The sequence below is a fragment of the Eptatretus burgeri genome, chromosome 16 (genome assembly GCF_056783735.1).
Source record: "Eptatretus burgeri isolate ZD-2024b chromosome 16, Ebu_testis_v1, whole genome shotgun sequence".
Taxonomy (NCBI): Eukaryota; Metazoa; Chordata; class Myxini; order Myxiniformes; family Myxinidae; genus Eptatretus; species Eptatretus burgeri.
Window position 1 is genome coordinate 64,888,110 of NC_140976.1, and position 59,880 is coordinate 64,947,989.

Sequence of the window (59,880 nt, forward strand, 5' to 3'; positions counted from 1 at the left end):
CATCATGTTCTCCCGTTGTCCGAACGTCCGCACGTGTTAATTTTCTGTTTTCTCTCCAACCAACTGTTACAATGTTTCTTCTCTCCATTCTCTTAATTCACCTTAATTACATCCATCAAGAAATGTCTTTAATCCCATTTCTGACCGAAAAATTAAAATAAAAACAAGTTGCTTTGAGTTCACAATCCATCAACTATTCTTTTTTTCTAACTTCAGGGTCAACTCACCTCTCTTAACCCTCCCTCTCAACCCTCCCCTCTCAATCATCCCTCTCAAAGCAACCATCACACTCTTCTCCCTCAACTGTCCCCATTCACCCTTCTCAAAGGTGCCCCCCCTCCCCACTTTCATCCACAAAGCTGCCCCCCTCCCCACTTTCATCCACAAAGCTGCCTCCTCCCCCTGCCCTCTTTTTGATTTGAGGATCACATTCACTCAAACTCTTCACTCAAACCTCACAGATCTTTCCACACAGGTTGCTACTGACAAACCAGACATTATCTGCTTCATAGAAACTTTCCTCCTCCTCCTCCTCCTCCTCTGACTCCCTCGTATCTCTCTCTGGTTACTCCCTCCTCCGGTTTGACAGACCTGAGCCTCGTCTTGGTGGAGGAGTTGCTTTCTTCATCAAAGACTCTATTCCTCACTCTCCATGCACTGCCCTCACTCTCCTACACCCCGAGGAATACCTCTGGCTATGGCTTCCCCTCCACTCCCATCTCATGTTTATACGTGTACTGTACCGTCCACCAAACAGCGATGATTCCATTTACATCTCACTATCCGAAAACATAGACCAACTTCTATCTTCTCATCCAAACTCTCTCTTCCTTATATGTGGTGACTTCATTTGTCATCATGCCAGTTGGGTCGGTGTGGGTACCTCTCTCACCTGTCATGGCACTTCAGCAAAAGTCTTCTGCGACTCATTGGGACTGACTCAATCGGTCAATTTCCTGACCCAGATCTCAACCAATGGTACTCCATCTCTTCTGGATCTGATTTTGACAAATTTCCCTGAAAATATCTGCTGCTCTTCCTTCGCTTCAATCGGTTCTTCTGACCACGTCCTTGTCAAAGTGGACATCTCTCTGGCTGTTATCAGAGAACCACCTCAGCGCCGTCAAGTCTGGTATTTCACTCAAGCCGACTGGCAGGGTCTCCAAGCAACCATCAAACTTCTAGACTGTTATCCCATCGCGACTTTCTCCAACATCAACTCATCCTGGGAATTGTTTCACAGAAACTTGCTCTCCCTCATGCACAGATTTATCCCCTCTTGTCTTCCGTTGTCCTACCCTTCCTCCTGCCCATGGTTCACTGAAGCTTGTGGTGAGGCAGTTGCCCTGAAACAACTTGCCTTTGCCTCATGGAAAGCAAACCCAACTGAGGGTAATCTCAGTTCCTTCCTTTAAGCTCAGAACAAGTGTGTATCTTCCCTCAGGAAAGCCAGAAAAAAAAAACATTTCGAAGGTCAAGTCTGAACTCTCAAACCTCTCTCCCTCCTCCAAATCCTGGTGGCATCGAATCAAATCTGTTTCTGGTGTGTGTTCCCCCTCCATCCCCTCCCTTACCACAAATGGCCGCACTGATGATACCACACGTGAAAAGACAATATCTAAACTCGATGTTTGCATCAAATTCTTGTGTCCAAAACCCATCACTTTCTGTACCTACCTTACCCAGTGGCACCCAACTGTCCCTGGACTCTGTGTCCTTTTCTCCTGACAAGGTGGAGAGCTTGCTGTCAAACCTTGACTCAGATTCTTCAACCAGTCCAGACTGCATCACCCCACGTGTCCTAATGATCTGCTCCTCTCCTCTTGCTCACCCTCTCTCTGCTCTATTCACCCTCTCATTTGCTCAAGGTCATCTGCCATCTGCCATCTGCTTGGAAATCAGCAAACATTTCTGCCCTGCACAAAAAGGTGCAAAAACAGATCCCTGCAACTCCAGATCAATCAGCCTTCTCCTAATAATCAGCAAGGTTATTGAATCCATCATCGCTTCAGACATTAAATCCTTCCTCTTCTCCAATGGCCTGATTTCCGATCATCAATTTGGTTTCAAACCAGGTCACTCTATGCTGGATATGCTGCTTCTGCTCTCCCAACAATGGATGGAGGTCCTCAATGCCAGAAATGAAATCAGAGCCATATCCCCAGATATATCACGTGCTTTTGACATGGTCTGCCACCCTGCTCTGCTCACCAAACTCTCTTCCTCTGGTATCCAAGGCTGTCTCCACTCATGGCTCGCAGACTTCCTCTCCTGTCGCAGTCAACGTGTGGCCTGAATTAGAGTTCTTTTATCCCCTCTTCCTGTCCAGACTGGAGTTCCTCAAGGGAGCATTCTGGGCCCTGTTCTTTTTCTGGTTTTCATCAATGATCTCTCTGACTTTCTGGAAAATCCTCTTTATCTCTTTTCTGATGACTCCATCCTCTGTTGTACCATCTGTCATCCCTCAAACCGGCAAGCAGCAGCTTGTTCGTCCTCTTCAGATCTGAGTAAAATCACAAACTGGTCCAACACGTGGAACATGACTTTCAATCCGGACAAATGTCACCCTCTCACGATGTCTCTCCGAAAGGAATGTTTGGCAACCCCCCCCAATCTACTTTTTCAACAATCCTCTGGAAGAAGTCCTTTCTTTAAAGCTTCTGGGTCTCACAATCTGCCATGATCTTTCCTAGGAAAGCCACAATTCCAACCTGGCCTCCAAAGCCAGTTGCCGACTGGGAAACCTCCGTCGTGCAAAGACCTTCCTCAGCCCACCTGAGCTCCTGACCACATACAAATCTTTCGGCCGCAGCCTGATGGAGTACTGTTCTCCCCTCTGCTGGGTTGCTGCTCCTGCCTCTCACGTTTCTCGGCTTCACGCTGTGGAAACCAAGGCATTTAGGATCATTTGCATCTCGCGCAATGAGGCTCAGTGTTTGGGCCTCTCTCTTTCTCACCGCAGGGGCTGGTCGGTGGTCTTTCTGTCTTCTACCATCTCCTCTCCAGTCTCGCCCCCCCCCACCCTTGCCCTGTCTGCGATTTGTCCCCATCATATTTCCGCAGGGCGCTCATAGTCTGCCAACAACCCCCTTCTGGTAAAACTACCAAAATCACTAATCACTGCTCACCATCACTCTTTTGTTCCTCTTTTTCCCCGCCTTTGGAATAAACTTCCTCACTCTGTTCAATCCTATTCTTCCCACCAGGCCTTCAAAACAGCTGTTCACCACCACCTCTTATCGTCCCCCATCCAAATCCTCAATAGTTTCTCCCCCCGTTAATCCACCCCAAACCCACCTCCTTCAAATTCCCTGCTTTCCTTCCTGAAAGTCCCTGTAATGTCCATCTTGTGTACCCCGTGTTCCTCGCCCCATCCCTCTCCCTTCCACAGATCTGATGTCTCTGTTCCCCAATGTTTTGTCCTTCATACTCCCGCCCCTCATCTCATGCCCCCCCTTACTGTGCATTGTGTGTGAGCTCTCATACGAGCCTCGACAAGGTATACAATAAATAAATAAATAAATAAATAAATAAATAAATAAATCGCTTATCAGATTGACACGAAATTTTCACCACAGGTGGGACTACTCATGTGGAATCTTTTTAATGATAATTATGATGTCACAGGTCATGGTGTGTGGCAACTATATTGGAAAAAAAGGAAAAACTTTGGATCCCTGTATCTCTGAAACCAGACCATGGAAAATAATTGAAACTTGGCACATGTGAAGAACTCATGGGAAACAAGTTTGATGTTTTTTTGATGACGTCATCGGTGGCTTCTTTGTGACATCATAATTGCATATGTCCAACGCTTTATCCGATCAGTGTGAAAAATTTTGAGGGTCATCTCAGGCTACATTGTATTGGGGGGGGGGCGGGGGGAATAAATTGATGGTCATTGCTGAGTGGTTCGGCAGCCATATTGATTTTAACATACAAACCGTCAAAAATCTTCTCTGAAACAGCTGAACAGATCGAGGTGAAACTTTACAGGTATGATCGCCCGTGCATGAGGAACAAAAAGTTCTCCAGTTATGACGTCATTGGTCAAATGGTTTGGCAGCCATATTGTATTTACCCTCAAATCTTGAAAAATCCTCTCCAGCACAGGTTGACAGATGGTGGGGAATCTTCACCCACATGTTCCCCAAGCCTTGTGGATACCAGTGTTTCGGAATAATTAATAGGTCACATGGTATGGCAGCCATATTGGACTGAAGGAAAATCTTTGAAAAATTATTTCTCTTGAACAGCTTCATAAATCAACATGAAACCTCACAATTATGATCAAGTCGTCATGTAGAATACGTGTTTTTAATTTAAACCTGATCGGATGTAGGGTCTGGCAGCCAGGATTATTAAATATTTTGAATCTGGGTTCTGCGATTTAAATCAAACTTGTCTGGTGCTGTCATAGGTGGGCTTCATTATGACGTCATAATTTCAGACTTTGAATGCTTTATCCGATCAGTATGAAAAATTTAGAGGTTCATCTCTGGCTAAATTGTATCGAGGGTGGGGCAATTGATGATGTCATCAGTCATGTGGTTCGGCAGCCCTATTTTCCTGAACATACAAACCGTCAAAAAATCTCCGAAACGGCTGAACAAATCGAGGCGCAATTTACAGGTATGATTGCCTATCCCTGAGGAACAAAGAACAAAGAGGAACGTATGGTGTCAAAGGTCACATGGTTGGGTAGCTTCGACTTTTTACAGCGCGTGCGCTGCATACAATTGCACCGAGTTTGAAATGTCCCCGCCGGCGTCTACATGTCTCCGGTGTCCCCTGTGTCCCCCCACCCCTGCACGTGCCTCAAGACAGCCAATGACGGCCATCCAGTAGATGCAGTGCGTAACCTCGACGGAAATGGCGACAATTGACGGAAATACCCGAATATTTCAATGGAAATTTGTGAAACTAATGTGTTATAAATGTGAAAACCATTTAATTTATTGCTTGACGGAAAAAAACGAAGAAACGCACCCCTCATGTACGAACGAACGAAAGACGTCATTTCCGCCCACCATGGTATTTCGCGCCGAAAGACGTCACTTCCGTTCACCATCGCATTTCGTGCCGATCGTCGAATGCTGAAAGCTTAGTTCTTCTTATGCTATCATTCTTTGCGGTCCCCTGCCACGCTGTATCGAACGATTTCATTCCTTCTGTTATATATAAAGGTGCTTTTCACAATAATAACAAGATTTTTACATTTCAAACATTAAGTACGCTTTTTAATTGTTTTTCAACTGAAAAAGCATAAATTGCATATTTTAACATTCGTGTACTCATTTGCTTCACCACACGTGCTGTATTGAAGGATTTCACTTGTTTAAAGAGTAAACATTTTGAAATCGTCTTCTCCAAAATGGCTTAAGAGATAAAGAGGAATCTTCACCCACATGTTCCTCTCGTCTTGGGTATACCACGGTGTTCACAAATAATTAATTGGTCACATGGTCTGGCAGCCATATTGGTTTTGAACAAAAATCTTTTAAAAGTCTTTCTCTTGAACTGCTTCATCCAACGACATGAAACGTCACAGTTATGATCTAGTAGTCATGTGGAATATATATCCGGATGAAACTTGGTGGACAGGTTGGGTGTGTGGCAAGGATGGATTAATTCCAATTTGGTGAAGATCCGAATCTGGATCTGGATGCGAGAGTTATTTAATTTTTGAAGTGATTCTTCACCACTGAGAGGTCGGGTCAAAAACGATATAGTACTGTCTGTATGGCATACTTCAAAAATGTATTGGGCCCGATATGTTCTCGTGGATCAGGCATTATGTGGTAGAGGTATGCGCTCTCCCGAGTGCCCTTCAAATTATTATTATTATTATTATGATTATTATTATTATTATTATGATTATTATTATTATTATTATGATTATCTGGAATCCATGAATGAAAGGGAAGTGAGATTGATTTAAAGCTACAAATGCACATATAGCCAGTTTTAGCTTGGCATCAGGTGGGTTTAAACATTCGTTTCCACCAAAAATACTGACTGCAATTCGTTTCAATGACAAATGATAAAGAGTAAACTGAAGGAAAATTAAATAATCCAGCAACAACAGATGAAGTGACAGACTGTGGTCTGCTCAGTGTCTCGGTAAAACTTTCGCACTACCCAGCCGACCCCAATGCAGGTTTAGTCTCTGATGGTGATGACATGATCTTCTCACGGTATGTTGTGGACAATATGGTGAGGCTGAGGAATTCTAATGACTCTCCCACTTCCAGTTTCTGTTCATAGTTGTGGATTAGACAGTTTCATTGTGTGTTAAACTGGATTTAGGAAAGAGTTTTGGCAAATGCTCGTGATTGGCAAGTGGTGACGAGGAGGAACAAAACATTCCCCACCAAAGGGTGACTTTTCCTTCAATATATTTTCCCTTCTCTCTCTTCGCAGAGCGCCAATGCTGCTGAAGCAGCTTCCTGAGCAAGGGTTATACTGGGTGGTTTGCCATTGCCTTCCCAGTGGAAGTTAAGCCAGTAATTTGTTTCTTTACGGTGCCCGTGATAGCTCGCCTTCCATTCGTGAAAGACACCATGGGATCTTTCATGTCCACTGATGAATGCTGGCAGAAGGAATTCCCATTTAATGTCCATCCGAAGGACAGCACACACATAGTTGAATCAACCTGTCTGTGAAACACCGGCAAATGTGCGCACCTCAAGGTCATCCTGCCAGCCCCTTTAAATCAGGTCAGGTCAGGTATGGGAGTATGTGCCAGAGCAGCACGTCGCGACGTCTACTTTCCAACGGTACTCCAGGGGCCTCCATCTGGCCATCCCCCAGGCAGATGCCTGGCTCATCCCCATCTCCTTGAGATGCCGATTTAAGTCCCACCTCCAAAAAAACAAAGTTATCCTCCATAAGGTGATTCGACCGAAAACCATAACCAAACTTAGTGGTGTAATAGTTTGAGGACCCACTCTGAGTCTGACAGTTTGGTGGTTCAAACCCATCCGAGTCAAACCAAACACTTCCATGCTTGACACAAGCACTTTGTGCACCTCCCTGGACTTATCTCTTCCTTCCCCTCCCCCCACCCTAATCCCCAATTTTACCCTCCTCCTCTCAGCAACTCTTTACCCCCCCCCTAACTCAATGCCTGATCACCAATTTCAAAAATAGTGGGAGCATGCACAATTGCAACCCCCAAAAACCTCTTGTGTCTGAGGTGTCTTCTTAAGACACTCCATATAATGAAGCAAAACAGGAAAAAGAGGAGGGAAGAGAGGAGAAAACGCTGAAACTAGCCATGAAGATGGTTGGATTGGTGAGTGAAAGGTTAATGGGGGTAATAAAGGTGATAGATCAAAATATCGTTTGAGAAGGAGTTGGTGGTGCTCTGCTTGCTTGAACCCCCAGAGAGAAGACAGAACAGCCTCTGGATAGTGCTTTCAAAGACAGGAGACGCGAACCTGGATTTGGGAAGTTTAACATGCAGGGTTTACTGGAATAGCGTGTGCATCCTGCTGTAAATTGTGAGGGTCAGTGGATTGAGGGTGCAGAGAGAACAATGTTGGAGAACAGAAAGAAGAAAACAGAATCCACCAACCTGCCTACGATGTGACAGCAACAGGCCCTGTCACTCAGTGTCATCATGGGAGATTAAAATAATTATGAGAGCTTTCGACTCCATAGAATCCAAGAGACAGATGTGACTCTGGGCTGCCAACCCACAGGGGAGAGCAGAGTACCATTGAGCTGAGGACGAGGGCCTTGAAGATTGAGTAGTTTTCAAAGAAACCTGGATCGACAGAGGTTGCCCAATGTGTGGTTGGCTTTGGAGCTCAGCTTTGCTGTCTGGTGAGCCCAGGAAAGATCATGGTTGATGGTGAGGCCCAGAAGTTCAAGAGATTCGATCTCTTCCAGTGGATGACCAAGGAAATAGCTGGGCTCGCTTGACATTCCTTCTAGAGTAAAAGGGTCAGAATGTGACATTTTCCAGGATTGAAGGATATGCTGTATTTACTATTTCCAGATCAGAGAAAGAGAGAGAGACAGAGAGAGAGTCACAGCTGCGGTCTGCTTAACAGAGGGATGGGGGTACTGCTTGACAATGTGGAGTCATCTGCAAAAAGGAAAAGGTTTCCCAGAGCATCAGAGAGGTCATTTATATCCACAAGGATGAAGAATAAGCCTGATGTGGGCTTTACGGTTGAAGTGGCTGGCTTAAAATCTTCAAGTCTTGAGTTTGAGCCCTTGTGCCCGCGATAGCTCGCCTTCCATTCGTGAAAGACACCATGGGATCTTTAATGTCCACTGATGAATGCTGGCAGAAGGAATCCCATTTAATGTCCATCCGAAAGACAGCACACACATGTTCAATCAAACTGTCTGTGAAACACCGGCAAATGTGCGTACCTCAAGGTCATCCTGCCAGCCCCTTTAAATCGGACGGATTCTCATGAATCAACCTGGAGGGTTGATTCAGCCTGTCACCCTTCCCACGTCAGTAGGGTAAGAATACTGATTCTGGCTCACTTTTCCCCATGTAAATGAATGGGGATTTTCAGCGATTCATATTTTTTTCCCTAAAAATAAATCCCCTTTTTATCCCAAGGTATATTTATTTGTCTCCCCTTTTAACTTGGAGGTTGAACCTCATTGAATTGAACACCTGGGGGTTGAACAGCTCACTCATTGAACCTATAAAGATTTGTTCATTCTCAAATTCCTTCAATAGTTTAATTTTCTTTGCACAATAATCCCCATCTAAAATATTGACAAACAAAACATTTGAATCTTTATATTTTTTAAGATACCCCTTTTGTGCCATTACGAAATGATAAACTTCTCTTAATGCTCTCATCTGGCCACCTCCTGAGCCACATATCATTTTGAGATTATAGTAAATTGTTTTTTCATTGTTCAATTGATAACCATCAAAGTTTTCAGTCCATTCAAGGATATTAATTTTTTCTTTACATCCTCTAACTTACTAGTTTTTAAATTGATTCGCTTATTTGTTTTATTTACCTTTGTTTTAGTTATTTTTTCAATAAGACTTATTTGATATTTTTCACATTCATTATGTTTTCCATTTATATACCAAGACTGAGATTTTCTCCACTCTTTAGTTTGATTAATACTTGGTTTAACCATTTATATATTGTGAAAAAACGCGGCGGTAGCCCTTAAAAACCCTAACCCATCTTCCCATCGTTAAAACATAATCTATTTTATACACTCTATCGTACAATATCCATATGGAACACAATCTATTCCATTATCTAAAATAAATCTCTTATCATCAAAGGCTCCTAATGCCTTTTTATTTACTTCTTCACTATATATGTTATGTTTATAACTTCTTATTGTATTCATTTTCCTATATTCTTCTTTCTTATTCATCAAACAATTATAATAATTTCTAAAAGTTATTGATTTCTTTATTACATATTTCTTTATTCCCTTTAACCTCTTATCAATCTGTTCACCATACTTATAAGCATATGCCTTTGCTCTCAATCCAATAAACTCACTCATTACTTTTCCACCCAACTCATCCTTAAACTTACCAATAACCTTTTCATTCTTTTTGGAAAATAACTCACTCTTCTTGCTGAAATTACTTGTATCATATACTCCAATATTTTTCTTCATATCTTCATAAACATCATCAGTTTTTATATCTAGGATAAAACTATCAGTATCCATATACAACAATGAAACATTTTCACCATACTCTTTCTTTAAGTCATTATACAAATAATCATACATCAATATCTTTGATAAATCAAGAACTGCTGTTCCAATATAAATTGGTTTATCCATTACAATACTTTCCTTTTTCATATGAATTGCAGAAAAGTTCTCTGAAAAAACCTCTTCTCTCTCAAAACTTGGTTTATTTATCAATCTCGAAGCTTCTTTCCAAGATGTTGCGAATCTAATGTTTTGCCTGTTTCTAACATTTTCCATAGTCTTTCCAAATACAGCATTATTCATTAATTTATAAAAGTCCCCTTCAAATTTTACTTTTGTATTTGCTCTCATATCTGTATTGAATTGAATATACTTTTTCACCCAAGGACTTTGTTTAAATTTTAAAACTCTATGAATTTTAGCTACTCTCAATCCTTCTCTCAAAAACTGTTTTAAGCTTCTCTGATGTAAAACATATCCCTCTTTATCATAGAATGTTGTTAATAACTTTTCTGTTGATTTGCCTTTAATATTAAAACTTTTATGATAATCACTGAACCATTCTTTCTTTGGGGTTTCTTTCTCACATGCAAAAGGAAGGTCTTTATGCTTATTATGAAGAACACTCGGGTACCTCAAATCAACTTCAAAATAATAACCTTCTTCTTCGTCATTCAATTCCTCTTGAGAAGAAATAACAATATTCATCAAAGCCTTTTCATAATCCTTTTCTTCCACCCACTCTAATTTACCATAAGGCAGAGATTGAGACATTGCCCATCCATACAAATTATTAGCATCAAAATACATCAAATAATTACTATCTTTTTCACTATCATAATTTGGGAGATATTTATTATTTGCTTTCGCATATCTTTTTGAACATACTTGTGATATTCCACCTCTCTTGGACTTCTCAATCATCAAAAGCATATCAACATCACTGATTAAATCTATATCTTGTTTTGTCATTTTCAACATTGCACTCCAAGCTAAACCAGGAGCTGTGAAATAGTGGGCAGGGTCTAATCCATAACAATTTTTATTATGACAGAGTGTTCTAAAAGCCTCAAACACATCAGCTAACAATAAAACATCTGTTTTTAGATATAAATCATGATATTCTCCAAGGTTCTTTATCTTAAATATTTTCCATATTTCTTGTGCGTGTTTATATTCCTTATCACTTATCTCTTCTTCATAAAGGTTATTATAGAAACTTTCTTTTGAAGGAAGTTGTGTTTCTTTAAATCTCATAAATGAATCCATATAATCATAAGGATAAATTCCCTTACTTGTAAGAATTTTCTCTTTACTTTGAATTTCATTCCTTGTTTGAATTTCCTCTCTCGTAAGAATTCCTTCTTTAATCAGAATTTCATCTTTAATCTGAATTTCCTCTTTAGTTCGAATTTTCTTTATAATTAGAATTTCATCTTCAGTTAGAATTTCTTCATTAATTAGAGTTTCCTCTTTACTTTGAATTCTCTCTTTAATCTGAATTTCCTCTTTAGTGAGAATTTCCTCTTTTGGAAAGAATGAATTAAGATTTGGAAAAGAGTCCGTGGAGCTTAGATTTGATGCGAGGTAGGCTAGTGGTGTTCCCATAAACTTGTAAGAATCTAGAAACCTAATACGAGTTAAAGGTTTTGTGAATATCATTTTTGAAAATGAAATATACTTTTGACTTGTGTTTGTTATAGCAGAAATATTCCCTGGTGTTTTTGAAAGTTCATTTATAAATAGATGTGTATCATAGTTGGCGCTGTTGTGAAGAAAGACTGGAATAAAAGAAGGTAATTTATAATTAAGATTACAACAGGAATGAGCGGGACCTCTATATTTACCAGTAAGATGACAATGGTCTCGAACTTTAGACTCCTTAATTTCCCCCTCACAAATATGACAGATATTGTTCATTCTAAATTCTAATTTTTCTTCTTTGGTTAATTTCATCGGTTCATTTGTTTCTTTCATTAATTTAGTGAGTCTTATACAATCCTTTTCTAATCGTTTTACAAACTCTTGTGAAACATTTTTTCCACGATAATGTTCAAGTTTGTTATACTTTTCTCCAACAGATGATTTGATATAATAACAGAAACCACAAGGAATATGTTTTTGATATTTATTTGTATATGGTTCTTTTGGATTAGGAGAAGCAGTATTTATCTTTTTAAGGATACATTCAAAATCAGCGTATATCACAAATGGGTGCATGATAGATTTATTATAATCTTCAAAATAAATCTTTTCACCAGGTTTAGGCATTGTAATTACAGCTGATTTATGATTACTACAATATTTTGAATGTTGTTCAAATCGTTCTTTTGTATGAAATGAATTAAGACATCGCTTACAAGGATATATTTTGTTTGCTGTTCTGAATACCTGAGAAGAGATTAATCTTGATAAATTATTGATGTATGTGTAATGTGAATTCTTTCCAACACTAAAATATAAAAGGTCAATGTGTGTTTCTTCATTTTTATAGTTGTTTGAAATTTTTAATATTTGAACTTTGTTTGTATCCGTTAATCCATATACATTAATAGAAAGATTATTCTTTTTCTCAAATTTAGGAATATCTGTTAGTGGCATTGGGAATTTAAAATCTTTAATGTCCAAGGTATTCTCATATTTCATATATTGTTTTACTCTTTCTGAATTACATTTTGGTGGATGAAAGTGAGCAAGAACAGACCAGAGAAAACATTTATTATCATTGTTCTTAATATTAACAACTGCCTTCTTTCGTTTTATTTCTTTTGGTAATTCAATATAAGAAGAAGCTTTAAGAGGGTTTGATTTTAGAATGTGTATATCTAAAAGATGATTTTTTTAATATTGAATCCACTTCCTACCACTGTATTATCAACATCCTCCTCTTGTCTTGATAGTTCTTCATAAACCCCACTATTCAAAAAATCTTGAAATGATGTTATAAAATGAAGACCTGTTCTCATATAAGGAGTATATTCTTCATCTTGTCTTTTCATATTCATTTTCACTCCCATATAAAACTTTAAAGTTTTCATTTCTTTTAATGTCTTTTTAATAAATTTTTCAACATCGGGTTTCACTATTTCAATTGATTCAGCTATTGATGATGGACCGGGTTCTCCAAATTGAAAAATCCTTATTTTTATATGCCCTTTAAATGCCCCATCAGTGTTTTTAATATAATAGTCTCCCTTTACTTTAAACTCATTTTTCTTGTGTTTTTGTGATTGAAGATGTTGATTATAACTACTCTTCAAAACATCCTTTGAACAGATATCACAATGTTTTCTTTCCAACTCAAGAGGAGATATTTGATGAAATAGATTAAATGTGTGTTTGTTGGTTCGGAGGTGTTTTCTATAATGTTTATATTCGTGATTACAAACATCGCAGTACGTTGTATTCACCATATTTATAGAATAAAACTTTGCTTAAACTAAAATTTTCTTGATGAAAATTTAGTTTAATTTATAGGTGAATCTGTGCTTAAAAACATTTTATCCTCCAACTTTTTCACTTAATAAATACAATGTTTCAAGACACAAAAGACAAGTTTCAATCAATCTCTTCATCTGTTAAAGATACTGAGAAATATGTCAAGGATGTAAAATTGAACAAAGATAAATATAACAACTATTGGATAAAAACTATTATGGTAAATAATATGAGTTCTTCAATTTCCTTCAGTGGAAGGGCTTTTAGTATACCTGGTAGAACATCAATTAAAGTATCTCTAACAAAAGTTTCTCCTCTCCTTCTAGTAATATATTCAAAACTAGAAAAAGCAATGAAACAAGAAAAAGTATCAAAGAACAAAAACCTTATGGATGAAGCTTTAGAAAGAAAAGATAAGACCATCTGTAATATGCAAGGAGAAATTTGTATTTTTTTCAACAACCCTAAAGATGTAAATCCTGATGAAATAAAGGATGTTAATATATCAGGTGAAATGACATTTCGTTCAATAGTAGTTAACGATAATTTTAAAATTACCTTTAATATAAAAAATGTTGTCGTTGAATCTGATAATGAAAAAAAGTATATCGATATCGATGGTAATATACAACTGAAAGTATAGATGAATTTCAGTTTAACTAAAGTTTTACTTTATAAATATGCTAGACTTTCCTGATTCTCCATATGACAAATTTGAGAATTGTCCTGCGTGTGAAAGACGGGGATTAAACACAGAGTCAAAAGCCTATAAACAATGTATATTCTGTGATTATCTTCTAATTAATGATAATAAAAAATATAAAAAGGAAAATAATTCTTTTAGATTTACACCAAAAATGAATTACTTTACAAGATTGATTAGAGAAATGAATGTAAAGTATGAGGATGATAACACACCTTTCCTTACAAGGGAAGAAACTGAACGTATAAGAGAAATGTTCAAAGGATTGTTGTTGTATATTATTCATGGATGTAATTTTCAGGGAAATATCAACACAAGATATTGTATAAATAAAATAATGGATTATCTTGAAATTAAACCTGAACTTAGGATAAAATATAGAGTTTCTAAAAAGCCAATAATAAATTAAATAACCTGTTTTTCAAATATATAAATGAATGATTTTTTACCTATTTGGGAAAATAAGATAAAATTTAACAACCATAAAAATCTCCCAAATTCATTAAGATGTCTCATAGTTGGTTCAAGTGGATGTGGAAAAACCTGCTTACTTTTAAAAATGCTCCTCACTCCCAACTTTTTAGATTATGACAATTTAATAATTTTCACAAAGTCGAGTTTTCAACCAGAGTATCAACTACTCTCACAAGGTTTTAATGCTGGTCTTCAAAAAGAAGATATAATCGGTTTATTTAAACGTCAAAAAAACCTAAATGATTATAACATTGAAGATATAATTCAACTATTTTGTGATACACAGAGATGTAAAAAGAAATCAAATCTTATAACTTGTATTCTTAGTGATAATACGGATGATATACCGTCTCCCCAAGATTTGGATAAATCAAAAAAGAACCTCGTTATCTTTGATGATTGTGTTAATGAGAGAAACCAAACGGTAATGGACAGCTACTACACAAGAGGGAGACATTCTTCTTGTAATTGTATTTATCTTAGTCAATCGTACTTTCAACTTCCTCGTCGTTCCATCAGAAACAATGCTAATACTTTTATTTTATTCAAGTTAAATTCAATAGATATCAATAATTTTTGGAGAGATAATTGTTCTACATTATGTAGTAAAAAGAAATTTGAGGATTACATGAAGCACACGACTGAAAAATATAAATATATTGTTGTGAAACAAGATGAGATATTAAGGGATATATTTTTTGTTTTATAAACAATTACATATATAAATGACAACTATTATTATAAATCTTGTGGGTAAATCTGCTTCTTGAAAAAACTTTCATAAATCAAGGTTCTTGTGTAGTACAAATGAGAATATTGTAAATTTACTTAAAAACACCCCGTGATACGCATTGTATCAACAACAACTAGAGCAATAAGACCTGGAGAAGTAAAAGGTGAAGATTATCACTATATTTCAGTGGAGGAACATATGCGATTGAGGAATGAAGGACAAATATTTGAGGAGGTTTCTCTTGGTACAACAAAATATTCACATTGTAAGAGTGAGTTAAGGAAACTAAAATCTGGTGGTGTTGGGATATTAGAAACTAATCCAGAAGGAACGAGACAAATTATTAAATATCTGAGCGGGGTGAAGATTTTATCATTCGGTTTTGATGTTGATGAAGAAACTCAACGCAAACGTATGAAAAGCAGAGATGCAAGGATTAGTGAAGAAGAAATTACAACTCGCATTAATGTTAATAAAGAATTTGATGAAATATTTAAAGAAAAGGATTTATTTGAACACATCTACTTGAATGATGAAGAAAAGGAAAATTTCCCTGTTAATCTTTACAATTCATTAAATGATATTTCACAATAAATAAATGGATACAAAAGAAAGAGCAAGAAGATTTAAGGAACATCAAGAGTTGGTTTCAAAAGTTGTAAAACAGCAGGAAGACATAAAGAAGAAACGCAGACAGAAACTAACGGGCGAAGAAGTATTTGAAAGAAAACAAGAGAAATTTTTTGAACCACTTTTAAAAACTTCCCAAGAAAAAATGAAAGATGTTTCCACAGTTCCCACAGTAGAATATACTCCCAGAAAGCTCCAAATGTTAAAAGATTTCAGTCAAATGACGGAGGAAGAATTAGAGCATATTGGAGAATTAGAATATGATGAAGGTTTATTTCAACAACTGGAAGAGATTAATCAACCCCCTGATTATATTGTGAATGCTGTTCAAAACAATGAATATTCAGCGGATTCAAAAACCAAAGCAGGACTCATTCCAACAGAACAACCAGCAATATTTCATCTTGTTCAAGAAAAGGTATTGATATTTAATGATGAATTAAGGTTCTTAAGTTCTGCTCAACCCCCTGTTAAACTAACTCCGAGATTAATGTTTCTTCTCACAAAAGATGGAAGACAAGGTTCAACTGTGAGGGATGAATCAAAGTATATTGATAAACCATTGGATATGGAAAATAATGATGATAGAGTATATATTGATTTGCTGAACACTCTAAATTATAAGGTTATTCTTTCTGGTAAAAGTAGGAAGAATGAGAAGGAGAAACACATTATTCAGGCTTTAAGTATCCTTGGTTCAGGTATTAGTTTTCTTCCAAATGACCCATCGCAATTAGTTAATAGACTGTTATTGTTGTTAGGCAGTAAGAAGGCTGGAAATAACAATTGTTTTAATGAAGCATCAGCCATTTTTGACCAGTTGATGAACATGAAAATAATTAATAAATCTCAATATAAAGACATTTTATCTCATATTAAATAAGATGAGAAGCACAATCCTGAGTTTTAATTTCACAACAAGTGACCACACATCTTCATTCCCATACCCACTACAACTTGACACAACAAAAGAATATGAGGCATCTTTATTGTCCATGGAAACTTATAATACCTTATTTAATATAACCGAGAAAAATGACAAGTTTAGTTATAATCCGGGAAGTGGATACAAAACGATAACAGTCTCACCCGGAGCATACGAGATTTCTCAAATATCTTCCGAAATTGCTCGTCTTATGAAAGAACAGGGTGATGAACCAAAAATATTGTTATAAACATTCAAAAACATACTTCAAAATCAACGATTAAAGTTAAAAATAACTACAAGGTTGATTTCACAATTGATAATTCATTTAGAGAGTTATTAGGTTTCTCCTCAAAAAGATTGAAACTAATGGGACGTTTTACAGTGATAATGTCATTCAAATATCCTCAGGAATAAATTCGGTGTTAATTCACTGTGATTTGATTGATGGTGCTTATAATGATGGAAAAAAAACAAATACAATATTTTCATTCAGCGCATACTCAACCCCAATTGGTTATAAATTCAATATGGAACCTAAAAATTTGGTTTATCTACCTGTGTCAGGAAAAACCATACACAGAGTAAATTTTAGGATAACCGACCAAGATAATCGTGTGATTTCTTTTAATGGAGAAGTTATATCCATCAGAATTCACCTACGTGAAGTTTTTCAATAAATAAATACGATGGTTATTGTGAGGAAACACGAGTTGGGAAAATATAAAATAATTACAGGGGATGGGATGTTCCTTTCCCCGTACTACAAGGGTGAAGGTATGTATCTTGGTAGAGGATACTATAAACCTAAGAGACAAAGGGGTGTCGGACATCAATTTAGAGGAGATGGGATAATTGATACTCTCATGGGTATTGGTTCAACTATTCTTAAACATAAAGACCTAATTGGTTCAACTGCTTCTGCTGTGGGAAATGTAGCAGGTGCTGTAAAGAGTATTAAAGATGCTCAGAAGGAATCTCATAAATTACAAGCAATAAAAGAAATTAAGAAAGGTAAAACTCAGTTGTCCCCCAAGAACGACAGAAAATAATTCAAATACTTGGAACAGGGTTTCAAAAGTTTTAACATCTTTTTCCTAAATAAATACAAGTATGGAAGCAATTGATAGTATCTATGATTTGGATGATACTATTATTATCTCAAACTCCACTAAAAAGAAGATTACTTCAAGGTAAATGCAATAACTGGAACAGACTGGAATACAAATGGTACAAAAAGTTTTGAAATAAATAATCAACAAACCTATTTGAATCTCTCCGAAAGTTTCTTGTTGTGTAAATTTAAATTCACTAAGGCTGGGAATAACACAAACGCTACACTTGTAAATGATTTCTTCTGGAAAATGTTTGATAGTGTGCGATTGTATATTGGAACACAAGAAGTTGAAGCGGTTGATTATGTCTCTGCTGTATCTGAAATGATGAAATTTACACTCTATACATTCAGTGATAGAATGGGAAAGGGGTCTGTCGAAGGTTTTATTCCTGATATGTCAACGGGAACAAACACAGACCCTGGATATATTCAAAGGAAAGGAATGTATAATGATGATACAAAAGCAGAAAATAGTTTTACTGTGGCAGTTCCTCTTAAAGGTATATTTGGATTTTGTGATTATGATAAAGTTCTGTATGGTCTTAAAATTAGATTTCAACTACAAAGGAATGATAATGAAAATAGATTGCTTTTTGGTGTTGGTAGTGCTTTTGGTGAACAGAATAAATTTGTAATTGAGGAGATGAGTTGGTATATCAGTGAATATACTCCTAATCTTAAAACAGAAGAGATGTTGAATCGAAGACTTAACTCAAAGAAACCACTCAGTGTATCATACCTCAAAAGAAGATGTCAACACGTTAAACTCAATCAAACTACTTACACGTGGAATTTGGGTGTTCTGGAAGGAAAGCCACGATATCTGTGGATGATTTTTAAAAAGCCAGATGGTGATACTGCGACTGATAAGAATAATGCATTGAGTGATAATGCTAAGGTGAAACAACTTCGCGTTTCTCTAGATGGAACATTTTATCCACGAGATAGATTGGAAATTAATTGGGAAAAAATGATTTTGCTGAAGCATACAAGTCTTACCAAAACGTGTGTGAAAGTAATGGAAATAAAGAACCTATTTTGGATATGACAGCATTTAAAAGTTTGTATACAATCTATGCGTTTGACCTGAGCGCTCAAAAGGAAACTATAAAGTCTAATCGAGTGGATACTTCCCTATACATTGAAAGAGGAGAGAGTGAAGAAGTTGATACATATTGTTTGCTTTTGGAAGAAACAGAATTGCAGATTAATACAGATAATGGTGTGATGATTAGTCTCACATAATTTTTTGTTAAATAAATGAGTGGCAAAGTACCAACTGGGGTATATGTTAATCAAATCAATCTTCATAAACTATCATCTTGTGTTCAAAATCAAAAGCCTTGTACGATTAACGTTAATACAATTCAGAGAAAAGGAGCAGTAAGAATTGATGTTTTGCTCACAAGAGAACAGGTTAAAATCTTGAATGACACTGGCTCACTTAAAATTAAAATGACAAAACCAATGTTGAAAAAATATTCAATAAGAGAGACGAGTGGAGGATTTCTCCCATTTCTAATTCCTTTATTTGCTGGTTTAAGTGCGGTTGGAGCATTGACGGGTGGTATTTCAACAGCGGTCAAAACTGCCAACGAAAGGAAGGCTCAACTCCAGGCTCAAAAAGAATTGGAAAGACGTAACAAAGAGTTGGAGAAACAAATTAGTGGAAGTGGTGTAATTGTAGATTTTGCTGAAAAACTTGAAGGTCTGCCTGATAAAGCGAGATTGTTAGTTGGAGATATGCTTTCTTCTATAGCACAAGCAGGTGTAAAATTAACGAAAAGAGGTAATGGATTATATCTTTCTAATAAATAAATGAGCATTGATGAGTGGTTGAAAGAATTTGGAAAGAATACAACATCAAATTTACAACTTGCCAAATATTGTAAGAAATTAAAAATTCATAATGTGGTTATTTGTATGAGAGATGAATTAACAAATGTGCCGAAACATACAAAGAATATTATTATGAACTTAGAAGATAATAATGGGAACGGTTCTCATTGGGTTTGTATTTTTAATAATCAAGACAAATATTATTTTGATAGTTTTGGTCTTCCACCACCTGTTGAAGTCATAAAATTCTTACAGAATGGTGTTTATCAAACATTTCAAGTCCAAGAATTAAATTCCAAGTGTTGTGGTCAATTATGTCTATGTGTTATTTCAACTCAACAAAAATAAAAAATTTTATGATATTATTTTTAATCTAATATAAATGACTTATGTTGGTAAAGATGGTTCTATCTTTGGTGTATCTCAAGAACTGGATATTGATTTATCAAATTATTATACAAAGGCACAGGCTGAACGACATAAATATAATATAAACAAAAATATTAACATGAAAAATGCTTATAAATTAAAAAATTATCCAAGCCCGACTGACGCGAATGACTTGGTGAGATTAAACGATTTATCACAATATATATACTTAAATAAAACGGCTGTGTATTCCAAAGATACAGAAGTGTTGATATTATCTCCAGGTCATACAGAATTCACAGTTCGAATTAAAATAAATTTTTATAAAGAAGGGCGTATCGTTTGTATGAGAATAGAACAATGGGGGTATGATATGAATGATTTAGGGTATAATTGGTCATTTAAAATTAACCTCGAAGACCTGGAACAATTAAATCAGTCTCGTAAGGAAGAATATTATGCACTTGGTATCGAGAATGAGTTTTGTGGAGCCACGATTAGTAAACAACAAATAAAAGAATTTAATAAGGGTAAATATAATAATGGTTTTGCCCTTGTTTATCTCATGAAAACAGAAAAAACAGGATTATATATAATAAGTAAGGAAATACAAAATGATTTAACTATGGGAAGATGGGGAGGTGTTTCGTGCCATAATATTATTCTAACATATATTTCTAATACATAAATGACAGCAAGAAGGCTTCAAGAAAATTATCATTTCTGTGTCCAAGCATACCTTCAAGAAAAGGGTATTCGGTATTTTAATAAATATGTTCTACAACATAAGAATGAGGTATTTTCAATAAAAGATTGGCATTATGCTGATGTTGATAAACCGACAACTTTAGATTTAATTAGAATGTTAAATAATGAAAAAATTATAAGGTTAAGAAAAGGTAAGGCTCTTTTAGAAATTCAAAAGAAATTTTATTGGTTTCCTGTTGTAAAAAAAATTATTTTGGATACAGGAATAACAAGAAATCCTGATGAATATATGTATAATATTCTATGGGGTGTAAACGATTCAAGGATAGTAAGGGATGAGGAAGGAGTTGAAGAAGAGAGGGAAGAGGAGGAAAAGGAGAAGAAAGAGAAGGAGGAAAAGGAGAAGAGAGAGAAGGAGGAAAGAGAGAATAGAGAGAGGGAGGAAAGAGAGAAGAGAGAGAGAGGGAGAAGAAAGAGAAGGAGGAAAAGGAGAAGAGAGAGAAGGAGGAAAGAGAGAATAGAGAGAGGGAGGAAAGAGAGAAGAGAGAGAGAGGGAGAAGAAAGAGAAGGAGGAAAAGGAGAAGAGAGAGAGGGAGGAAAGAGAGAGAATGAATAAATATCAAAATATGGAAACCAGTGAGATTCAAAAAGATTGGTGTTATTACAGAAAATAACTCAACCCACCGAGGAGGAAAACAAAGAATTGACAAGTCTATTTGCAATATTTTCTTCAAGACTATTGACATCGTCAAGCTATTCATTTTAATTCAAGTTTTTCTTAAATAAATGGAGGAGAGAGTGAAGGCATTTCTAAGGATTCTTTATGTTTTAAAAATTAAGATTCAAATGTGCATGTTGGAAACTAAAAAGGTTTTTGCACTCTGCAGGAATTTTTCTCATAAATAAATGAGTTATTGTCTCAAATGTAAAAAGAAAACTAATACTAAAAATATTTCATATATTAAAAGTAAAAATAACAGGGTTATACAAAAAGGTATATGTTCGGTGTGTGGTTCAAAAAAAAAATCAATTTATCTCCAAACACAAACTCGGAGGAGATATACAAAAGTTTTTATCAGGAAGTAAATTTACAACTACTGGAATACCCAGGGAATTACATCTTCCAGGGTATTCTTTCTGTGGTCCAGGCACAAACTTGGATAAAAGATTAGATGAGGCAGACAATCCTAAATCCTGGAGTAAACCAATCAATAGAGTTGATGAAGTGTGCATGAGACACGATATTGATTATGGGAATACCACAATGTTGGAAGAAAAGCATGAAGCCGATAGAGAAATGTTGTATAATTTGTCTCTGATACAAAATCCAACCTTGAGAGAAAAAGTTGATAGGTTCATCGTGAAGAAGATGATTAGTGCTAAATTGAAACTTGGACTTGGAAATTCAAAAAACTTATAGGCTCTAATGATGCCATTAAGACTGAAGAGCAATTAGCTGATGAATTACATAAACCAATATTCACAAAGTTTCAGAGAAGGAAAGTTTATTCCAAGGAAGTTGATTATATCTGGTCTGCTGATTTGATTGAACTCAATAATGATAAGGGGTACAAGTATGCTTTAACCGTTATTGATTTGAGGAGTAGATATGCGTGGGTTGTCCCTTTAAAAAACAAAACAGGTAATACTCTTATGTTAGCTTTTCAACAGATATTTAATAAAAGTAAGAGAAAACCTAAAAAATTGTGGACTGATGAGGGTAGAGAGTTTTATAACAAGACATTTATGAATTTTCTAAAAAATAACAGTATTACATTATACAGTACCTTTAATGAAGGGAAGGCAGTTGTTGTTGAACGTTTTAATCGTACCTTAAAAGAGAGACTATATAAAAAATTCACACAACTCGGTTCACAACAATGGTCATCTTTTATTCAGGATATTGTGGATAAGTATAATGACACGATTCACACGTCAACGAATATGAAGCCATCAGAAACATTTACAAAATTAAAATATGAAAAAGAGATTAATGTCAGAAAACCTAAGTTCAAAGTTGGTGATATCGTAAGAATATATAGGTGGAAATCTCATTTTGAAAAGGGTTTTACTGAACGATGGACGAAAGAACTTTTTAAAATTGTTGATGTAATAGATACAGTTCCTTGGACTTATAAAATATATGATTTGGAAGCGGAAGAGATTTTAGGTTCATTTTATTCACAGGAATTACAAAAGACAAAACTAAGCAGATAATACACCTTTGTGGACACTCGAGGGCCAAGTCCGAGGTGTATAACAGTATATAATGTGTGTCAAGGGGTGGACGTTCTTACATCTGTGAACCCCAAACACAGAATCCTCAACTGAATAGTCAAGGCTTAACTTTTGTTTGTGTGTGTGTGTGTGCAATGGGAGCAATAGGTTGGCGCTTCACTCCCTCCTACTATACACCGTTGTGGACACTCGAGGGCCAAGTCCGAGGTGTATAACAGTATATAATGTGTGTCAAGGGGTGGACGTTCTTAGATCTGTGAACCCCAAACACAGAATCCTCAACTGAATAGTCAAGGCTTAACTTTTGTTTGTTGATGTGTATGTGTGTGTGTGTGTGTCCCAACCCTCACATTCAAAATCTCAACCCCAACCCTCACATTCAAAATCTCAACCCCAACTCAATCCTCACCCAACACAGTCTTTTTCAAAATGAGATTTCCACCTATATATATATATATATATATATATATATATATATATATATATATATATATATATATATATATATATATATATATATATATATATATATATATATATATATATATTTTACGTTTTTTTTTTTTTCTCTTCTTCCAATTCTGTCTTTTAAGGCTTTCAGGTTTGATGACATAGAAAGAGGGAGTAAGAACTTTCTTGATAGGTTTAAATCCCAAATAGTGGTAGCATTTCAAGTCTTCAAAATAACCCCAACTTTCCAAGTCTCCAAGGTAGTTATTTAAACCATCAAGGCAGAACTCATTTACTGATTTTTTCAAAATTTGTGAGTCTCCAAGGTAGTTCCCATATTTAGAACCATCTTGGCAGAACCCTTTTCCTGAGTCTCCAAGGTAGTTATTTAAACCATCAAGGCAGAACTCATTTACTGATTTTTTTCAAAATTTGTGAGTCTCCAAGGTAAAACTTGTATTCTGGCTCATCAACGTATAACTTGTTCAGTGGGTATTGTCTTGATAACTCACAATGAGTACTATTGCTGTAAAACTCTTTTTCAGGATTTTGCTGGTCTCCAAGGTATAACTCTTTGGTTGGGTCATCAAGGACGAACTCGTTCTGTGGGTCTTGGTCGCTCATAAGGTCTTCAACCAAGCCAACAATTTCGCCCCAAGTTGTAGCAAAAGCAGTATTTTCATTTCGTATTTCAGACACAATTTCCTGTGAGAGAAAATAATAATGTATTAATTAAGTTATTTAATTATTAAATGAGTATGCTTCAATCAAAGTTTGAAAATAGGAAAATAAAAATCTTACCTCAACAGATAAGAGGTTTGAATCCAGTTCATCAACTTGAAGGTTTAGTTCCATACAAGACAGAGAGTTCCAAGGAACACCAAAGTCATCCCACTCAAGGTCTTGGTCGCTCATAAGGTCTTCAACCAAGCCAACAATTTCCTCCCAAGTTGTAGCAAAAGCAGTATTTTCATTTTGTATTTCAGATACAATTTCCTGTGAGAGAAAATAATAATGTATTAATTAAGTTATTTAATTATTAAATGAGTATGCTTCAATCAAAGTTTGAAAATAGGAAAATAAAAATCTTACCTCAACAGATAAGAGGTTTGAATCCAGTTCATCAACTTGAAGGTTTAGTTCCATACAAGACAGAGAGTTCCAAGGAACACCAAAGTCATCCCACTCAAGGTCTTGGTCGCTCATAAGGTCTTCAACCAAGCCAACAATTTCCCCCAAGTTGTAGCAAAAGCAGTATTTTCATTTTGTATTTCAGATACAATTTCCTGTGAGAGAAAATAATAATGTATTAATTAAGTTATTTAATTATTAAATGAGTATGCTTCAATCAAAGTTTGAAAATAGGAAAATAAAAATCTTACCTCAATAGATAAGAGGTTTGAATCCAGTTCATCAACTTGAAGGTTTAGTTCCATACAAGACAAGCACACAGCACACCATTGCCAGCAAAAACAAATGTTTAAAATGGAGCCTGGGTTTGAAGCTTTTATAGAGAAAGACTGGTGGGTGTGGTTTCCTTTGGAAATTCCCTGGGCAAGCCTAGGCAAGCCTTCATTGGGAAATTTTTCAAAACCATAACATCCTGTAATTTTCTAGTGATTTCTTTGTGAGTCAGAGATGAACTGGAAATGATGTAAGAGTGGGCGGGGCTTAGCAAAAGTAGGTGGAGCTTAGGAAAAGTGGGCGTGGCTTAGAAAAAATACCTTATGAAAAGTGGGTGGAGCTTAGCAAAAGTGGGCGGGGCTTAGGAAAAGTGGGCGTGGCTTAGAAAAAAATACCTTATGAAAAGTGGGCGGAGCTTAGCAAAAGTGGGCGGGGCTTAGGAAAAGTGGGCGTGGCTTCAAAAAAACCTTATGAAAAGTGGGTGGAGCTTAGCAAAAGTGGGCGGGGCTTAGGGAAAGTGGGCGTGGCTTAGAAAAAATACCTTATGAAAAGTGGGCGGGGCTTAGGAAAAGTGGGCGTGGCTTAGAAAAAATACCTCACAAAAGTGGGTGGAGCTTAGCAAAAGTGGGCGGGGCTTATTGAATACCTTGTGGAAAGTGGGCGGGGCTTAGCAAAAGTGGGCGGGGCTTAGCAAAAGTGGGCGGGGCTTAACAAAAAATAACCTGTGGCTCAGGAGGTGGTCAGATGAGAGCATTAAGAGAAGTTTATCATTTCGTAATGGCACAAAAGGGGTATCTTCAAAAATATAAAGATTCAAATGTTTTGTTTGTCAATATTTTAGATGGGGATTATTGTGCAAAGAAAATTAAACTATTGAAGGAATTTGAGAATGAACAAATCTTTATAGGTTCAATGAGTGAGCTGTTCAACCCCCAGGTGTTCAATTCAATGAGGTTCAACCTCCAAGTTAAAAGGGGAGACAAATAAATATACCTTGGGATAAAAAGGGGATTTATTTTTAGGGAAAAAAATATGAATCGCTGAAAATCCCCCATTCATTTACATGGGGAAAAGTGAGCCAGAATCAGTATTCTTACCCTACTCACGTCGGCAAAATCAGTACCAGCTCATTGCTAACATGGGTACTGCATCAGCGGCACAGCCATGCTTCCAGAAAATGATGCAACCTGCAGCCACAGGCTGCATACGAAACAATAACGATGAAGAATGGATCCAAAGCACAGTTTTGGGGAACTCCAGCTTCCATTGGGAGAGGGGAGAAGAGGGTTCGTTGAATGCATCAGTAGAAGTCATCTGTGACCTGCTACAGGTGCCATGTGAACCTGTACTCACCTGTTTCATGGTCGGGTTATCGGCAACTAAACCGTCTCCACCACCTAGTTTCCTGGTGAGGAGGGTGTACGATATGGATACCCAGCAGTATTAAAAACACATCCTGTCAAAGGGCGGAGAAGCTCCAAGTGAGCCAACGGCCATCCATAATCTAGTGCCCAACTGTGTCTGCGGATGTCCTCCTGCTGTTGGGTTACTAGTTTGGTGGCAGGATTTGTACTCCCGCCACCATAAACCCCTTCATTCGGCAAAGCATACCAAAAAAAATCTGAAAACCCACTCCGTGGGAATACCTCCTGTGCAGCTGCCCTCCTCAGGGCAGCTCACCGGATGACAGGATTGGGGCAAAGCTTTTTGGGACCTCCACTTTTTGATGATAGGAGGAAAACCATGGGGTAACCTTCCTGGGGTCAGATTGCAGTATTGTGTGTCGGGGTGGTGATGAGGTATCATCCAACAGACGGCGGTCTCCTGGGGTTAACCTGAGGCGGTCTCTTCGGGTGGGTGCCTGGAATGTCCCATCCCAAACAGAGGATGATCACCTGTCTCTGTTATCATCTGAGCTCAAGCGTTTTGACATCGGTATTGCAGTACTCTCTGAGGTTCGGAGACCAGATTGCAGTGTAATCACTTTAATTAGACTTTTGAACACCAAAACGAAACATGTTGCAAATGAAAGTCGAGTGAATAACAATATAGAATATGTCACTTAAGAATGCAATCAGGTCAGCCTAAGTACCTTAAGAATCAATTAAAGTGGTTAACGCCAACCAATGGTAACTACTGTATCTTTAACCAAAGTTGCTCGGCGCAACCCCATTGTTGAATGCCCAGCAGAAAACGAAACTACTTCCCTTTTTTTACAACCGCGTAGTTTCCAACCCAAACCGAAATTAAACATTGGTGGCGGCACCAAAACTTTTTAGGTCTGGTACATCGCTGAGATGGCAGGTTCTGCCAGAGAACCACCTCAAATGAACATGTGTTTTTGTCGATTCTGGTGACTTCCGAGGGTGCAGCGCACTGCAGACTACGATTCTCCAGCCATCGACTCTCCAAATCGTAATGGAATCAGACGAAGGAGGTGAGTACTTTGGTGTGTTCATCGATAATGTATGTGATGACATTTGAATGGAAATTTCCAAATGCAAAGTTTCAGGCCGTGAGATGATGCATATTCATAGTCTTAAATTCCTCTACAATGTGACACTTTCAGCTCATTAGACATTCGATGTATCGGTCCACTATAGGATGCAAAATTGATAGAAATTCAGGCAGCGATGTCAACATTTTTCAGACTTGGAGATGATCTCATCACATGATCAGGAGAGCGATCATTCGATTGAACCATGGATGACGATTAAACCATGGATGACAACCGCGCCCCTTGAAGGAAAAGTAACATCTGATGTTCCATCCACAGTCGATGTCTGTGTGATTGATGGTAATTTCCTATTGCATGCATTACCACCCAATCTACCAAGGACCTATGGAGGCCCTAACCCTAACCCGATTCCAACCCGACTACTACGCACAGATGTCCCGACTGCCGCTCGACCACCCCGAAGTACATGCGCACTTCATGGAAGGTGGCTTCTCGGTTCAGATCGGCACCCCGAACCCATTCGGACGGATTCTCATGGATCAGATGATCGAGGAGACTGTCAACAAAGATGCACAGACACCTGGAGGAACGAAAGGATTCAGTCTGAATCCAGGAGCTGTGACCCAATACTATCTGATGTCAGATTACCACAGTATGTACCTTGGGCACCTGAGGGATATGGTAGGTCGAAGTCACTCCCAGCTGAACCATCCAGATCTGCAGTTACCGAGGATCCGGAGGGATGAGGCTGAGATCCAATCCTTGGTGGATCTCATGGAGAACAGCTGGCTGGATCCACTGAGTCCTGATCAAGCACAATTTGTCAGCTTGTTGCTCCTCCTGATGTTGCCAATGACCTCCTCGCAGCTCGCACGGTAGGAGAGGAGGCATACCAGGATTTCAAGAAGAAACGCCTGGAGACAAATCCACCAACTGCACAGTTCAATGACAAGATGACAAAAAGGAATTTGAAAGCATTCACCCACATCCGGAAGAAACCAACCAGCAAAGCGCAGGCCAAAGAAATTGTTCTCAGGGCTGACAGGAACCTGTTTGGGCACATGATCCTCGTTGCTCAGAGTCGAGATCTGCACATAAGAGATGTCTTGGCGCACCCCCTGGGGCCCTTGCCACGGTCATTTGCTAATGGCGATGGATCTCTGCGGAAGACGAACAAAGCAACCCTTGCCAGAGAGCTGGAAAAGAGTGTTTCTCCCGCTGAAGTTATTGCAGAGCCATCAGCAACTGTCATTGAGGGCATGAGCCTGGTACAGAAGATGAAAGTGAATGACAAGACGTTTTCACAGTTGGCTGAAGCGATACTGTCAACGGCTCTTCATGATGGAGCCCAGAGTAAACGCATTGATATTGTCTTCGATGTTTACCGAGAGACGTCCTTCAAAGACGCAGAGAGATGCAACAGAGGTGCAAGCACAGCAATCCAGTTCAGGAGCATCGCACCGGGCCACAAAATTCAGCAGTGGAGGAAACTGCTCTGCAGCTCTTCCAACAAGGCAAGTCTAATCAAGTTCCTGGTAGAGGAGTGGAAAGAACCAAAAAGCAGGGAGAAACTGAAGGAAAAGTTGCTCTATGTAACCTGCAAGGAGGTCTGCAACAAGCTCACCAAGGACCACTGGGAGAAAGTGGCAGAGCTGAAGTCCACACAGGAGGAAGCAGACACCCGAATGCTTCTGCAGGCTCTGCATGCAGCAGAGGCTGGGTACAAGGCTGTGGTGATCACTGCAAAGATACAGATGTCCTTGTGCTGTGTCTTGCCTTCAATAAGGACATCCCATGCCCCGTGTATCAGAAGTGTGGTACGCAAACCCGCACACGGTTCTTAGACATTGACAAGCTTGCGAGATCGATGGGAGACAGTGTCTGTGATGCCCTGGTTGGACTGCACGTGTTCTCCGGTTGTGATACAGTCAGTGCCTTTGCACGCCGGGGAAAGATGGGCGCCTTGAAGCAAATGAAGTCGGATAAGACCTCCCAAGAGGCCTTCAGTCAGCTCGGTCATTCATGGGAAGTATCCACTGAGCTCTTTCAGAAGCTGCAAGAGGTCACCTCCCACATGTACGTGCCGTCTTCCAACACCACGAAAGTCAATGAACTCCGACATCAACTCTTCCGTGCCAGATGGGGAGAGATAGAGTCCAGTCAGCTTCCACCATGTGAAGACTGCCTCTTCATGCACGTCCTCCATGTAAACTACCAGGCTGATATTTGGAGGCGCTGTCTGCAATGCTAACCCTATGTTCCAAGCCCCAAGGGTTGTGGATGGACCAATGATGATGACGGGAAGCTGGCAATGGAGTGGATGCAGGGTTCTCCAGCACCGGATGCAGTGTTGCAACTGCTTTCCTGCAAGTGTGGACGGTCGTGCAAACTCCCAGACTGCACGTGCCTTGCCAATAAGCTGAAGTGCACTGATATGTGCAAGTTGCGAACCTGCAGCAACCAGCCCGCTGATGTCGAGGAAGAGGTTGTGGACCTTGAGGACTCTGATGCTGATAACAGTGATAAAGTCTTGACTACTGATCCATGATGTGCATGTTTTGGCACAATCACAAGGATATTCATGGCTACAAATATGCATGAGTAAAACATAGTACATGAACATGCCACAGTAGCGTGGTGAAATTTGGGTTATCCGTAAATTTCACATTTTGGACGCTTGTTGGAACGAGGGTAGGGGAAGGGCAATTCCTTTAACTGTGGTAAAAAACTTGTAAAATGTTCATAAATGTTTTCCTCATACAACATGTGCATGTTGTATGCTACTGCGGATCAGTAGCACTACCCAGGGAACTTGTATGACAATATTATAAATTAAAATGTACTGAAAATCACTAATCAGCAACATTTTGATAGGCCCTATTATTCGCCCCTTTCTGCCATAAAACAAATTCTGTCTTCAGAAATGACAGAAAGGATTATTCGGATGGTATAAATAAAGCATTTCAGACATGGCGTTGTGGTTTGCAGTTCATTCTCGCCCCATATGGAAACAGCAATTGCATCATTCGTGAATGTTTCTGAGTTTGCCTTTTCGCTTTCATCATGCGGAGGGTGGGTACATTCCAGAGATGATAACGACCAATAAGCTGCCAGTCTGCAATGGTTATCACATCAAAATATGATATATATATATATATATATATATATATATATATATATATATATATATATATATATATATATATATATATATATATATATACACACCAATTCAAAATCATAACTTGGATTGGTTTCCTTAGATGGGACCGACAAGTGGAATTTCTGGCCTGGGCCCATGGACTGTGTCGAGCCTGGGTTTGATTCCTGACTCGGCTATAAACCGTCAATCCCAGTGTTTCACAGGCAGGGTGATTCATCAATGTGTGTGTGTGTGTGTGTGTGTGTGTGTGTGTGTGTGTGTGTGTGTGTGTGTGTGTGTGTGTGTGTGTGTGTGTGTGTGTGTGTGTGTGTGTGTGTGTGTGTGTGCTGTCCCTCAGACCCTAAACTGCACGTCGAGTCGACCAGAATTTGTTGGTGGACATTGAATATCCCACGGTGTCGTCCTTCACAGAGGAGGTGAGCTTTTGCCGGCACCCTGACCAAATAACCATTTCCTGCTACAACCTATTGGGGGCACTGTATCAGTGGCACAACTGCGCTCTCAGCCAACGATTCCACCCCACAGCCTTGTGCTGCAAATGAAATAATAATAATAATAATAATCATCATAATAATGATAATAATATTCTTTTATTTATTTATTTTTTACATCTTGCGATGCATTTCTTTATACCTGATGAAATGTCAATTATATTTTGTGAAATCAATGAAAGATGCGTTGTTTTTATGAACCCACTGTGATCAGAAAAGTTTCAGCACTCGTTGCATAATATGGGACTTTCTGGTTGTGATAACACCTCAATTGGGGATGAAGCTGGGGGAGTCCTGCTCATACACCACAAAAGGACAATTCCACTGTCTAACTCCCTCTTTGAAATAAATAAATAAATAAATGAATAAACTAACCAGTCCGCAGTACAGTATTCCTATTGCGATCACACCACCCCTGCACAGAGAAGGCCGACATGAGTCGGTGCAATTTGCATTACGCAGTGGGTCTCACTTCCATCGGCTACCCTTCCAGGCCCAACCAAAACTCTGTCCCACACTTTCGTCAAAGTGTCAAAGTTGAATCATTTTAAACATCAAGAAGCAAATTTTGATGCAGTCTGGACATATCTCTTGCTTTTGATACAGCTGCCATCCTACCTTACTCTCCAAACTCTGTCTCTCTGGCATCCGTCGGATCGCGGAGTTATCCGTGGCTCGTCGGCTTCAGGGTCTGATGTTAAGCAGCGGGTCTGAGCCACCCCCTCAAGAGCCATGCGCACTCCCTGAACCTGCAACACTGCCTTACTCTCCAAACTCTGTGCCAATGAGATGGGTTCCCAGCTTCTCGGTGGACAAGGCATCCATGGCCAACTCCACACATGGCTTACCGACTTCCTCAACTCTCATAGTCAATGCGTGGCACTCAACACAATTCTTTCATCTCTCCCGAGTAACGATTGAGTACCCCAAGGCAGTGCTCTAGGCCCAGGCATATTCATGATCTCCATCAATGATCTCTTGATATCTCTGGTACTTGGAACACATCCTTCAATTCTGACAAATCTCACACTCTCACTATCTATCTCCAAAAGGACCGTCTAGAAACCCCTCCTGCAACCACCCCCCCCCATCTACTTTCTCAACAATCTTCTTGAGGAAGTTCAGTCATTCAAACTCCTGGGTCTCACTATCAGCCATGATCTCTCTTGGGCAAACCACACTTCAAAGTTGGCCTCCAGAGTCAGCTGCTAACTGGGCATCCTCGAAGGTGCTATGGATCAGACACTTTCACCTCAAGACCACACTACTGGTGCAAAAGACGAGGGGGGCGGCCCCTCTTCCCCTCCCCAGTGCATTACTTTTACTGCAGTATCTCATAATTTCTCTTTTCTCCCAAATCCTCGACCCCCTTTCTTCTTTTCCTCAATTTTCACTTCCTCTTCCTCCTTCCAATCAGCACACCTCACCAGATGTAGATATATCATACATATATAGTACTAAACCAACATGGCTTCATGGATTAGTCCAAAGACTGGGAATCATTGCAAAAAAATATTCCTCTGAAGTTCATTACAGCCATGATGACCTTTGGACATCACCGAAGGCATTTGTCTCATGGCCTTTGCAGGCCCATGTCGCATTACAAACCTGCCCAGCAACATATTTAATCAACTCTGACCACCATTGTTTGGAAATAAATTGTTGTATGGAGGAGGGGGGGGCAGGAGGGAAGAGTTTCCTGCACAGCCTTGGTCGCAAGCAAGGATGGGGAGATCTCAAATATATTTCACAATCAAATCATATTACATTCATATTGGTACACGTCCGGAGGTTGTGAGGATAGTACTCGGACCTGCTTCCCAGCCAGTGACCCTGAAGGCGACGAGCGGAAGATAACTCTGCGTGGCACGACGGGTCGCTGGGCAACCACGGATGCCATCGAAGACATTAAAATCAGGCAGGGTCCAGCATCTAACTCTGCTTTACCTTTCCGGCGAATTAAGCCTTCGAGCTGTGGAACCGTGCTCTCAACACCCCACTGCTGTCTACCAAAATGGCCGAGCGATAACGCAAGTGGGACGTTGGCAAATAACGAACCATAATGGAATGGCCGGGCAGAACTCCTGGTCAGCAGAACACACTATGGTCTAACCTGTTGGCTCCCAAATCTTTTTGTCCACGACCAAAAATTTGAAATCACATTCGCCTCATGACCCAAATGGTACCGGTGTCGACTCGGTACTGGTACATACTATAACCAGAGAGTTGGTGTCAAAGCCACCCATTGCTCGCCTGTTTATACATTTATCGTTTTTAAAAGACGAGTCTAATAATATTTTTTATAAAGCATTACAGTGAAGTCTGATCCAAATAATTTTAAAGCAATATATGTATTTGTATATTGTAATCATTAAAAAATAGTGTGGTTGATAAAAACATTAGAAAGGAAATAACTTGCACCAAAAACTTTAACATTTTCACACTCACGCTGACGCTGATGCTCACGATCACGCCGGGGTATCGCAATAGCTCTCTGTTCTTCGAACAGGCGAGCTAAAAATTGTCGGAGAAAACACTTTCAATGTGAAAACACGCCCTAAAAAATCTGGATTTGTGAGAATTCTCCTGCTTATAAAGTTCCTTGGAGAGTCATGGTTCTGGAGCCCGCCCCTCGAGCATGGCTTGAGCTTTGTGGGCATTGCCTCCCCAGTGGTGCGTTCCTGTTACCATGTGTCGCTCATTGGCCGAGCCTATGGTTCTATAATGGAGCCACAACCAATCCCACTTATCCGCGGCACTTTGTTCTGCCGTTTCTTGCTTGTTGAAGAGATTCGCACTCCCGGTCTTCACCACTTCATGATTTGCTTTATGATGTACATGATTAGATTTGCAGTGAGTTGCAATAAACTTTTTGTAACATGTAATGTGAGTTGCAAAGCATATATTAATGTAGAGGTAGAGAGAGAGAGGTAGAGATAGAGATAGAGATAGAGATAGAGATAGAGATAGAGATAGAGATAGAGATATATATTGAAGGAGATGGGGACAGAGATAAGAAATTAGATTAGAAGAGAGGGGATTCAGAAACAGAAGAATGACAAAGGGGGTTCGAATCTGCTACACAAACAGAACACTTTTCCCTATCCACTGATACAAGGAGAGAAGTTATTTATCTAAACAAAATTGCTGCAGATATAACTACATTTGGGAACCCTTATCTGTTGGGATGTGTCTCCCCAGGGCCTTCCAAAACTGTAACATTATCGTATTATTTGAACGCATCAAACACACCTGGATAGCAGCACAGGAATTCTCAACCGAAGGGTGGACAACATGGGAAGGACACCTCACATGGAGTAAGTACAACCTTTCTCTGGAGTGCAAGGAACCCAAATCATAAAATCTCACAACTTTGGCAAATATTTCGTTTGCATTTTTAACACAATCATGACATTAAAATACACAGTTTGATATCTGTCTGACTGTGCTACTTGTACTTCAAATTCATTCGGTCATTAACTTGCCCCAGGAAAAAATGAGAGTCGTACTCTCATATGCTATAGTTGGTAACATGTGCAACGACAGTAGTCTGCAGAGAATAACTAAAGGATAGGAAAGCTATTTTTGCCTGGGTTGTCCCATCTGAACAATTTGATAAGCAGACGAGGGGTCACATGACGAAGGATGAAGTGACTTCATTTTCTCTGCCCCACCACCTCCCCAAGGGGGTTTTCCATCTTGTACAAACTCCATGTTAAAGTGTATAAATGGCTTTTCGTGGCATTTGGTGAGGTTCACCTTCCGGAAGTAAAAATTATTTTATCATTAAACTGCTCCTTATCAACAAACAAAACAAACCTGGAGTAGCTGCTCCATCCACCGACTGGAAGTAAAAATTATTATAACCATAATTATTATAACCAGGGGGCTCGAGACCGGGAGCCCAGACGATTTATTAATGTAAAAGACAGTAAAAGGTTTGACCTCATGAACGTGAGGTAACAACCCCAGATATATGAGATTTCGATTGCTGCCGGGGCGGATGTGCGGCTTTGACCCCTATAACCCCTGCTGAGGTCTAGAAAAATGACTTATTGATGTGAATGATGGCAAGAGGAAAATCACCCTCAAATCTTTCGTTATGGTCACCTGAGTAATGAATGAATAAAGACGGGAATTTTGGGAGCAGCCTTGACCTTGACAGCAGTCCCTGAAAGGGCCAAAAAAAAAAAAAAATCTAATTTGTTGATGTAAAAGACGGCAAGGGGAAAATCACTGCTGTCTGTTCTCTGCCATCTCATCAGGCGTGGACAGCTTGAATTGAGGAAGTTTCAGTGACGTGAAGAAAGGAGGTATTACCTTCATTGTCCCATCAAAGTGCCTTCTAAGTCGAGAACTGAATGAGCCAGCGACAAGTGTAGTCTCTCGTGTCTCAGATGGGAGTTTATTCTGGGAGCAAATACCCACGATGGTATGCAGCGTATTCTTGCCTTCTGGAGTCTTGGTATTGACATCGTAGTTATCTCAGGCGCATGCTGAAAGTAAAAGATAAAAACTTAGTTCAATTACATTTGGTGTTGGTGCGATATCATTGGTATTTTGGATTCTCGAAATTGAAAGTGTAATTGCATCGGTATGGGATACTCACCAGTTCCTAAGTCACTGCGCAGACTGAGGCCATCAGGCGTGTCTCGTTCACCATCAGAGCATGTGTTAGCAATTTCTGTCTCCAGCCGCTTTACTTCATCGTAACTAATGCAATGGTCAGTACTGATTTGGTTCCTGTCAGAGTTCCCGTACCCAATCCAAGTGCTTGATGTTTCCACGGACGAACCGATCTCCTGGTACAGTTAAACAGAGCATCCGACACACAGTCAACAGTTCTCCTGTCTGTCACATCTCTGGATTCGGTATTCTTTGTTTCTGCCAGCAGTCCGTCGATAAGCCTACGGATGAACAGAAGAACCAGAGGAGGGATGTTAGGTGAGCTCTCCTTCAGGCTTTGAATTTAAGTAGGTGACGGGGTCTTTGATTGAAGCATCGCGAGGATCTCTGCACGTAACGCCATTGCTGCACATCTGATTTCAACAACTCTGGGACTGGATTCATTGAGAATGGCATTGGCTTTGTTAGGGGTTGATGAGCAATGGAAGACAAATATACCAGATTTGTGAGATTGTTTGTCAACGAGAATTCCCGTGAAATGTTGCTTTGCCTTAGATATCAGGCTCTGCACACTGTACTGATGTATATCATCTTGCATCCTCCCTTAAATAGTCACGCCGACAATAATTGTGATACTTCGCCTCCTTTGCTATCAAGTCAGGCCCAAGTACAAGAATTCGCACGTCATTCTTGTTCTTGACTGCAAGCATAATAGCCTGGATCCCTTCGTTCGTGACACATCATCATCGCTTTTCATCTTTTTCCTCTTCCTCGTCTTCAAATGCACTGAGTTTCAAGAACACCTCTCTGATTTATGGAAGGGAGACCTGAACCAGAGCGAGTGGTCTTGCTTGGTGTGTCCGTCTGCACTGATTCGGGTATCGAAGGTCGCTTGACGGCACAGTAACGGCTGATGCATTGCGAATGATACAAGTGTGATTCCAGTTCCTCGGTACTGCTTCTATATTCTGTGGCGCCAGCAAAGGAATCTTGTATGAGAGCCTTGTGACATCCAGCTGCATTTTTCACTGTTTCCAAAGTTCCTTTTTTGAAATTTTTTAGCTCTGAGCTTCCTTCTTTCTTTTTACAAATGATGCAATATGGGCTGACATGCTCCACACCCTGTCCATGGAACAGGAACAATAACTATTGTGATACAGGTCACGCTGATCGAATCATTCAATTAAAATTCAGAATATTTCACTCACATTCCATCATGAAACAGCTTACATGTTTCACAGAATGATGAATATCATACCCACTTTCTCATCCTCATCCTCATCATTTTGAATATCGCTCGGTCTACCATGGAAAATTGAAAAAGAAAGAACAAACACAAAATGAAAGCATGTTCCTCACAATGCCACACTGGAGGTGCCGTCGATGACAAGACTGACTGAGACGTATACAGACTTGCACACAGGCGTCATTTGTTACACTGCGATAGTAGAACACGACACTAGTAGTGCAGGTCTACACATGTGGGTCACAGACGCACTCGGCCCATGAGTGAAACAATACCGAACCCTAACCCGAACCCAAACCCTAACAACACATTTCTGTGTACAGTCTATCGTAGGTCATGATAAATATCGATACGACAAGATATAAAATCTCACTTTTATAACTTTATATATATAACTTTATGGCTTGGGTTTTGATGGCTTACTTTTTGAGCAAACGGACTTTCAAATTTGTACTTCAGTATACTACGGTTGGATGACGTCACGTATAGGCATTACTGTCAAGGTCAAGGCCGTTCCCAAATTTCCTGTCTTTGCTCATTTGCCATTGAAGGGAACCCAACGGAAGATTTGAGTGATTTTCCCCTTGCCATCTTTTACATCGATAAAAGTCATTTTTTTGCCCCGAACCAGGGGTTTTCGGGGTCAAAACCGCACTTCCGCCCCGGCAGCAATCGATATCTCACATCTCTGGGGTCGTTACCTCACGTTCATGAGGTCAAACCTTTTGCATGAATAAATCGTCTGGGCTCCCGGTCTACTCCCTGGAGTCAATTCTGTCTAACGTATGATTTCCTTTTTCAACAGTCACTACTGTTGTAACTCAAAACTGAAAGAGATTTGGTCGAAACCCGATGTCCACGTGACAATTGATGCCAATCGCGTCTCCCACAGACTAACAGATCCGAGCCATCTCGACTTGATAAGCCTCGAGCTGGGCCGCAATGATCTTTAGCTAATAAAGGTGCTGAAATGAATGATGTCTTGTCCGATTTTTCTTTCAAAAAAACAATAACATAAAATAAAAATAATCACACAGCCATTTCTTGTCTGATTTTTCGAGCCATCAGATTATATGTGGATTGTTTATAACATATCTTGGGGCCTCATGTGTGACTTTTTCCCGGCCATGGCTTCAAGTGTGACGTGCGATATGTCCCCTGGCATTCTTTGAGCCCAATTGTGACGTTTATTTGATATATAACCCCATTCCTAATATAACCCCATTCCTAATGGTTGCTGAAATTGTTTAATATTTGCCTGAGGGAAATTTGAATACAATTGGACACACTTACACATTGGGCGGTGTATAGGCTAAGAGTCGCTGCTCCATCCACCTCCTGAAAATAAAAATTATTATAACCAGTGGCCGACTTCTCGTGAAAGTAATGAAAAGATTTCTCCAAATATCCCAATCCTGCACTGCTTTTTCTCCCCCTCCCCCACTTCCCAAAGCTTTGGCAGAGACATCTTTGCTGCAGTTGTTACCACATCTGGCTCTTCCTCTTCTTCCCTACACAGCATGGATGACTTATTCAGATATTCATTTTCTGCATGCATAATGTGTCCAACCAATGTATGACAGTTCTTGTTTGAGCACCATTGCTTGTAATGAACATGGTATGGCATCATAATATAATTAACTCTTTGAACCCTGAGCTCCTGGAATTTTTGGCTCCCCCACCCTGGGCTTCCTGGAGAAAAATCCAGCCACTCAGGTATATGGAGGTTTGAATATCGGCCGGTAAACTGGCTGCTCAGGTATATGGAGGTTTGCATATCGGCTGGAAAAACAGCCGCTCGGGTTCAAAGGGTGAATAACAATATGAACACTGGTGCTGTCTGTCCTGGTTTCCAATCTCAGCCCAGCTGTAAACTGTCAGCCTCATGTTTCACAGGCAGGATGATTCATCAGTGTGTGTCAAACTCGGCATCACATCTACTGGCGTCAGTTGGTGGACGTTAAAGATTCCATGGTGTCCTTCACCATGACCTATCTCCGGTACCATGGCCTTGTTCAAAATTCCTGGCCTCACTTTAGGCGAACGTTAGGCCTGGCCAGCTGGTATATGAAAGACTTGGGTCAAGCTTCCCCCATGGGAACAGTTGTGGCCGTTGAACAAGAAGATAAAGAAGAAGCATATTAACACCGCCCTCCATATGATATGCACATACACATGACCCCCCCCACACCCCTGCCACTCCCCAAGGAAGCCGGTGTTTGTAATTACTTCAATAGAGGTCCAACACAGCTGCACTCCCCCTGGGTGGGCTTACCTACAAACTGGGTTAAGAAAGCAATTACAGACTCGATCTAGAAAATCCTCATCTCCTCTGCAATCTCCCTGTTCATGCACCTAATCGATCCAAGTAAACGAAAACGCACCCGATAATGATCCCTCTTCCCTTTCCACATACCACATGCCCTTCCAAATTATTCATGCACTTTTATTTCCTGCTCTTCCCTAACACCTGGCACCCCACCTATCAAAGCATCCTGCAAGTATCTTACAATTTCAGGCATGTATCCATGCAGAATCCTCTCCTTGATATCATCCCTTTCTCTCAATACATTGTTGTCTTTAATCAACATTTCACCCCTGCTATTTTCTTTCCAATCATACCACTACATCTTGTCACCTTCTCATCCTGTCCTCCAGTTCCTCTCCTCAAGAAACCAAGTCACACTTACCATAACTGTATCATACTCCTCGTTATCTACTTTTGCTTCAAACTCTTCCATCTTATTATTTAATCTCCTGGTGTTTCCACAGAGTATTTTTAACTTTTCCTTTCCTGTAACTTTTGTTTTGCTGCCTGGGCTAACCAGTCAGGTTATTAACAGTTCCTTCATCTACACTTCCCAGCCTCTCCTCCACTCCTTTAGCCTTAAAAAGCTTTAATTACTTACTCAATCCCACTGAAAACCTTGCTGCTGCCCCCCACCCCCCCACTCCCCCCTCCCTGTTTAGCCAATGGCCATTATTGTGGAAACACTCCCTTTACCACAAAATTGTTCTCATCACTTCCTAAGTCCAACACCTTGCTGCCTTCACCAATCTTCCAACCGTATGTTTACATCTTTCACTCAACTTATGAGTTATATTCCCTTTATTATCTCAGAACAATTCCAGGAAACATTCCCTCACAACCCTTTGTTTGCGGTCAAGGACCCAATATCCTGTATTTTTAATCCTCCAAATGAACTCTCCTAAAAACAGCACACCTGTGCCCACAGTCCACACGATCCTCATACCTGTCCGCACCCAGCGCCAGCCTCACCCCTGCCCAAACCCCATGCCAGCCTCACCCCTGCCCACACCCTTCACCAGCCTCACCCCTGTCTGCACCCTGTGCCAGCCTCATCCCTGCCCACACCCCACGCCAGCCTCACCACCCCCTGCACCCCGTGCCTGCCTCATGCCCGTGACGTCGCACCCAGAAGTAGACCACAAGATCCGTCTTGTGTATGGATTATATCGCATTACGATTCAACTCAAACAGCGAATATTTTTCATATTTTCCACAAATATCCCGAGTCGATGCATACTTGGTGCTGAAATGTTGATACGAAGGGAGAGGTTTTCATGCCACAACAATGGCCAAAACACCCTCATTTTGCCAAAAATTGGAAGAGGTTTGTCATAAATACCCGAGTGTGGATCGGGCCGACAAAATCCAAGAAAACATGAAAATAATTAACTATCTATTATCAACACAAACCTCTGCAAATCAAATGAATGACTGTCTATTTATAAGTGAACAGAAAGCATGTACATCATCCACTGCTCCAAGAGGATTTGAAATTCCTCCCTCCTTCACAATGCCTCATCCACTGGGGAAGCGATACTGACACCTCATGGACATGACGGTGGGACACAGCATGGACACAAATGACGTCCAGGGAAAGAATGAAACGGGACGATCCCGTAACACACAAGACACCTGGTCATTCTGTGACAGTGGGACAAAGCATTCGTCGCCCATTTTGTTCGTGGTGTCGGCTGTCGGGCAATGATGAGCATTTCGGTTCGAGTATTATATAAACCGATGTATCAATGAATACAAAATCCCTGACTGATAAACCGTTAATATAACGGAAATTAAAACCTTCCAGAGCTGAAGTAATCATGTGACCAGCGTTTTCATCTTTTTTCATCAGAACAAAAAAGAAAATGTATTTGGGTTCCCCTAAATATTAAGTTTCCCATTTAGAATGATTTTCATTTTTGGTTGACTGCCAGAAAGGTATGCAAAGGAAAAAAATAATCAGGTTAGATAACCTGATTATTAGATAAGCTAATTAAATTAATTTACTCCTGTGTTCGCATGTGGAATAGGGATGAGATTCCGTACAATTTGTCTAATTCAGTGTTCAAAATAAAACATTAAATAGCTGTAATCCCAGGGGGCCAGTGCCAGTTGTTCACCCTTGTCCAACCAACTTTCCAGCACACTACCTACTCCTTATATCGTACAGTATGCACTCTCAGAGCACTTTGGTATCGAGTGTGTTATGTTTTCATCGAAACCCATTTACCCCATCTCATGCTCCATATTGCCTGAACTCCGGATTGGCTCCCAAACCCGCTGGTTTCTCAATCTGAAACAACATCTTGTCTTCCACATCCATCAGTCAATCAACTTTTAATGTAGTTTTCGATTTAATGCTGTAATTGGACATGATGCAGAACTGTGGCAACGCGCTCCTCTGAGAAATTACTCATTTTCATGGGGAACGTTTCACTAACATGATGTGTTTTCCTCACTGGGAACATATAGCGAACATGTTGTTCTCAATGTCATGAATAGTTAGCTTACATGACGATGTATTATCCTCGTCAAGAATGTTTCGCCAACATGATGTATTTTCATGAGGAATGTTTAGCGAACATGATGTGTTTTCCTAGTCAAGAATGTTGAGCTAACATGATGTGTTATCCTCGTTGGGAACATTTTGCGAACAAGATGTGTTATCATCATCAGGAACGTTTAGATAACATGTTTTGTTATCATCGGGAATATTTAGCTCACATGATGTGTTATCATCATCGGGAATGTTTCACGAAGAGAACGGGGTAAGAGAAGGACTAAAGGAGAGAGAGGGTGGAAGAAGGGGTGAAGGAGGGAGGGGAGGCAGAGAGGAGCATGCGGGAGGAAAGAGAAAGAGAGAGACAGGTGGGAGACAGCGAATAAGACCCAGGCTTACCTTGCTGTGTTTAACCCCCCGGGGATCTTTGACTGGTCGAGGGTTAAACATGACCATCACCGCCGCGCCTCAACACAAAGTGCCATTTCCTGTGTGTTTTGTATTTTACGGCGATGGCCCCGCTTCACACAGGGGCAGCAAAGGTTTCATCGGCCTGAATTGTGTCCTCCTGAACCAGATAGTACAGACAACTGACTGAAGTACAACACATTGACTGGGAGATCGCAAGTACGTGAGGGTGGAATGCCGTCATTGTTGCTGTGCTTGCTTCTAATCTTGCTTTTTGTTGTTGAGAAGTTTCAGTTGCTCTGGATTTTTGTTATTCCCTGATTTTTATCATCTTTGTGTACTTATATCTGCCTCTCCTTCTTCCTTTGTTCTTTATCATCTTTTCATTGTTCTTCCGTCTTCCTCCTCCTTCTGTCTTCCTCCTTCTTCTGTCTTCCTCCTTCTTCTGTCTTCCTCCTTCTTCTGTCTTCCTCCTTCTTCTGTCTTCCTCCTTCTTCTGTCTTCCTGCTTCTTCTGTCTTCCTCCTGCTTCTGTCTTCCTCCTTCTTCTGTCTTCCTCCTTCTTCTGTCTTCCTGCTTCTTCTGTCTTCCTCCTTCTTCTGTCTTCCTGCTTCTTCTGTCTTCCTCCTGCTTCTGTCTTCCTCCTTCTTCTGTCTTCCTCCTTCTTCTGTCTTCCTGCTTCTTCTGTCTTACTCCTTCTTCTGTCTTCCTCCTCCTTCTGTCTTCCTCATTCTTCTGTCTTCCTGCATCTTCTATCTTCCTCCTTCTTCTATCTTCCTCCTCCTTCTGTCTTCCTCCATCTTCTCTTTCCTCTTTTTCCTTTCTTCTCTTTCCTTTTTCTGCCTTTCTTATTTTTCCTCTTTCTGTCTTTCTTCTCTTTCTTCTTTCTTTGTTTCTCATTTTTCAGCACTGAGGATTTCACATCACATTTTATCAGTGTTTGACATTGTTGTTTTTTTTTTTTTAACCCTTGGAGAGCTTCAGGAAAGACAATGTTGCATGTTTTTTTCCATGTGGAGCCAAGATGAAAAGGTTTTTGCCATTGCCAACTCTGGAACAACCAACATAGTTGGCCACGAGAAAAGCATGGGCTTTGCAGGGTGAGGCGAACAACTCTGAGTGATTGTCCTTGTATCTTGTTGATACTCATAGTAAAAATGAGGTGGACAGGGAACTGGAGCATTCTAAATTGAAATGGCAAATCAGATGGGATGATTGCAATGCGTGGAATACAGACATCCTGTCCTGCGACATGGCCATTCATGATTGTGGCTTCAATCACATGTGGCATAAGCTTCTTGACAGCCAAACGTGTTCCATTTCAGAGTTGGTGGGACCAGATTCCTGAGAAGTATAATGGGAGCACCAATCTTGAGCTCCAGATTGTGAGGAGGTACACCTGGTGTTCCCAGGGAGTTAAGAAATTCTGTGCGGTAGTGGACTGCTTCATTTGTGTCTGGTACAGTGTCAACCGACATGTACATTTGCATAGTGTTAGGTAACTGTGTAAGAAGGCCTCTGTTTGTGGAATTGGCTGCATAATTTTTGGTGCCAAGATGGCTCTTTAGCATAGCTACTTGTGGTCATGGAAGTTACGTGCAATATTTGGAAATCCTGCATCTTGTAGTTGTTGAAGTGTTGCAACTGTTTTCCCAATGTTGTTCGTCAAGATAGTTCCATCTTGAGTTTTCGATTCCATGGCTCCATTTCCCAGTTTGAGCAGGCTTGCAGCAAACTCCACAGAAGATGAATCACCTGTTAGAAGCAATCACATGTTGGTCATTCGGCTGAGTCACTGAATGATGTTCCAAATGTAACAGTAGTTAGGTCAAGAACTTCAATTCCGTGACCATTCTTTGGCTAGCAAGGTTTCATGATTGATTTGACTTCTATTGATCTTTTATAAAAAATGTATCCCCCATGTCCCTCCCAAAAATCCCGGCATTTTTTGCCAGAGGCCCAAATCCAAGATGGCTGGCGACGTCATCTTGAAAAATTAAGTTTTGAACCAGAGCACCTTGGTGTGGCAGCTTAGCTCCAAAAAACATGTCGATTGTGCACTTTCCCTTAAAAGCATGAAACTTCGTGTGGGTGGAGATGAGGAGGCGGAGTCTGGGCAGCAGGAGGTGGGTCGTGGCGTGTCGACGAGGCGAGGCAAGAGAGGCAGAGAAACTCAAAAGGCAAGACAGAGATACGGAGGGGACTTCTCCGACCTTTATAGGATTTGCAGCTCGGGGGGAGGGGCCACCCCAAATCGTAACGTCATCACCTGAATCGGGCGCTCCGATTGGCCCCGACCCCTCACGTGGCCCGCCAGCTAGGGCCGGAAATCGCCTCACTTTGTTTCCGGCAAGGCCATCCCAGACAGTGAACATATTGCACTCCGATCCCACGACATGAGAAGAATCTCCCACACCGAAATGGGCACGTGAATCATCCTGCAAAACCCCCCGGGCCGTGCCCGCGCGACCGGTCGAGGGTCCCGCATACCGGCTCGGGCGTTCGACCAGCGTCGACCAACGTGCTTGCTTCGCGCGCACCAACGTGGCCCACATCGTACATTCCTCGGCTCGATCGCAGCTTCGCTGGTAGTGGAGACGAGAAGACATTCACCATCTGTGGAGATTCCGCTGCTGCCAGCAAGGACCGTAGGTACATCGCCATGGATAAATCCATGCACGTTTCATGGACGGTGTACGTGTCTGCGAGGGGCGAACACCAATATGTGTCAGATGTTGAGGGTGAAAAGGAACAAGCCGCTTCGACCCGCACACTCGTATCCTGCCCAACATGGCGTGGAGTCGGCTTTATCGGCCTCCGTAAGCGTTTCGTGCAGCGTGGGCGTCGTGCTGGCCGTGTTTCCCGTGCCATGAAAAACACCATTTGTGCAGCCTCTTTCTGAAGAGGTATTTATTCGCATTCCTTTTTAATGCAACCGGCAATTCTCCCCACGCCATCGGAAGCTCGAGTCGACAACCCCGCACTGCCAAGCACACGTGGCTCGCCGCACACGCCGGGTTTAGGGCTCGCCGGGAACGAGAATCTCTGTGCAGCACGTCCCTCACCTCGGCGCCGCACGCCATCATCTCCACGAGGCCCCACCTTATAGCGAAGGCGCACGTGGCTGATTTACCTCAGGAATAATCAAAAAAATAGAAGAGTAGGGATGAAATGAAGGAGAAAATGATTTAAGTAACCCGAGCTGTTAGATCATCGCCACGCACTCGCTTGTTGTTCCGCTAAACAAAAGGAAGGGGACGAACTACACGTATAATAATGGAATAACTGTCTTGGGACACCGATCTGTTGTATGCACGCGGTTCCGAGAACTGCAATAATGTGTTATCCTCATCGGGAATGTTTCGCCAACATGATGTGTTATCCTCATCGGGAATGTTTAGCGAACATGATGTGTTATCCTCATTGGGATTGTTTAGCCAACATGATGTGTTATCCTCATCGGGAATGTTTAGCGAACATGATGTGTTATCCTCATTGGGATTGTTGAGCTCACATGATGTGTTATCCTCGTCGGGAATATTTTTACTAATATGTGTTATCCTCCTCGGGATTGTTTGGCTTACATGATGTGTTATCCTCATCGGGAATATTTAGCTAACATGATGCGTTATCCTCATCGGGTTTGTTTCGCTCACATGATATGTTATCCTCATCAGGTATATTTAGCGAACATGATGTGTTATCCTCGTCGGGTTTGTTTCGCTCACATGATATGTTATCCTCATCAGGTATATTTAGCGAACATGATGTGTTATCCTCGTCGGGTTTGTTTCGCTCACATGATGTGTTATCCTCGTCGGGAATATTTTTACAAATATGTGTTATCCTCGTCGGGTTTGTTCAGCTAACATGATGTGTTATCCTCGTCGGGTTAGTTTAGCTAACATGATGTGTTATCCTCGTCGGTTTTGTTTTGCTAACATGATGTGTTATCCTCGTCGGGTTACTTTAGCTAACATGATGTGTTATCCTCGTCGGTTTTGTTTTGCTAACATGATGTGTTATCCTCGTCGGGTTTGTTAAGCTAACATGATGTGTTATCCTCATCAGGAATATTTAGCTAACATGATGTGTTATCCTCGTCGGGTTTGTTAAGCTAACATGATGTGTTATCCACGTCGGGTTTGTTAAGCTAACATGATGTGCTATTCACGTTGGGAATGTTTTTATAAATTATGAACCAATCAATTAGTAAATGAAATTATGAGGAAGCAATCAATGCGCAACAATCTCAAATATTCTGAAGTCACTCTCCTGGTGTAAAACTAAATCGTAATGATATTGAAAGAGGAAAATGATAAGCGATGGGCAACATTTTAACGATGTTACATGGATCCAGGGTTGATCTGTTTGTGTTTCCATCTGATCCAATGGCCGATCACGATGCAGTGAACCCAGGTTCAAATCCCAGACACCATCCGTGTTTGTCCAACATCTGTTAATCTCCTTGTAATTTATAAAAAGTGTCGATGTCCCATGTCTTTGTCCTGCCTATGATTACATGTACAAGCTCCTCGATGAGCTTCAGATCATTGTTAACAAATAAATCCACTTAAAGTCTCATTTGATTCAATTTAAAAAATTCTAAAACAAAATCCATCTCATTCAATCTGCCAAACGTTTTCCTCACCTTTCCGGGGACAGGTGAAAATACTCTGGACAGCTTTTCAAACAAGGTTACTTCCTTCTCGGGAGGAATGACAAACATCTCTTCATGAGGCAGATCAAGTCAAACAAACTCAACGAAGAGACGAAGTTATGATGAAGAATAAGCTTTTTTTTGAGAATTTTTTTTCCTGAAAAACAAAAAAACAAAACAACGTTTTTTTTATTCTTCAGTTTTTATCATCAATTAATTTTAACCACTAGAAGCATCCGCTCCTGAGAGAAGCCGCCAGGAGGGCATTGTTATTATCTTTCTGACTTAATATCATCGGAGAGTAACCACCCTCCAGGTGATCTTGTTCCAAGGTTACAACGTGCTCTTCTGACACATACCTTTATTTGGGCAGTGTATAGGCAACTGACAGCTGCCTCAATTGCTCCCGGAAACTAGAAGGGCACTCCGTGGAGCGCGTCCCTCCACCACGCAATTCCTGCTCCAGTAGAACATATTGGGGCCAATAATTTTTTGAGATATTGTGCTTTATCATTTAACCCTTTCTCTCAATGGTGAAGAATCACTTTAACAATTCCAGTTGCCAGATTCGGATCTTCACCAAAATCTAATAAGATTGTCCTCGTCACACACGCAATATCAAGTTTCATCCAAATTCATCCACAACCTTTTGAGCTATCCGGCATACAAACAAACAAACAGGAGTGTAAACATAACCCCCTTCCACCTTCAGTCGCAGAGGTAATAATAATAATAATAATAATAATAATGATACTAATAACAATAATAAAATAACCAGATTACATGCATGAAACAAAAACATACCTTCTGCTGATAATTCAAAACACATCATTGAACTGGAAAACGTGGGGACAGGAACACTGTTGTGTAAAAAGGGGTGAAGTCTTGTAATACCCTCCCTCCCCACCTGGAACAGCACCACATGATACAGATTTACATGGAGAATTTCCCCCACACCTCGACCCCGAAAACCACAGGCAAAGATAAAAACGATCCACAAATTGGGGTCATGCTTCCTGGCATGAAACCAAATTTAATTTCATGTAAATTAACACTCTCTCTTATTAATTTATCCATGACTCTCTCGACCACTTTCATTCCATGGTCCAACAACTTCAGACTCCAATAGTTGCTCTAAACAAAGGCTTCCCCTTCCCTTTATTAATATTCACCATTACACTGTTCTCCCAGATATCTGAGATACATGTTTCCCTTATAATTACATTTATCAATTTAGTGATTACATTCACTCCAATATCACCAGATGCCTTCAGCATCTCTGCAACAATACCAGTGCTCCTCGCCGCTTTACCATTCTTCATTTCATCGATGGCTTTCTTCACCCATTCATTCTCATCTCAGGTGATGGGCCCTGCAACGGCTCCAACGCCTCCAGAATATCTCTGTTCCAAGGGAACGCCTCATTTAGCAGGTGCTCATCGGAACTCCTTCAAGCATTTCTAATCTCCAAATGGTCAAACAGTATATTTCCCATTTCATCCTTCACACATTCTTCTCCTATGAGATCCTTATTTTGAACGATCATTTGCTCTGCTGTCCGAAATATCTCTCCTCCACTGTCTGCATTATTTATCACATTTGAAAGTGAATCGTGTACTCATGCCTTGTAAATTACCCTTCTTACCCTATGTTTAGCCACCAAGTATTCCTCCTTACCACCTCCCTTTTTCCAAATCCTAAACAATTTTCTTTTTCTTGACTCATCATATCCACCTCATTATAACATCACCATGTAGCCTCATGTCGTGCTGGGCCCTTCGATCAGCCACATGTCTTTTCAGTAGCTCGCAGCAGTCCATCTTTTAAAGAGTTCCAACAACTCTTTACATCCTCTCCTACTATAGGGTTTCAAAGATTCATTTCCAGAAGTTCCCGACAGAAATGTTCCTTTACATTCTGATATCTTAGTTTCTCTACTCTTCTCCTTGGGATGTTATCAAATATTCAGTTCATTAACCTGGCATTGCATGTTGTTCCCCCTTTTTTGTTGCTATTTCAATCTTAAATATATTTAAGAAGACTGGTAAAATTTACATGCGACTAAAATCAAGCATTGAGGCTTCGTGTCCACTTCCAATAAATCCAATTATTTGTGGTGACCGTGTTTGGCGTGGTTGCGCCTTCATATTCTACGGAATCCCTATGGGTGACTGAGTCTACAGTAGGCAGCGTATGAGGAAAATTGAGTCGCTTAAAGATGACCCGAGGTCAGGATAACCAGCAGATGTGATGACCCACAAACTGTTTCCGGGGTCGAGGCATTCATCAAGAAGGACCTCCATGTGAAAGTCACAAAAATTCCCACAGAGGTTGGAAATTCTCAAGGTAGCGTTTTCATCTTTATCCACAAACGCTCAGGCTTGTACATGGTATCGGCAAAATGGTCCTCGAACCTGAGGACTCATGATTGACAGCAACGACTGCCATCACGTCATGTGTTTCATGAATTGTTCAACACATGCCTTGCCAACTTCATTGCTGACCTGGTAACTGGTGATAAAATGTTGATTCACCACTGGGATGTAGCAAACCAAATTTGACTCCACCCATTATAAGCACGAGTGGTCACCATCACTCAATAAATAATTTTACATCCCACTCCTCAGCTGGCCAAGATTGTGCTCAGATGGGAAATTCAAACACATCGAGTTGAAAATTAAATCATCGTCAAATTCAGCAATTCTCTGTGTGTTTGTTGTTTGTTGTTATTTCCTTATGTAGGTTCCAGAAGGTGGAACGGTGAGCACTTCCCAGGTCTCGAAGTTTCAACCTTCATGTGTGTCGTTGGTTGTTATATCCATTTGCGGGTATATGTTGCATATAATATGTTGCATCAGGAGGTTGACTCAGCCTGTCATCCTTCCGAGGTCGGCGAAGTGAGTACCAGTGTACTGGGCCCGGTGTATGCCCCGGTTAAAATAGGTGTACCATATCCCTGTGTCGTAAGAGGCGACCAGGGTTGCGTCAGGAAGGGCATCCGGCGTAAAACATGTGCCAAATCACAATGCAGATCATACGGATGATCCGCTGTGGCGACCCCTAACGGGAGCAGCCGAAAGAACAAGAATATATAATATGTGTGAACACAACATGTGCAATGTGATGCATAAGTGTATATAACAAGTGCAATCTGTCACATATAACATGTGTGTATAACCTGTATAATGTCACACATACCATGTGTTTACATAACAAGTGCAATATGTCAGGTATAACATGTGCAACTGGCAAAGATACCCAGTGTGGCTGGGCAATGTTTGATCCCTCCGCCCATCCATTCCCCTCCCTAATCCCACCCCAGCTCCTCCCGACCGACTCACACCTCACCGCCTCCTCCTCTCCCCCCCACCACATCCCCTTTCTCCAGACACCCACCCCACGCCTTCCCCTGCCTCCTTCCAATCCACACCCCTCCCTCTGGACTCCCACCCAACCCCTTTCCCTTCCTACCCTCCTATTCCCTCCCACCCAACCCCTTCCCCTCCCTTCTCCTCCTATTCCCTCCCACCCTACTCCCCTTCCACTCCCTCAGGTACTCTGCTCGTGTTTTTAAAAACTCGACCCACCCATGTTTGGGTGGTTGAGTTTGTGAACAACTCGCTGAAAAATGTACAGTCTGTCTTTTTTCAGAAGACGACAGATGTTTGTGCAGTGTCTGCTTAAAATATTCGAGATAGTCAAAAGGGTATGTTCTGATTGTAGTTAGCGTCAAAGAGGTTTCAAAGGAATCGAAATTTTCAAGCATGTAAAAAGGGTCTAAAAAGGTCCAAGTGGTCTAAAGCTCCAAATGCCCAAGGTCCAAGCTGTCTAATCTGTCTGAAGGGTATAAGGGGTATGAAGAGTAAAAAGGGTCTTAAAGGGTTTCATTGTCTTTGGGGTTTAGGGGTCTTACAGGTCCTCAAGGGTCGTTGAGGTATTAAAGGGTCTTCGAGGTCATAAATGGTCATACAGTTCTTGCGTCGAAAAGACTGAAGTAGGGAATGAAAATAGCTGTCGAACAATCTCCGGGTCAGACTTGGCCTGTGTACCAAATTTTGTACTTGTCAGCTCAGCAGTGTTTGAAAAAACCGTGAACATGCAGAGAGAATTTTATTTCTTAGAGAGGTGTATAAATCACAATCGTGCATGTATATGTGTAAATCACGATTCTTGTATGTGTGTGTGCGTGTGTATGCACCGCCACCACCAGTCGTCATCTTCACTCACGAGTCCCTAAGGCTGAGCGGAGCCTTCCTCAGTCCTGAAGCATACATACATCTTCACCCCAGCAAGGAACCATGACTTATGGACCAATCTGTCTCCTTATCCATGCTGTGCCCAACAAAGCCCTCCCTGGTCTTGAAGCATCCAGGTTAACCACAGCAAGCAACCAAGAATATGGACCAAACCCTCTCCCCAAGTGGTGTGTGTGTGTGTGTGTGTGTGTGTGTGTGTGTGTGTGTGTGTGTGTGTGTGTGTGTGTGTGTGTGTGTGTGTGTGTGTGTGTGTGTGTGTGTGTGTGTGTGTGTGTGTGTGTGTGTGTGTGTGTGTGCTTCATAACCACTCGGTTTGCGACCCTTTTCAGAATATGAATCCTGAACTATAATCTTCCAGCATGTTCATATATAATGTATATGTATGTCTGAACCTTACAGGATCGAAAAGTGCTTGGACGATTTTCCTCAAATTTTGCGTATGTGCTATTTGGGGTCAAGTCATAGACATCAAGTAACCAAGCCCCTCCCCACCCCCCTCCCCGAACAAAATCCCTACCCACACACGATATTGGGGAGATGACTTGCCATGGCTTAGTGTCGGGAGTCTAACCACTGTCCACTACCAGAGGAAAGGGGTATCGAAGGTGGAACGAGAGGAGATCTGATGTAGATTCATCGACACCATAAAAATCGCTCCCAGAGGGAAAGGGTATTAAAGTCATCAAGACAAATCCATAAAAATACCTTCCACTTGAAGCTTTTTTCAAGGAAAAAACCACATCCTCACAATAATCATCAACGCGTGCATCCCTATCCATAAGGTCAGGTGCACAAGCATGTAAAAGCTTAGTTGAAGGCATTTGAGGAGTAGAACAATCACGTCGAACATATCTGGATGGAAAATCATCTGTTTGGAATGAAAGCAAAACAGGAATAAGAAACAATGGCAGACCACAAAGCCTCAAGCATTTAAATGAAACTATGATTAAAGAAAAGAAGAACAATTCACATAACAGTGTCACAGTTCAAATCGAAATTAGAAGGTTCACAGAACATCATACCCCATGCAGTGGTCATGTATTTATTTATTTATTTATTTATTCATTCATTCATTCGTATGCAGCCTGTGGCTGCTTGGCTGCATCATTTTCTGGGGGTGCAGCTGTGCCGCTGATGCAATTCCTCTGTTACCAGCAAGCTGGTACTCATATTGCCGACCTTGGAAGGATGACAGGCTGAGTCAACCCGACTTGGTGGTAATTCAACAGCCGACAGGGGCTTGACCTCAAGACCCAAGAATCTTAAGCCAACACTAGGCCTTTCATATATGTGTGTATGTTATATATATATATATATATATATATATATATATATATATATATATATATATATATATATATATATATATATATATATATATGTATTGTTATGGATTTCTGAATCCGGTCTGATTGATGCATCCACACATCCAGGTCCTCAGACAGTTATTTCCTCAATGCATGTTCAGATTAGCCCCATCCCCATGTCTCATGGGATTTTAAATGTGCTGCATTGAGAAGGGTAAAGAATCGATCCCCTCTCTCATGGGAAGCTTTTTTCTTTACGACAGACACGTTTACATACATTTCTTTCACGAGCTCTGACGCGCGCCCTTATTTTCCTCAGCAACGTTCTTTCGCGAGCTCCACCGCCTGCCTTATTTGGAGCACTCGGGTCGTCATGGTACCATGCGGGAATGGGGCGGGGTGAGCTTGGGGCGGACTGTGCCCGCCGAGATGGCCCACAGATGTAACACGAATTGGAGGTCCGTTCTGAGGGGAGAGAAGTAAGAGGAGAGAGAGAAAAGAACGAGAAAGAAAGCCAGAGAGGAAAAGGAGGAGGAAGCATGCAAGCCTGCAAGTGAGCAAGCGAGCGTGTGGGTGTCCGACCAGCGCCAACGAGACAATTCGTCCTTCCCAGCGCTTGAGCAAGCGAGCGTGTGGTGCACGTATGGGGGTGAGCAGTACTGACAACGTGTGAGGCATGGGTCGGTCACCAACGGACCATGTGGGTCAATGGACGTCACCAGTCTCGTGAAGTGTGAGGAACTGCCCGTGTCACAGCACCAGGGTCTAAACCCGCGACGGACTATCTCGGTGCCCTCCCAAACATCGAATGGAATTCAAGGCTATTCGCGAGAAGGTGCAAGGCTGGGTGCTGGCGACGGACGTGACACGCACGCACACATTTCAGGACGTTTTCACTTCACGGACAACTACTCTGGTGAGTGAGACGATTCTTCCCCCCACCCCCTCCCCCCACCCTACCGAATGATCTGTTGGGTACCCTTGTCTGTGTTTAGCTGTAAGTCAACCCCATTCACTTTGTTCCTTTGCTCTCGTAAACGACGACTGGATTGGGGCATTGTTTCAATGCGATCAGACCAACCGTATCATAAATGGCCATAACTTGGGAAACACCTGGGAAACATTCTCAGGTCCCCAGCGTCAATTGTTACATCATATCAAACGAAGAAGAAGTAGAATTGTGACGCCTCCTCTCTCTTGCCTCCCTGTCGCCCCCCTAGTCTCACCCTCCTCTCTCTCCCCTCCTCTCTCTCCCCTCCTCTCTCTCCCCTCCTCTCTCGCCCCTTTCTCTCGCCCCCAGTCTCACCCCCCTCCTCTCTCCCCCTCTCTTGAATTATGACGCCCCCTCTCTCTCACCTCCCAACAATGGATGGAGGATGGATGGAGGCCCTCAATGTCAGACATGAGATAAGGGCTGTCTCTGGATATATCTTGCACTTTTGATGCAGTCTGGCATCCCGCATTATTATCATAACTCTCTGCCTATGGCAGTCCTATTCGTGGCCAAGTCCTATTCCTGATATTCATAAATGATCTCTCTGACTCCCTGGTAAATCCTCTATCTATTTGATGAAGGCTCCACCCTGTGTTGTGACATCTCTCATCATTCAGACAGAGGCTACAGCCTCTTCTCTCTTCAGAACTTGGAAGAAAAAAAAAATCACAAACTTGTGAAAGTCTTGGAATACGTCTTTCAATCCTGAGAAATGTCACATTCTCTCTCCGAAAGGATCATGTGGCAACCACTCTCTCCCCCACCCACTCTCCCCCCCCACCCCCCACCGAGATACTTTCTTAACAATCCTCATGAGGACATTGAGTCATTCAAAGTGGAGGCCTTGGTCATCATTGCTGAAACCAATTATTGGGATACTTTGGATTTCCTGCTTATTATAAAAAACCTTTCCATTCATCATCCCGCTAACAAAAGAAAATAATATCAGTGTTTTAAACTCAATGGAAAGTCCAAAAGAAACTCCATGCCCAGGTAATGTTGATGACATTCTTCAAGAGACATAAACAACATATTTTGATGAACCTCCAAGTTGAGAAAATCCAGTACAATGTGGACTCCAAAAATGTTACTGCAAAGCAACATTTCAGGGATAAAGCGCATCTCTGCAACACAGAAAAAAACAAAACAAACACAGACACACGTTCGATTAAGACAATGGAAGAGCTGATTTAGCTCTTCACACGACTGTTATATCCACATCTCCACATATTAAAACAGCTGATGTGCCGGATATTTACCTCCGATTTACCCCTCTTGCTCCTCCAATGGCGTAAACTTGCATCACATTTCCTACTTATCTTGCATTTAATATCTACATCTCATTTACTCTTCTGCCAGTTTACTTCACCGGAGGATAAGTAAAGGAGCCTACACTTTTGAATCCATGGGATCATATTGGGATCTTAATGGGAGCCCATGGGATCTTATTCATGAATATGATTACATCCAGGCATCCTGCTTCACATAATTCTCTTTATGGGATGGAATGCTTCATGATTGACACTGTGGGAAACTGAATTGTTCATTGAATTTCAAATGAGGTGAAACCAAAGCAAGACATGTCCTTACTCTTACCATTTCTGTGAACTTAAAAGGGGTTTTGTTTGTCCTTCAAACATCCCACAGTGATAAGAAGCCTGGACAGGGGAGAGGGACAATCTAAGAGAATTGCTGGGCCCTAAGATAAGCTGTTTGACTGTTCCACCCTCCCTTGTGGGAGGGAAGGGAAAACTCTATAACTCACATTTGAGTCCACCTTTGGGGCTCTTGTCACACCAACCAGGGTTAGAGTATAACCAGAGATAGATTGGAATTAGAGATAGAATATATATAAGGGAGAGTTTTTGAGTGTAAAACTCAGTGTGGTTTGGGTCACTCTCGACTGTGCTGGTTGAGCTGCAAACATCACCTCCACTGGCATGTGGCACTTCAATAAAACTGCATTTTGATGAATCCTCTTCAACTGAATCTCTTCATGCTGGGCCGGAGAACAGAGTCTTCACACTATCCACTTACATGGCCATCATCCACAGCTTGATGGAGCACTGCTCTCCTCTCTGGGCTGTATCCCCTGGCTTACATCTTGCTCAGCTTGATGCCGTGGAAACCAAGGCCTTCAAGATCATTGGAATCTCTTATGATGAAGCTCATTCTGTGGGTCTATCACTTTGCCATTGCCCACAGGTTGGTGGTCTCTGTCTTCTTCTGCCTCCTTTCTGGTCATGCACCCCTCCACTCTTTCTGTGATTTGCCCTCCTCCCCCCAGGTTTCTGCAGGTCTCATACAGTCAACCATCAAGACCTTCAGGGTGAACCACTTAAATCCAGACTACTGCTCACTTCCACTCATTTGTTCCTCTTTCTGCCCACCTTTGGAGCCAACTCACTCATTCTCTTCAATCTCATGCTTGCCCCCTCTCTGACACATTCCCAAAAAATTTAACACCCCCCCCCTCCGCCCAAGTCCTTGTAAAGCCGAGTGGAGGCCTTGATCATCATTGCTGAAACCAATTATTGGGATACTTTAGATTTCCTGCTTGTTATAAAAAAACCTTTCCATTCATCATCCCGTTAACAAAACAAAATCATAATATCAGTGTTTTTAAACTCAATGGAAAGTCTAACAGAAACTCCATACCCAGTTAATGTTGAGGGCCGCTTTCTTCAAGAGAGACAAACACCATATTTGGATGAAGCTCCAGGTTGAGTCAATCCAGGAAGATGATGACTCCAATAATGTTCTTGCATAGCAACATTTCAGGGATAAAGTGCATTTCTGCAACACAGAAAAAACAAAACAAACAAACACAGACACACGTTCGAGTTGGACAATGAAAGAGGTGATTTTGCTATTCACACGACTGTTCTATCCACATCTCTACATATTAAAACAGCTGCCGTGCCGGATATTTACCTCTGATTTACCCCTCTTGCTCCTCCAATGGCATAAACTTGCATCACATTTCCTACTTATCTTGCATTTTATATCTATATCTCATTTACTCTTCTGCCAGTTTACTTCACCGGAGGATAAGTAAAAGAAGCTACACTTTTGAATCCATGGGATCTTATTGGAAGCCCATAGGATCTTATTCATGAACATGATTACATCCAGGCATCCTGCTTCACATAATTCTCTTTATGGGATGGAATGCTTCATGATTGACACTGTGGGAAACTGAATTGTTAATTGAATTTCTAATGAGGTAAAATGACAATTAACCTTCGTTAGTGCTTTGAGAAAGAATTTAATAAATATATGCTGGGAAAGCGAGTTGGGAGTTAAATACACAGATTCTTCTGAAGTCGTGAAAACCTTGTAATTACTTGTCTCTTGACAGATGGCCAGCAAGGAATCACACACTCTTTCGTCACCGGGGATATAAGCAAGCTCCAATGACAGACCGTTTTTCATCTTGTGTTTGTGAATTTAACCTTACAAAGTACCATCTGTTGTTTCTCCAAGAGGCCTCTCTTTATTCAGTTAATTTCCTTTGATGTATTAGCCATGCTGTTAGGGTTAGGGTTAGGGTTAGGGTTAGTCAAATGTCGGTGGCTTGTAGCCAGCCTTCTTTTCTTGGCAACCACAAGAACAAAGCTAGATTTATCTCTGCTCTGATGGCTTCTTTAACCCGTAATGGTATAACATGCCGACAAAGCCAAGCAGATGCAGATTTCCTCATTTGTAACTCAGCTATCGAGCTTGCCGAGGGATGTGATTGTCCAGTTATTCTGGTGGGAAAAGATACAGACTTATTGGTTATGCTGATCGACAGATCTTGTCCAAACTTGTTCATGCAATATGCAAATAATGCCATTTATAGCACAGACTGTATCAGAGAGGCTTTGCATGTGAGTGTTAGGGACCATCTGCTTGTCTCCCATGCTATCACAGGTTGTGATACTGTTTCTGCAATGCACAAAGTGGGTAAAAAGACAGCCTTAAATGTGTTACAGAATAAGGACTGCAAATTCCTTGATATTTTCAAGGCAAATGACGTTACTCATGAACAAATTGCCAGGGCTGGGGAAATGTTTGTCTTAAAGTTAAATCATGCGAACGAGACGTGTGCGTCCCTTGACAACTGCCGATTTTTATCATACCTGCAAATGATGAAAAAGACTCGAAAGAAGAAATCCTCATCTTCTGCATCATTTCACCTTGAGAGCTTACCTCCCACATCTGCAGCTATGAGATATCATGCTTATCGGGCCTACTATGCTGTGCAGGAATAGTTGGGCAACTCCTTACAGGCAATTGACTGGGGTTTGGAATGCAATGATGACATGCTCATCCCATTCTACACAGACAGACCACCTGCATCTGATTCTGTATTATGCATGGTGTCATGTGGGTGTAAAACCGGTTGCGGAAACAGTGTTCATGCCGCAAAGCTGATCTAGACTGTTCAGCCATGTGCTCGACATGCATTGGGCAGAACTGCACTAATGCATGTCCACTTGATGGTCACAACAGTTGTGGTGTCGTGGTAGCGGCGCTTCGAAGGCAGACACGAGTGGAGGAACAGTTCAACCACGGCCTTGTTGCACGAGCGGGAGCGTGAGCGTACGTTGCCCGTAACTCCCCTTTATTACGTACTCGGGGCACTCTACAAGCCACAGCGACTACAGCAACCACTAGCACGCCTCAGGCGGCGCGCACTCCTATATCCCTGGCAGACACGTGATCACGCCGACCACTCCTCCACATCCTGCCCTGCCCCCGCAGGCCCGCAGGCTACACCACAACAGTGACAATGAATAAAGTTAAATGGATTCATTTGATACGATAAGAAAGCACTATCAATTTCATTTTTAACTTTTTCATATTCTCTGGCAAAGTTATCATCAATGTACATATGTTTGTATGTGCATCCTTCCATTTTCCTTTTAAAATAGTATAATTGTGTTTGAATAAGATTATAATGGGAGAAGTCATGATAATTCCAACACTATTTTCATTTCACATGTGACCTCATCAAATTCTCATTTCACAGAAGATTTTCATGAGTTCTCATGTAATTCTCATGCTTGTGAGTAACCATGAGAACAGTTGGTGTGGGTTCGAATGGAAATATAGTATAATGTGTAATTATATAATGCATCAGAAACATTGAAAAGAATATATTACAGTACTATTGGTGTCATGATGGACTAGTCGATGTTGAAGATGACTGACGGATCATTGTCGATGCCTTTTTTTGTAATAAATTGACCAAAATTTCAATTTAGAGGGTTACAATGACTTTACAATTAAAAAAGGACATCACTAATGAATTCCTCATACCTTAAAACCCTTATTATCATGTATTACATGACCATATGTGATATTAGCTGATTTCCGGTTGACGGAATTAGTGAAACGGCGGCCATCTTGGATTTCGCGTTCCCACGCGTTTAGCACAAACGGGATTTTTCGGGATTTTATGCACCTTTACTCAGGAGATATCAGAGAACCATCCCTGAAAAAATCAGCTTTCTGCATTTTTTTTCCATGTTTCAAGGTGTTCTTCACTTAATGCTCCTGGGCTATTCCTCTTGTGCACGAGTGTGTCTTCTATTTGTTGCTGAATAAACATCTTAAACTGAATTAAAGGGTTTTCTGTCCTGAGGTGGCCAAAACTTCCACGACAACACCATGTCCTGCCACCGCAATGCACTTCAAAGGGAGTTTAAGCCGAATACGTTTCTCTTTATAACTACATCATGGACGTATAACTACATATGTTCATGTGCACATGTATTTTTGCTTTATGACAAAATTCATCAAATGGAATCTGCTGAATGTGTTCCTTACCTCTTTCAGTGGAATCCAAAAGAAACTGAACACCCACTCAAGGAGGGTTGGTTCTTTTTGAGGAGGAAATGGACAAAACCATGTGAAAACGACTGAGATGAAGGTCCAGGCAGCAGGCAGAAAATATAGAATTTCTATTTCTATGGAAACCATCCAGAGAAATCTTGAGTGTTGCTGCAAAAAGAAAAAACACAAAAATAAATAACCACACACATCTTGTTTTTTAAATTTTCTATTCCTAACAATTCCATATCTCACACACACTCACACACACACACACACACACACACACACACACACACACACACACACACACACACACACACACACACACACACACACACACACACACACACACACACACACAACCGATTCTGAGGTTTGGTTAGGTATGGCAGCATGTGCCAGAGCAGCGCGTCGCTGCATCCACTTTCCACTGGTACTCCAGGGGCCTCCATCTGGATGTGCCGATCAACCTGCTGCAACCACGAGGAATGCGGTCGCCCCGTTGCCCTTCTCTACTCATGACAAACTCACTTCTCCAATTTGGTGAGCAGGATCAGCGTCAGGAAAACGAGCCACATGTCCATACAGTCGAAGCTGACGCTCACAGACTATTCAAGTAACAAATCTCATTTGAGTCTCTCTCAGCAACCGCTCATTGGACACAAAGTCTGACCAGCGATAGCCAAGGATTCTCCAAAGAGATCTGCTCCCGAAAGAGTTCCTAGAATTTCATATAATTTCATGGATTGCTGCAAATTATGTGAATTTCATAACATCCCACATTCAACTTGATTTAAATTATAAACCTCAAAACATCGTTCCCTTTCTGAAATTTAAAACCTTCACCTGTAAGCAACTGAATGATTTCCCGATCAGATGACCATCAGCTGGGCACCTTTCCTCCTCAAGATTTCGACCCATTCAGCCCAGAACCTCACCAA

General features: G+C 40.9%; 1 protein-coding gene and 1 long non-coding RNA gene across 3 annotated transcripts; one reads left to right on the forward strand and one right to left on the reverse strand.

Annotated features, from left to right (window-relative positions):
• Nucleotides 1–22,416: 22,416 nt before the first annotated feature.
• LOC147011225 (uncharacterized) lies at nucleotides 22,417–25,157 on the reverse strand. Its single transcript, XM_085859223.1, has 3 exons — nucleotides 24,389–25,157; nucleotides 24,098–24,292; nucleotides 22,417–24,001 (listed from the first exon to the last, which is right to left on the reverse strand). Exons 1-3 carry the CDS (start codon nucleotides 24,500–24,502, stop codon nucleotides 23,705–23,707), a joined length of 606 nt encoding a protein of 201 aa, XP_085715349.1. The 5' UTR covers nucleotides 24,503–25,157; the 3' UTR covers nucleotides 22,417–23,704.
• Nucleotides 25,158–30,429: 5,272 nt separating this feature from the next.
• On the forward strand, nucleotides 30,430–58,711 carry LOC147011226 (uncharacterized). 2 transcript variants are annotated; one of them, XR_015052315.1, is made up of 3 exons: nucleotides 30,430–30,737; nucleotides 34,014–34,129; nucleotides 56,478–58,711. It is a non-coding gene; the product is annotated as an uncharacterized LOC147011226 (long non-coding RNA). The 2 variants fall into 2 exon arrangements; XR_015052314.1 differs by lacking the exon at nucleotides 56,478–58,711 and adding an exon at nucleotides 38,138–38,717.
• Nucleotides 58,712–59,880: the final 1,169 nt, after the last annotated feature.

What these genes read in the sequence shown, in the direction of transcription:
- LOC147011225 (XM_085859223.1), bottom strand. Translation starts at nt 24,502, where the DNA reads ATGAGCGACCAAGACCTTGAGTGGGATGACTTTGGTGTTCCTTGGAAC. An exon ending in CAAACCTCTTATCTGTTGAG is followed by an intron (nt 24,293 to 24,388) that starts GTAAGATTTTTA and finishes TTTCTCTCACAG; the next exon opens with GAAATTGTATCTGAAATACA. An exon ending in CAAACCTCTTATCTGTTGAG is followed by an intron (nt 24,002 to 24,097) that starts GTAAGATTTTTA and finishes TTTCTCTCACAG; the next exon opens with GAAATTGTGTCTGAAATACG.